Here is a 72,089-nt window from a genome sequence, read left to right as displayed (position 1 = left end):
CTGAAGCCGAGTCCATTCCTCAGGAGAAAGAACGGTTGTGTGAGGGAACTGGTGACCGAAACCACCCTCCTTGGCCAGGCACAATGTGAACCGCTTGCGTGAGTTGTCTCACAACACGAGGTCCCTTCCTGATAAGGAACACAGTGCTGCCGCGGAAAACCAACTGGGAGAACTGGGGAGAGGCGGAAAGGAGGGAGGAGATGCCAGCCCATAATATGTCTTCTGAAACTAACTGGGAGAATTTGGGAGGGGCCGACGGGAGGGAGGAGACGCCAGCCCATAATATGTCTTGTAAAAGTAACTGGGAGAATTTGGGAGGGGCCGACGGGAGGGAGGAGACGCCAGCCCATAATATGTCTTGTAAAAGTAACTGGGAGAATTTGGGAGGGGCCGACGGGAGGGAGGAGACGCCAGCCCATAATATGTCTTGTAAAAGTAACTGGGAGAATTTGGGAGGGGCCGACGGGAGGGAGGAGACGCCAGCCCATACATCCTGCCAACCTCCCAGGAACTCTCCCACTGAAAACCATCTTTTTATTTTTTTTAATTTATTTTTCGCTGCGTTGGGTCTTCGTTGCTGCGTGCAGGCTTTCTATAGTTTCAGCGGGGGGGGGGGGGGGGGGGAGGCTGCTCTTCGTTGTGGAGCACGGGCTCTAGGCACGTGGGCTTCAGTAGTTGCAGCACGCGGGCTCAGCAGTTGCGGCAGGCGGGCCCTAGAGCGTGCGGGCTCAGTACTTGTGGCTCATGGGCTCTAGAGCTCAGGTTCAGTAGTTCTGGCGCACGGGCTTAGTTGCTCCGCAGCATGTGGGATCTTCCCGGACCAGGGCTCGAACCTGTGTCCCCTGCATTGGCAGATAGATTCTCAACCACTGCACCACCAGGGAAGTCCCTTGAAAACCATCTTGACTGAGAGATGCACGTGCCACCAGGGAGGGCCTTGAATCAGACCAAATATGGGCACAGGCAAGATGATTGGCCAGAGACAATCCAGAAACTAACCCTATTACCATAAAACCTAAGACTGCGAGCCACATGGCAGAGCAGTTCTCCTGGGTTCCCTTACCCTGCTGCTCTCCGCCCAGGCGCCCCTTCCCAATAAAGTCTTTTGCTCTGTCAGTGTGTGTGTCTCTAGACAATTCATTTGAGTGTTAGGCAAGAGCTCACTCTCGGGCCCTGGGAGGGGTCCCCCTTCTGAAAATAGATGGAACATCATTAGAAGAATGTATTCAAAGATGGAGAAAAGCGGAACCCAGGGCTGCAGGTTGTAGAAGGATGGCAGGCCACTAATGAATTTAATTATTCAAAGCAACTCACAACTTGATGGAAGAGCAGCATTCTTAGAAAACTCATGTTCTGATTATATCTCAGTCTCCAGATCCTTGAAATATAGCGTCTCTTATTGCAGACCCATCAGTCAAGCCTCAATTAGATCTAGAGCTATCCACATTAGGTACTGGTTTAATTTGTCATTGTCTTTAAAAAAAAATGCTATTAGATATTCCATTTGTAAATCACATTTGGAATTTATTTGCAGAAGCCAAAGGCAGCAAGATGCAACTGAGACCACATAAAAAGCCTTTGCAATGTATCTATTACCACAAGCATTTCTTTCATTGTATGCACTTTCAGAAGTGCAAGCCAATATGTCTTTACAAAATGCAACATTACTATGTGGCCATTTTTTAGAGGAGATGGGTAGTAACCAGGAGTATTTGGACAATATAAATTCACATCTGCAAAATGTCTGCCTACAAGTTATTGATTTTTGTCTTCCCCAAATAGCCTATTAAAGGGAAACATTTTTCTAATGCTTTCCAGGGGGCCTGCAGGAAATCATTACTGGCGGTGACTGTTGTTTTATGGGTCTTTGGAATGGAAGCCTTAAATATGAACATGAAATGTGAAAAGGAAGGAAGTGATATGCAGATACCTGCCTGGGAGCTGCTTTTTATTCATTGCTCGTCCCCTAGTCTATTTCTCCAGGCAGTTAGCCCAGGGTGTCATTCTGGGAACCATTTGTTGAATGGCTCCTTTTTCTGCAGGAAATTTTTACAGAACCCAAGGCTGGATTTAATTCCTCCTCATCTGGCCTCCACCCCGACCCTGTCCTTACTATCTCTTCCCAGACACCCACTTTTTCCCATCACCAGTTTCTCACTGCGGTTCCCACTCTCACACGTGTAGACTAAAGCATGACACGCACTGGGCCTGGGCTGCAACACAAGACCGGGAAGAGTCAGGAAAACCTGTGTGCAAAGTCTATCTCTGCACCAGGGCCGGGGGCGGGGGTGGGGGTGGGGAAGTGGGCAAAGCAAAGTGGGCATAAAGGTGTGGCATCATCAGAAAACAGATCAGGTAAGAAATAGAGTTACAGATGTAGAAAATAAACTTATGGTTATGGGAGGTGGATAAGGGTGGGAGAGGGATAAATTGGAAGATTGGGACTGACATATATACACTACAATATATAAAATAGATAACTAACAAGGACCTACTGTATAGCACAGGGAACTCTACTCAATACTCTGCAATGGCCTGTATGGGAAAAGATTCTAAAAAAGAATGGATATACGTATATGTATAACTGATTCATTCTGCTGGACACCTGAAACTAACACAACATTGTAAATCAACTATACTCCAATAAAAATTAGAAAGGAAGGAAGGAAGGAAGAAACAGTGAAACAGTTCAGGTAGGTACACCATACCCTTACTTATCACAAGGGATCACCCTTGGACATTTCCAAACCTCCAAATGTGAAAGCACCATCCTAGTGATGAGGATATTGATGACGAAGATGAGGAGAATAAAAGCAGTTTCGTTATACTGAGTACTTAGTGTGAGCACTTGCTCCCTCATCTACTCCTGACAACAACTCTGGGAGGTAGGTGCTATTACCCTCAATTTACCAGTGAGGGGTACATTTGCCCTTGGTCACTTATGAATAGCAGAGTGGGATTCAAATCCAAGTGCAGTGGATTCCAAAGCCCTCACTCTTAGCCACTGACCACCTCTGAGTGGTCAGACTTGACCTAATCTGTTCTTGCTCACAGTCAAGTTCATCTAAACCTGGAGAACAGGTGTCAGTGAGCACTCTGAATAAACTTGAGGCACAGCCAGAGGGAACATATGTCATTCAATATTTAATTAAAAATCTTGTATTGTGTGTAAGGAATGTGCAATGGAAGTAAAGAGGAAGGATGCTAGGACAGTGGGGAGACGGTCCATAAACCAACTAACACAAAAATAAGGGTGTAACACAAATTGGTGTAAAGCTGTGGAGGACAAGTGTCGAATGCTGTGGACACGGTAATAGGAATCTAATTGACATGAAGGGGCCAGAGAGGCCTCTCTGAGGCCAGGGGGATGAGCAGGAGTTAGGAGTTAACCAGGAAGGGGAGGAGGAGGGGAAAAGGATGTGCAAAGGCCCTAAAGGGGGCAGGAGATTAAGGCATCTGGAGAACTGAAAGAAGATCCATGGGGCTGCTGTATGATGAGAAGCAGGGAGAATGGCAGTCAGTGCAACTAGGGAGAGAGGGGAGAAGCACTTGGAGTCTTATGGGATGCTTGTGTCCTCCTGGGTGAAATAAAGAAGCCATTAAAAAGTCCTGGTGTGGGAAAGACATTGTTACCCTGCACATTGTTAAAAGCTCACTGGGGGGTGCCTTCAAGATGGCAGAGGAGTAAGACGTGGAGATCACCTTCCTCCCCACAAATACATCAAAACTACATCTACATGTGGAACAACTCCTACAGAACACCCACTGAACGCTGGCAGAAGACCTCAGATTTCCCAAAAGATGCCCTCAGGCGACCTACACGCAGAGGTGGGGCCAAATCCAAAGCTGAACCCCAGGAGCTGTGCTAACAAAGAAGAGAAAGGGAAATCTCCCCATGCAGCCTCAGGAGCAGTGGATTAACTCTCCACAATCAACTTGATGTACCCTGTATTTGTGGACTACCTCAAGGGACAATGAATCATCCCAAAATTGAAGTGGGGGACTTTGCGAACAACTGTAAACTTAGGGTTTGCTTTCTGCATCTAATTTGTTTCTGGTTTTATGTTTATCTTAGTTTAGTATTTAGAGCTTATTATAATTGGTAGATTGTTTATTGATTTGGTTGCTCTCTTCCTTTTCTTATTTTTTTATATATATTTTTTCTTTTGTTTTTCTCTTTTTTGTGAGTGTGTATGTGTATGCTTCTTTGTGTGATTTTGTCTGTATAGCTTTACTTTTGCCATTTGACCTAGCATTCTGACTGTCGTTTTTTGTTGTTGTTGTTGTTGTTTTTAGTATACTTTTTAGGGCTTGCTATCATTGGTGGATTTGTTTTATGGTTTGGTTGCTCTCTTCTTTCTTTCTCTCTTTTTTTATTACTTTTTTATTTTTAATAATTGTTTTCTATTTTAATAACTTTATTTTTTTTTCTTTATTTATTTCTTTTTCTTCCTTTTCTTCTGAGCCGTGTGGCTGACAGGGTCGTGGTGCTCTGGCCGGATGTCAGGCCTGAGCCTCTGAGGTGGGAAAGCCAAGTTCAGGACATTGGTTCACCAGAGACCTCCCGGCTCCACGTAGTATCAAATGGCGAAATCTCTCCCAGAGATCTCCTTCTCAATGCTAAGACCCAGCTCCACTCAATGACCAGCAAGCTACAGTGCTGAACACCCTAAGCCAAAGAACTAGCAAGACAGGAACCAAACCCACCCATTAGCAGAGAAGCTGCCTAAAATCATAATAAGTTCACAGACACCCCAAAACACACCACCAGACATGGTCCTGCTCACCAGAAAGACAAAATCCAGCCTCATCCACTAGAACACAGGTACCAGTCCCCTCCACCAGGAAGCCTACACAAGCCACTGAACCAACCTCACCAACTGGGGGCAGACACTAAAACCAATGGGAACTACGAACCTGCAGCCTGTGAAAAGGAGACCCCAAACACAGTAAATTAAGCAAAATGAGAAGACAGAGAAATATGCAGCAGATATAGGAGCAAGGTAAAAACCCACCAGACCAAACGAGTGAAGAGGAAGTAGGCAGTCTATCTGAAAAAGAATTCAGACTAATGATAGTAATGATGATCCAAAATCTTGGAAATAGAATGGAGAAAATACAAGAAATGTTTAACAAGGACCTAGAAGAATTAAAGTACAAACAAACAATGATGAACAACACAATAAATGAAATTTAAAATTCTCTAGAAGGAACCAAGCAGAATAACTGAGGCATAAGAACGGATAAGTGACCAGGAAGATAAAATAGTGGAAATAAATACTGTAGAGCAGAATAAAGAAAAAAGAATGAAAAGAATTGAGGACAATCTCACAGACCTCTGGGACAACGTTAAATGCACCAGCATTCGAACTATAGGGGTCCCAGAAGAAGAAGAGAAAAAAAATGGTCTGAGAAAATATTTGAAGAGATTATAGTTGAAAACTTCCATAATATGGGTAAGGAAATAGTCAATCAAGTCCAGGAAGTGCAGAGAGCCCCATACAGGATAAATCCAGGGAGAAACACACCAAGACACATATTAATCAAACTGTCAAAAATTAAATACAAAGAAAAATATTAAAAGCAGCAAGGGAAAAGCAACAATTGACATACAAGGGAATCCCCATAAAGTTTACAGCTGATCTTTCAGCAGAAACTCTGCAAGCCAGAAGGGAGCGGCAGGACATATTTAAAGTGATGAAAGGAAAAAAACTACAACCAAGATTACTCTACCCAGCAAGGATCTCATTCAGATTCAACAGAGAAATTAAAAACTTTACAGACAAGCAAAAGTTAAGACAATTCAGCACCACCAAACCAGCTCTACAACAAATGTTAAAGGAACTTCTCTAGGCAGGAAACACAAGACAAGGAAAAGACTTACAATAACAAACCCAAAACAATTAAGGAAAAGGTAATAGGAACATACATATGGATAACTACCTTAAATGTAAATGGATTAAATGCTCCAACCAAAAGACATAGACTGGCTGAATGGATACAAAAACAAGACCCGTATATATGCTGTCTACAAGAGACCCACTTCAGACCTAGGGACACATACAGACTGAAAGAGAGGGGATGGAAAAAATATTCCATGCAAATGGAAATCAAAAGAAAGCTGGAGTATCAATTCTCATATCAGACAAAATAGACTTTAAAATAAAGACTATTACAAGAGACAAAGAATGACATTACATAATGATCAAGGGATCAATCCAAGAAAAGATATAACAATTGTGAATATGCACAAAACATAGGAGCACCTCAATACATAAGGCAAATGCTAACAGCCATAAAAAGGGAAATCAACAGTAACACAATCATAGTAGGGGACTTTAACACCCCGCTTTCGCCAATGGACAGATCATCCAAAATGAGAACAAATAAGGAAACACAAGCTTTAAAGGATATATTAAACAAGATGGACTTAATTGATATTTATAGGACATTCCATCCAAAAACAGCATATTACACTTTCTTCTCAAGTGCTCATGGAGCATTCTCCAGGATAGATCATATCTTGGGTCACAAATCAAGCCTTGGTAAATTAAAGAAAATTGAAATCGTATCAAGCATCTTTTCCAACCACAATGCTATGAGACTAGATATCAATTACAGGAAAAAACTGTAAAAAATGCAAACACCTGGATACTAAACAATACGCTACTAAATAACCAAGAGATCACTGAAGAAATCAAAGAGGAAATCAAAAAATACATAGAAACACATGACAATGAAAACACGATGACCGAAAACCTGTGGGATGTAGCAAAAGCAGTTCTAAGAGGGACGTTTATAGCAATACAATCCTACCTCAAGAAACGAGAAACATCTCAAATAAACAACCTAATCTTACACCTAAAGCAATTAGAGAAAGACGAACAAAAAAACCCCAAAGTTAGCAGAAGGAAAGAAATCATAAAGATCTGATCTGAAATAAATGAAAAAGAAATGAAGGAAACGATAACAAATATCAATAAAACTAAAAGCTGGTTCCTTGAGAAGATAAACAAAACTGATAAACCATTAGCCAGACTCATCAAGAAAAAAAGGGAGAAGACTCAAATCAACAGAATTAGAAATGAAAAAGGAGAAGTAACAACTGACATTGCAGAAATACAAAGGATCATGAGAGATTACTACAAGCAACTCTATGCCAATAAAATGGACAACCTGGAAGAAATGGACACATTCTTAGAAATGCACAACCTGCCAAGACTGAAACAGGAAGAAATTGAAAATATAAGCAGACCATCACAGCACTGAAATTGAAACTATGATTAAAAATCTTCCAACAAACAAAAGCCCAGGACCAGATGGCTTCACAGGAGAATTCTATCAAACATTTAGAGAAGAGCTAACACCTATCCTTCTCAAACTCTTCCAAAATATAGCAGAGGGAGGAACACTCCCAAACTCATTCCAAAAGGCCACCATCACCCTGATACCGAAACCAGACAAAGATGTCACAAAAAAAGAAAACTACAGGTCAATAACACTGATGAACATAGATGCAAAAGTCCTCAACAAAATACTAGCAAACAGAATCCAACAGCACTTTAAAAGGATCATACACCATGATCAAGTGGGGTTTATCCCAGGAATGCAAAGATTCTTCAATATACTTATATCAATCAATGTGATACACCATAGTAACAAACTGAAGGATAAAAACCAAATGATAATCTCAAGAGATGCAGAAAAAGCTTTTGACAAAATTCAACACCGATTTATGATAAAAACCCTCCAGAAAGCAAGCATAGAGGGAACTTACCTCAACATACTAAAGGCCATATATGACAAACCCACAGCCAACATCGTCCTCAATGGTGAAAAACTGAAACCATTTCCATTAAGATCAGGAACAAGACAAGGTTGCCCACTCTCACCAGCATTATTCAACATAGTTTTGGAAGTTTTAGCCACAGCAATCAGAGAAGAAAAAGAAATAAAAGGCATCCAAATAGCAAAAGAAGAAGTAAAGCTGTCATTGTTTGCAAATGGCATAATGCTATACATAGAGAGTCCTAAAGGTGCTACCAGAAAACTACTAGAGCTAATCAATGAATTTGGTAAAGTAACAGGATACAAAATTAATGCACAGAAATCTCTTGCATTCTTATACACTAATATGAAATATCTGAAAGAGAAATTAAGGAAACACTCCCATTCACCATTGCAACAAAAAGAATAAAATACCTAGGAATAAACCTACCTAAGGAGACAAAAGACCTGTATGCAGAAAACTATAAGACACTGATGAAAGAAATTAAAGATGATGCAAACAGATGGAGAGATATACCATGTTCTTGGATTGGAAGAATCAATATTGTGAAAATGACTATACTACGCAAAGCAATCTACAAATTCAGTGCAATCCTTGTCAAACAACCAAGGACATTTTTCATAGAACTAGAACAAAAAATTTCAGTTTGTGAAAACACAAAAGACCCTGAATAGCCAAAGCAATCTTGAGAAAGAAAAACAGAGCTGTAGGAATCAGGCTCCCGGACTTCAGACTATACTACACAGCTACAGTAATCAAGACAGTATGGTTCTGGCACAAAAACAGAAATATAGATCAATGGAACAGGATAGAACCCACGCACATATGGTCATCTTATTTTTGATAAAGGAAGCAAGAATATACAATGGAGAAAAGACAGCCTCTTCAATAAATGGTGCTGGGAAAACTGGACAGCTACATGTAAAAGAATGAAATTAAAACACTCCCTAACACCATACACAAAAATAAACTCAAAATGGATTAAAGACTTAAATGTAAGGCCAAACACTATAGAACTCTTAGAGGAGAACATAGGCAGAAGACTCTATGACATAAATCACAGCAAGATCCTTTTTGACCCACCTCCTAGAGAAATGGAAATGAAAACAAAAACAAACAAATGGGACCTAATGAACTTAAAAGTTTTTGCACAGCAAAGGAAAACATAAACAAGATGAAAAAACAACCCTCAGAATGGGAGAAAACATTTGCAGATGAAGCAACTGACAAAGGATTAATCTCCAAATTATACAAGCAGCTCATGCAGCTCAATATCAAAAAACCAAACAACCCAATCCAAAAATGGGCAGAAGACCTAAATAGACATGTCTCCAAAGAAGATATACAGATTGCCAACAAACATATGAAAGGATGCTCAACATCACTAATCATTAGAGAAATGCAAATCAAAACTACAATGAGGTATCACCTCACACCAGTCAGAATGGCTATCATCAAAAAATCTACAAACAATAAATGCTGGAGAGGGTGTGGAGAAAAGGGAACCCTCTTGCACTGTTGGTGGGAATGTAAATTGATACAGCCACTATGGAGAACAGTATGGAGGTTCCTTAAAAAACTAAAAATAGAACTCCCATATGACCCAGCAATCCCACTACTGGGCATATACCCTGAGAAAACCATAATTCAAAAAGAGTCATGTACCACAATGTTCACTGCAGCTTTATTTACAATAGTCAGGACATGGAAGCAACCTAAGTGTCCATCAACAGATGAATGGATTAAGAAGATGTGGCACATATATAAAATGGAATATTACTCAGACATAAAAAGAAATGAAATTGAGTTATTTGTAGTGAGGTGAATGGACCTAGAGTCTGTCATACAGAGTGAAGTAAGTCAGAAAGAGAAAAACAAATACTGTATGCTAACACATATATATGGAATCTAAAAAAAAAAGAAAAAAAAATGGCTCTGAAGAACCTAGGGGCAGGACAGGAATAAAGACGTAGACGTAGAGAATGGAGTTGAGGACACGGCAGGGGGAAGGGTAAGCTGGGACGAAGTGAGAGAATGGTAGGGACATATATATACTACCAAATGTAAAATAGATAGCTAGTGGGAAGCAGCTGCGTAGCACAGGGAGGTCAGCTCGGGGCTTTGTGACCACCTAGAAGGGTGGGATAGGGAAGGTGGGAGGGAGATGCAAGAGGGAGGAGATATGGGGATGTATGTATATGTATAGCTGATTCACTTTGTTATGCAGCTGAAACTAACACAGCATTGTAAAGCAATTATACTCCAGTAAAGATGTTTTAAAAATAAATAAATAAAATAAATAAAATAAAATGGCAAAAATGCAAAAAAAAAATAAAAAGAGAAAAAAAAAAGCTCACTAGGGCTGCTGTAAGGAGTGTGACTTGAGTCAAGGGTCATTATGAGGCGATTGCCGTGGTATAAAAGAGACAGACAAGATGGGGGTCGGGGATGGGGGGGAAACAAAAAATCTAAACCTACTTCATTTGGTTCCATGGAAGGAAGGGAAGTGTATTCATTTCCCAGGGCTGCCATGACAACAAATTGCCACAAACCTGGTGGCTTAAAACAAGAAATTCGTTCTTTCACCGTTCCGGAGGCTAGAAGTGCAAAATCAATGTGTCAACAGGGCTATGCGCCCTCCAAAGGCTCTAGGAAAGGCTTTTTCCTCTTCTTAGCTTCTGATGGCTCCCAGCAGTCCTTGGCATTTCTCAGTTTGTAAATGCATCACTTCATTCTCTGTCTCTATTTTCACATGGCTTTCTTCCCTCTGTATCTCTTCTGTGTCTCTGTGTCCAGAGCTCCAGCTCTTTTCCCTTATAAAGACACCAGTTATTGGATTGAGGGCCACACTCATCTATTATGACCTCATCTTAACTTGGTTACATCAGTAAAGAAGCTATTTCCAAAAAAAAGTCACTTCACAGGTACCAGGGGTTAGGACTTGAACATCTTTGAAGTGACAGAATTCAACACACTACAGGAAATAAAGACATCAAGTATACCTTCCAAGTTCCTATCAGGAGCAACTTAGTCAATGGAGCTATTCAATTTACTAAATTGGGAAGAATGAAGGAGAAGCAGTTTGGGGTCCAGTCTGGGGCATGTTACATATGGAATACCAATGAATGCAGTTGTCAAATTGATAGTTAATATGAAAGTATTAAGCAGAGAAGAAAAGTCTGGGCTGGAGATAAATATTAAAATGCAAGGGAGTCAATGAGATTGTCAAGCAGAGTATCATAATGCAATACTATAAGCAAAATATTTTTTCAACAAATTTTAATGCCATCAGAAAACCTGCTTATTGACTGAAAGAAGACATGTACAGAATTGTACATTTGTGGCCAATTGTGTACGTGGCCAATTATGTTCTATGTAAAGTATATGACTATAAATATGCAAATACTTTTTTATATAGAAGAAGAAAGGAAATTGACAAATATTGATAGTGGCTGTCCTGGGGTTTTTTTCTTTAATTAATTAATTTATTTATTTTTGGCTGCGTTGGGTCTTCGTTGCTGTGTGCAGGCTTTCTCTAGTTGCCATGAGCAGGGGCTACTCTTCGTTACAGTGCCCGCAGGCCTCTCGTTGCGGTGGTTTCTCTTGTTGAGGAGCAAGGGCTCTAGGCACCCGAGCTTCAGTAGTAGTGGCACGAGGGCTCAGTAGTTGTGGTGCACGGGCTTAGTTGCTCTACGGCATGTGGGATCTTCCCAGACCAGGGCTCGAACCCATGTCCCCTGCATTGGCAGGCGGATTCTTAATCACTGCACCACCAGGGATGTCCCCTGATGGCTACTTTTGTTTTCTTATGCTTTGAAGAGTTTTTCAAATTTTCTACAATTGAGTATGAGTTTTTTTAATAAGGTTTTTTCAAAGACAAGCTGTATTCAGAAATTTAATGTGGCTGGAATATGGGGTGTGAAAAAAAGAAAAGACTGAAGAAAGGTGAAGCTAAATGGTAGTTACTGAGCCTGGTCTAATTTGCTAAACAAAGCAATTTATTTTTCATCCTATATGCAACAGGGGATTCTAAAAGCCTTGAAAAATGGAAGCAGGATGATTATCTCATGGAATTTAGTTAGCTATTTTTCTGACTGTAGAAGTAATATAGTCTCATTATAGAGAATAAAAAATAGAGCTACAGGAAATTACACATCTCCTGTTAACATTTTTTCAGTATTTCCTCCCAATATTCTTTTCTATACCTATTTTGCACAGATTAGATCAAATTCTAAATAGCTTCCTTTTTTAAATTCACCATAATATGATAAACCTTTCACAGTGAATTTGAAAATCCCTGAAAGTATAATTTTATTGACTACGTGGCCATACCATGGAGATAACATTATTTACTCACCTATCCTTCTACATTTGAATGTATTTGTCATTTTCATTTTTAAATAAATTCTAAATAATGCTGCAATAAGCATCTTTATCCATAAATTTCTACCAGAACATTTATCGAGCACCAAGTATGCACGGACACTGCAGGAAGTATTCAGAAAGATAAGCTGAATGTCACCTCTCCCTTTCCACCTGGTCCTAGGGCTGCTCCTGGCTTCCGGTATGCAATAATGCCATCTGCCCATTAGAGGGAACTCTCTGCATATTTAAATCAGTCTCCTTGGCGCTGAGCTAAAAGAGCAAACTGGCCAAGCCAGCCATGAAAATGTTTTCTTAGCTGGGAGGTGCAGTTCAATCCCACTGTCTCACATTCCTGGCTGCTGGTGCCCCTATGACTGGCGTCGTTTTGCTAACCTAGTCACTAGCTCTTTTGACCCTAACCAGCCAAGCTCCACCTTGATGCTACATCTTTAGGTGCTGAGATGCTCTGGAAGCCGGCCACAAGCACTCAGGTGCCCTCTGAAACATTCCATCCATAAGACTTGAGCTTTCTGGAACCACAAGTTACCATCCATCTATTCTGCTCACCATTTCATCTTCAGTGTCCAGCTAGGTGCCAGGCATATATTGGACATGTCATAAATATTATTGTGGGAATGACTGAACCAACCCTTTGGTAACTGGAATGACTTGACAAGAACAATAGCCTCCCTTGATTTCCTGAAAGCTTGTCCTTGAAGTCAAGTCGGTCGAGTCTTCCTGCAAGATTCACTCTGTTGCTAGTTCTGCCCCTGACAAAGGACAGCTTCCCTCTCTGCAGCCTCATTTCCTCAGCTCTTATGATGGGCAGCTCTACCAGCTTTGAGCACGAGGGCGTGTGAACAAACTCAGTCGGCTTGTTGATTAGTCATTGGGTGCATCACATTCATGCCACCTGAGAAGTATTTTTATAATGCAGAAGCCACGCAGTTAACAAAACCATCTAGAGACATTTTTTAATACACATATGTATAACACACTCTCCTGCTTCCCCACCCCTTCCCCTATCACATTCTAACAAACAAAGATCTCTCTGATGCACACAGGGAAGAGAGACTTGTTTAGAGTGTTTAAAAGTCCTGCAGGTGATTCTAATGGGCATGAATACACACACACCAACACACGCACACACATGTACACTGGCATGCACCCCATGCCACCCCCATCCCCGGCATACTGAGAGCCATTACTATGGACTAGCTCTTCTATACCTTGGGTGCACATCAAAATCACCCAGAGAGATTTTTTTTTTTAATTATGTTGATGCCCAAGCCAAACCTCAGAAAAATTAAATCAGAATCTCTCAGAAAGAGGCTTGGGCCTCAGGGATTTTACTGTGCAGCCAAGACTGAGATCCAGTGCTGTAGACACTTGGAGAAACCAGTTAAGAGTCAGCCTAGCCCCTGTTCACAGAACCTTCCAACCTAACGTGGAAGGAGATTAGCACAAAATGACTACGCACAAAGCAGCCCAGAGTGCCGCCTAGTGAGGAAAGCACTGGCCCCAGGTTAGGAGAGAGTGGGCTTAGGTTTATCACTTAATAAGTCACTTCTGGTCTCTGAGACTCCGTCTCTTCATCTATGAAACATGAATACTTTTACCGCAGAGAGGGTAGAAGGACCAAATAAAATAATGAGGTGAGTTATCTGTAAATTATAAATAGTTACACATTTGGAAAGGATTATTATGGGGAAACACCACATAAATATTTTTAAATAATTTTTAAAGTAATATTTTAAATTAGTTCAGCCTTGAAATTGACTCAATATTTATCGTGGCGTCTGTAAGAAGATTCCTAATGTTTAGCGTTTCAAGCCTGTTGCCTGGTTTCCAAAGTCTTTTGTCACCTCTTTCTTTCCCAACCAATGCATTCCCAACTCTGTTAAAACATTCACTGACATTATATCACAAAAAAATCAGAGTATCTCTCACCGCCGTTTCATTCAGTTATTTTACATCATCACAAACTCCCATTATTTTCCTTTAATAATATTTTCTATTAATAAGATGCTAAAGCTAACTGAAGTCCTCTATTCCAGTAGCAGGCTTTTGAACACCCAAAGTAAAGAATCTTTCCTGGTGCAATTTCAGGCATCACCACCGAGCCAGTCAGAGAACTGTTTCTGAGTAAGGTTCTGCCCTTGACTTCACAAACCATGCCATTCAGGAATAGCAAACCACATGCAGAGTTGTTAAGAAACTCTGAATAGCATAGACTTACCACTGAACCCCACAAGCTGGCTTTGTCTTAAATAAGTCAACTAGACTTCATTTTAAGATGTGCGGTTAACCTAGAAACTAATGAAACCAGCACAGCAAATGCTTACATATGTTATACAGTTTTTTTTCCTAAACTGTGACTGTTTGTAAGTAAGATTTTTGGCCCTGGTTTTGCTTAGTGGCAGATCAATAAAATTATGTAAACTATGGAGGTGTACTGAAAAGACAGAAGGCAGCTGGTTATGAGTCTGAAATTGGGTGGTAAAGAGAAAGCTCAGGGGCTTTCCTGGTGGTGCAGTGGTTGAGAATCTGCCTGCTAATGCAGGGGACACAGGTTCGAGCCCTGGTCTGGGAAGATCCCACATGCTGCGGAGCAACTGGACCTGTGAGCCACAATTACTGAGCCTGCACGTCTGGAGCCTATGCTCCACAACAAGAGAGGCCACGATAGTGAGAGGCCCTCACACCGCGATGAAGAGTGGCCCCTGCTTGCCGCAGCTAGAGGAAGCCCTCGCACAGAAACGAAGACCCAACACAGCCCAAAAAATAAATAAATAAATAAATAAATAATTTTTTTTAAAAAAGAGAGAGAGAAAGCTCAGTGTGAATGGAACGAGCCAAGATGTTGATGACAAGGAAGGGGAGCTCACTCCTTTCTGCGTGTGACACAGTCCTACAATGAGGCAAGTAACCCCTCATCTCAACCCCAAAACCCCAACTCATGCCCTATCTGCAAGGAAGAAAGAGCCAATGGATAGTTAAGGAATTATCTAAATTGGAGTGGGACAAGCAGATACGGTTTTTGTTGTTGATTATGTTTAGGGTTTGATCTCCTCATAGTTTGGAGATGGTGGTTTTCGTGTGTTTGTTTGTTTGTAAGAATATATTCAGCCAGAGCCATCCAACGTTCCAATGTTATGATTAAATCAGAGAAAGTAAATCCATGTGGAAAACAGAAAAACTCTCTCTTTGAAATCTGAGTCTGCTGTTAAAACTGAGACAGAATATAGGCATATAGGTAAGCTCTAACTCAAATTTAAGAAATAATCAGCAATAAAATAAAAAGTTTCAACCCTACTGAATAAACTGGAAGATTAAAATACAAGTGGTCCTATTTTACATTAAGACATTTTATTTAGATTTATGGTGTAGGCAGTCTAGGTCAAGGGGATCTCCCTCCTCCCATCAGAATGGAGCCAGCAGAGGTCAAGAGATGTCTTCTCCATCTTTATATCCTTTATGACTCCTAGTACAATTGTTCTTCATATAAGCTGAGCATTAGAATTTCCTGGTGATTTTTTTTTAATAAAATAAAAACTGTGTCCATGCCCACACCCAACTCTGCCTCCAGGGCCCAGGCATAGGTTTTTGTTGCTGTTGTTGTTTTTGTTTGTTTGTTTGTTTGTTTTTTACTTTCCCATGTGATTCTCAGTTTCTGAGAACAACTATTCAGCCATTTTCTCAGCTGAATTTAAGCAGAATGTGGTGGAAGACTAGTGACAAGGAGCCAAGAAATCTGGATTCTAGTTTGGGCTCAAATACTAAGAAGCAAAGGAACTTTTGGAAGGCCAGAACTTTGCTATGCCCCATTTCCTTATCTCTGAATTTACAGGGTTGGTCTAAATAATATATAAGAAGACTGCTTCCAGCTCTCAATTTTCATTGCTCTGTCAATAAATCAGCCTCTTCACAAATTCAGTTTTGTCTTTTCTTAGTAAGTCTGACTCAGGAGAAGGTGCAGTCATCTTTGAACTAGGACTGGCACTCGATTTTACTCAAGCCTGCCTCTCCAGTTCTTACCATGGTACCTGGCACAGAGCTGATCCAATAAATATTTGATGGTATTTATTGCCATCAGTAGTGTAGCTGGGGCTTCCCTGGTGGCGCAGTGGTTGAGAATCTGCCTGCCGATGCAGGGGACAGGGGTTCAAGCCCTGGTCTGGGAAGATCCCACATGACACGGAGCAACTGGGCCCGTGAGCCACAACTACTGCGCCTGCGCGTCTGGAGCCTGTGCTCCGCAACAGGAGAGGCCGCGATAGTGAGAGGCCCGCGCACCGCGATGAAGAGTGGCCCCCGCTTGCCACAACTGGAGAAAGCCCTCGCACAGAAACGAAGACCCAACACAGCCATAAATAAATTAAAAAATAAAATAAATTTTAAAAATATAGTGTAGCTGGTATTTATCGCAAAAAGAGAACTGAGAATACCTGGCTCCTTCCCTTTTTTACAAATGAGCAGACTGGTATTAGAGGCTATATTTACATGGGCTATAGATGAATGAACATATAGATGAATGTTAATTCCAAACACTTAGCACCTGCTTTCTGCCCTTTACCCACCGCATACATGCAGGCACTCTTCAGTCACATACTACACTTTGTGCGCCTCACATAGCAACTTAAAAGACAAAAAAGTGGTGTGTAAAATAAAGTTCCACCTCTGGAACTAGAAAACAGTTATTCGGATGTTTAAAGTAACTGTTTTCTAGGTGAGTAACCTTGAACACATCATTCAAACTTTCCATTTTCTCGTGTATAAACTGAGATCAGATTACCTTGAATCTATTTTTTTCTAGTGCCAAGAACCTATGATTGGGGGAATAAGCAAGATGAAGCTAACCACAGCTTTCTTTTCCAACATTTTTTATGTCCAGCGGCTAGGATTTTATGGCAATCAAATACGTAGATGGAAGAAGCCATGCTAAGATCAAGAAGAGTTTGTGGGGGTTTTTTCTAATTAACAACAAACTCTGCAAATATAAAAGAATGTCAATAAGTTGATTACTCATGCTGTCTTTTGCATGAGGAGACTAGAATTTGGCACATGGTTTCTCTGTCCTCTGTAGATACTGTAGGGTGGACTGCCTTGTACACAGTGTGCTGGTCCCAAATCTGCCTTGATGCTGAGGAAGTGTATATTAACTGACAGACATGTCTTTAGTGAGGTCCAGGAAGAAATCTTGCCTCTAGGACTTAGACCACAGATTTTGTATTAGAAAAAATAGGAAGTGAAGCATCAAATGTGACACTCAGATTTTAAGCAAGGGTGATTGAGGAAATGATGGTGACATGAGCAAATAAAGGAGCACTTTTGGTTTCAGTTATTTTAGAGTCACTGGCCAGAAGATCATCCTAGAGGGATCTTAAGCAGCTGAAGGTCAAGATCAAGTACTGAGGGTCCATCCATGTATTTATAAAGATGTAAAAACTCTGTTACAACTTACTATCTTTAGTTCACAATCTCAAGCCAATAAAAGTAGGTTTTGAACTAGTAAAGTGGGCTCCAGAATGTAAGCCAAGCTGTGTCCTCTATAAACCCAGGTATATCCAAGTATAGGTATATATTTGTCCTTACTCTGATTCACTCATTCTCCTCCCTCAACTCCTAATCCGTAGATTGAGAAAGGGAGAAGTCAAGCTGCACAAGGCTTGTAGTTTTCCGGGTTTGCTCAAATCAAGTGACTGTTCAGCTTATTATTATTTTCAGATGATCTCCCAGCCTGGTGACTTTTAGGCAAACAGCATAATCCTGGAACAAGAGAAGCAGCAGATAAAAGACTGCACCACCAGATTTTCAGAGCAAAACTAAGGGTACAAAGCAACGTGAGGGTCTGGCCAGATTACATCACCCTTGCAGGCATAGGGTATTTCTTTTTTTTTTTAATTAACTTTTAGTGGAGTATAGTTGATTTACAATGTTGTGTTAGTTTCTGCAGTACAGCAAAGTGAATCGGTTATACATATACATATATCCACTCTCTTTTTTAGGCATAGGGTATTTCTACCCACCTACCTCAGCACAGAGACTGTAGAAGTGAAAAGGCAAAATGACCTCATCGAAAAACAAATACTGGATGCTAGCGCACATATATGGAATCTAAAAAAGCAGTATTGATAAACCTAGCGTCAGGGCAGGAATAAAGACGCAGACATAGAGAACAGACTTGAGGACACAGTGGGGGAAGGGAAAGCTGGTTTGAAGTGAGAGAATAGCATTGACATATATACACTACCAAATGTAAAATAGATAGCTAGTGGGAAGCAGCCGCATAGCACAAGGAGATCAGCTCAGTGCTTTGTGATCACCTAGAGGGGTGGGATAGGGAGGGTGGGAGGGAGGCTCAAGAAGGAGAGGATATGGGGATATATGTGTACATATAGCTGATTCACTTTGTTGTACAGCAGAAACTAACACAACATTGTAAAGCAATTATACTCCAATAAAGATATAAAAATTTAATTAATTTTTTAAAAACCTACACTCCGAATGATGAAAATTTGCCACCTCTCCACAATGTACCTCGTCTCATCTAACAAAATTGGTTTGCCTTAGTAAAATTTGACATTTTGATGAAAAAAATAATGACCTCATCAGAAGAGGAAAGGACATTCTCCAATATATGAACAAGTGAAGGTAGCAGTTCACAAACCAGGTAAAATCCCCACACACTTCTTCCCAACCCACCCTCACATCCACTCCCCCAAACACGTATTCCCACATTTGATAACATCACTTGATTCAGATAGAAGGACTTAGAAAGAGGCTGCGGCTCCAGCCACATAAGAACGCACCTGGAAAATACCACCTTTATTTTATTTCTGCCATACTAACTCTATGGCACTACCCAGATTGGTGTGACCTGAGGAATCAGTATGAAAAACCATGTTTTCTGGAAAGAACATGTTTTTCAATTCCAGCTCTTTGGTTTACTAGCTGGAACACACTTTTTGGAAACTCATTTTTTTTAATCTATAAAATGAGAACGGGGTAGGGAGGTGGGATGAATTGGGAGATTGGGATTGACATATATACACTATTGATACAATGTATAAAATAGATAACTAATGAGAACCTACTGTATAGCACAGGGAACTCTACTCAGTGCTCTGTGGTGACCTAAATGGGAAGGAAATCCAAAAAAGAGGGGATATATATATATACATATAGCTGACTCACTTTGCTGTACAGTAGAAACTAACACAACATTGTAAAGCAAATATGCGCCAACAAAAATTTTAAAATAAAAAATTTAAAAAGTAAAATGAGAACAACGCTGAGCTTACAGTGTCATTTGGGGAATTAAAACTAATGCACATAAATGTACATAATAGAATTGACCTTCCTGTCTGATTGCTCCCAGCTGCAGAATCTTCCACCTGCCATTATTTTAATGTCTGTCTCCACTGCGGTTTCTCCAGACACAAGCCTGGTCTTGCTTGATTCTGATTTTCCCAGGAAGACCACAGAGTCTGGCACATTGTAAGTGGAAATGGGATAACAGTTGCTTTGAACTGTAGGAGGCTCTGTACCTAGTCACTTTTACACTCTGAGGCCTGTGGAGAAAGCTCACAGCTCTTAGCCCGGCATTTTAATCATCGTAGAACCCTAAGAATAATAAGGAACTAGTTGAATGAATGAATGGATGGATGGATGGGTGAAGACATCTCTGTGAGGCAGTTTATGAAGATAAAATTGATAAAATCATCTAAGAAATTGTTTAAGCAGTAATGTGGCTCAACTTACCAATAATCAAGGATTGGTGATATGATTCTTCTTTATTTTAGGACCTAATCAGTACCAGGCAAAGAAAGAGTCCAGGGTACTGGAAGAATTGAGGAAATTTTTAATTGTGAGAACTACAGGTTATCCCAGATTATGGTAAACAATTACCAAAGTGGAACCGGAAGAACAGTACACTAAAGAAAATATTTATCTTATAGGAGAATTATTATTATAAGCTGTGTGGGAAATAGTGGGATAAATAACAAACAACTCATAATATTTCTGGACCTTTCATTAGATTCTGGAAAGAAAGGTATCAGTATTTCTGGGCATGACTTTTGTACATTGTGATTTTTAATGAGGTATGTAGCATCACCCCAAGAGATACTCTAGTATTTTTAGTAGCCTTTTATTCATCCACTTAAGGAAATACTTCATTTTAACTCAATGTGGATTCTCCCCTTGGTAGGGCTTTTTAGAGCAAGCTAATTTCCATCTACTTAAAATCATTTTGTCGCAATTATGCCTAGATTCAATTAATCTCTCAAAGAACTTTTCAGGTTCAGACGCTACCATTTAGTTCCATCAATGGGATGGACCACTACAAATCAGGGGCTAACAAAAAGTAGGGTCTTAAAAAAAAATTTTTTTTTAATTAAAAAAAAAAAGAAGCGTCTAGGAATGGATTCCAATTCCTTATTCACTAACACTTTAAAATACTGTTTAATCATTCCCTGTCTCACTTTCCCAAAGTAGAGTTAAAATACTTTCACGAATACGGCTCATAAAAGCATTGTTGCTGACAAGGAATTTGAGTGCTTCCAAATCACTTTGGAAATATAAAATGTGATATAAATGCTTACTTAAAAAATGACATGTGACACAGTTGCTATTTTTACTACCTGTCTAACAAGAACCCACGCACACTTTTCTAAAATAACTGAGTTAGAAGCCAAGAAGGAATTCAAGCCAAGATATTGAATGCTGCACTTTGATTTCAGAGGCAATGCATATTCGGACCCATTGCAATTGTTCTTGCCATCCAAGAATGGAGCAGATTCCTTGGGGGGAAAAAAAAAAAAGCTCGCTAATCTGGAAGACCTCTCCCCTTAGACCTCCTTTGAAAATAGAGGTTCCAACTCCAGACAGCTATCTCCAACAAGCATCATCACCAAAGGGCCTTTCTTCCCTTTTCTCCCCTGCTATGCAAATTCACTTAAAGTAGATATAATGCATGACTAACTGAAGCTCAGCAGCAAGCAAAAATCAAAAGGGCAATTGATGACATTAGAGCACCTGTAGTGCCCTGCATGTGGTATGGACATCACCTCAAGGTAAGGATTTTCCTTTGGGATCCCAAAGGTCAAAATCAACATTTTCTACATATTGGTTAGAAGAGATCAATGGGAAACAATCCTCTCATTTTTTCTCCCCTCACTTTTCCCCGAGTTTACCATCTGATCACCAAACATTAATTGGCCATTGACTCTGGATATAAAATGCTGAAACACATAATCATCCCTGTCACTGTTCCCAATTAAAATTTACCTTATAAAACTGATGCAGCTGTATACTGTCTTCATAAATATGGGAGATAAGCGGAAGTGTGGAGAGAAGCCAGGAGTTCCATTGCTGCTGGTTGTCATTAGTGCAATCCAGACACCTGAGATGACCATGATTCCTGGCTGCTACCACCTTGGTTTTGACTTTGCTTGACCTACACTCTGGACCTGAGGAAGACATTCCCAAGTGAATGTCATAGAAGGATTCTCCCCAGGAGATCAGGGGGCTAAAACCTAAACTAAAGAAACCTAACCAAGTTGCCAATCAAAAGGCAAGGAAAAGACAAGGGTCAAAACCCTGTTTCCTCTGAGTTTAGGAAATCATAACTCTGATGCTTTCTTTGATGTCGTTTAAATCAATGTGTCTACTTATAAAGCACATACTGTTACTTGCTATTGTTCTACACGCTGAGGGGCTGGGAGCAGGGGAAGATAAAGTAGCATTAAGAAGTAGTCTCTGGGGGCTTCCCTGGTGGTGCAGCAGTTAAGAATCCACCTACCCATGCAGGGGACATGGGTTCAAGCCCGGCCCGGGAAGACCGCCACATGCTGCAGAGCAACTAAACCCGTGAGCCACAACTACTGAGCCTGCACTCTAGAGCCTGCATGCCACAACTACTGAGCCCACGCTCCACAACTACTGAAGCCCATGCGCCTAGAGACTGTGCTCTGTGACAAGAGAAGCCACCGCAGTGAGAAGCCCACGCACCACAACTAGGAGTAGCCCCCGCTCACCACAACTAGAGAAAGCCCACTTGTGACAACAAAGACCCAATGCAGCCAAAAATAAATAAATAAAAATAAATTAAAAAAAAAAAAAAGAAGTAGTCTTTGACTTTAGAAGCTGAAAGTTTCCCTGCAGGAACAAGATTTATCCACATTTTTGATATAAAACGATAGGAGCCAGGATAATCACTAAATCCCACCATACCAACTGTAGTGCTGGAGGAACTTAGAGAAGAGAAGAGGGGAGGAAGCAAAGTCTTCACAAGGAGGTAGAGACTGCACTGTGGTCCAGCAGATAGAATTTGGATAGGAGCTGAGTCATGGATGAAACATTCAGGAAGAACAGAATGCCATCATAGGAGAATTCTAAGCATGGTGCCCTCTGGTTCCACCCTCACCCCCAGCACCAGTTCCTTAAAATCTCACTTTTGGAACCATGACGTGGTAGAGTGCACCTTGCTTTGGCATCAGATAGGTGTATTTCCAACCCCAGCTCTGCCACTATGAGCCCTTTGAACTCCGCTAAATAGTGAAACATCTATGAAGCTCTATTTTCTTATGTGCGATAATGGTATCTACCTTGCAGAGCTATTGAGATAATAAAACAAAGTGCGTACCAAGCTAGCTCTTAGACGTTCAGATAGCACTAGTTTACTTTCACCTTCGGAGCACACGAACAGTCATATCTGTGGTAGAGAGTGTTATTTATCCACCAAAGTCTCTCCTTCTTCCATAGTAACAGAGTGCTGGCTGAGCCCGTGCATACCCAGCCAGAGACTGCACTTGCCAGCAACCTGGGCAGCTGCTTGATCTGTGTGACTTTGTTCCTGCCAGTGACACAGAAGCAGAAGGGATGTGCATCTCTTCCAGGCCTGGGCTTGAAAAGAGCCTGTCACTTTGTCCTCTTCCTGTGAGTTAGAAGATGGATTTGCCTGAAACCCAGCTCTGACCATGCAGATGAGTACCTTATCATGCAGCAAAGAAACAAGTTGCAAGGAAGCTAGAACCATTCCCCCACTTCCCACAAACTGACTATGCAGAGAAAAGTCCACCTACCCTCCAGGATCAGTACAGAAAAGAGGAATAAACTTCTTTGCTCTTTTAGTCACTCTCCTCTTGGGTGTCTTGATATCTCCACTTAGACTTTTCACCTAACTAGTACAAGATCTCATTTATCCTTTGAAAAGTAGTCTCTTTTTCAGTAGGTCAGATATTATCCCCCATTTGACAGATGAACAAGCTAAAGCCAAGGGAAGTCTAAGTCCATCTGACAGGTCAATGCTATCCTGTCACTGATTCCCAGAGCCTCAGTCTTCGCACGTGACAACTTTGTCCCTTCTTATGCCTGAGGCTGCGAACAGAAGAAGCATTTAGATTTAGGTGTTGACGAAAGTTTGACAGGGTTGAATATTACATTTCAAATATAGAATCAGGAAACTAGATTTTAAATTAAGCAGCACATTGCAAGTGGTTTCGTAATTATCGCTATTATACATGTGTTGCTATTGCAACATTTCAAGAAGCACTGGAAGATGTAATTGCAACACAGAGTTCTGGAATCTAGGGCAGAAATGTTTGGCATTGGGGGTAATTTACACCCATAATGTAATTAAATAGGAGGCAATTTGCATTCAGATTTGCATGTTACGGTATTTTTTTCTGATTATAAATTTTTTTTAAAAAAAGGCTTTGGCAAGCTAGGAGGTTTCTGAGTGTTCTGACAATTAGTATTTTAGACAAATGACATTGGGAAAAAGGACTTTCTAATCCTTTTCTGGAGTCTTAGCAGTTTGCCAAGGAAATAATAAGCTGTCTGTCAGATATTTTAATATGAAATATGCTGTGATAAATAACTGTTTTGACTCCCACATTATTTTTGCTCAAATGTATTTATAAGATTTCTCTGATTCCCACCTATTGATAGTATCTGCCTATAAGTAAAAGATTTGAAAGGCATAAGCCTAAACACTCAGAGCAGATAAGAATCCAAGTGTTATACTGGAAAAGAAATTAGGATTTAGGGTGATTTTTAAAATATATATTGATTATATCAAAAACCTGTATTGTATTTGAAAAGGGCTCTAGACATGGGATGATGTCCTTTTCACTGCAAAAAAGAAATACCTCAAATACCTCAGTCAGGTATTTCAGTTCAGTGTGTCTCAGTCTCCTGTTGTAAAAAAAAAAAAAAAAGGAAAGATGGAAGGAAGAAAGAAAGAAAGTAGAAAGAAAAGTATAGTATCATCTCACTTGGTTGATGTGAATATGAAGGAAGATATTTACAGAAGTGTGCCAAGCATACAATAGGAGCTCAATAAATACTTGCTAAGTCATTAAAGCCTAAATATAGGGAAAGGGCTAGTTTAACAGTAACTAACATTTATTGAGCACTGCTTGAATTCAACTCCATGAGAGAGTACTAATATTGTCACCACGGTATTACAGATGAAGGCACTGATGAATGGAAGGAATTGCTGGCTCTGTCAGAATTCACACTGCTGGGAAGTACTGAAGGTCAGATTGAACTCGGGGATCCAGACTTTCTAGGTTTTGTAGGTAACCATCAGGCTATATTACATCATCCCGTAAAGAGGCTTCCTCTCCTGAACTGAAGTGGATGGAACTTCTGATTTGTGCTTTGCCAGATGTATCATTGGTGGCCATGAGACGAAAGATTTGATCTCTAGTAAAGTTGAATGTTTATACACAAAGTTACATGTTCTGTTCATCTGATTTGTCAACATGTAGCTCCTCAAACTGGTAACAAGAGAAGGAATGGAGATCAAAAAGAAAACAAAATGGACGTAATCTAGAGCTACCATACGATCCTGCAATCCCACTCCTGGGCATATATCCAGAGAAAAACATGGTCCGAAAGGATACATGCACCCCAATACTCATTGCAGCACTATTTACAACAGCCAAGACATGGAAGCAACCTAAATGTCCATCGACAGAGGAATGGATAAAGAAATTGTGGTACATAAATACAATGAAATATTAGCCATTAAAAAGAATGAAATAATGCCATTTGCAGCAACATGTAAGGACCTAGAGATTGTCATACTGAGTGAAGTAAGTCAGACAGAGAAAGAGAAATATCATATGATATCACTTATATGCAGAATCTTTAAAAAATGATAAAAATGAACTTATTTACAAAACAGAAACAGACTCACAGACTCAGAGAACAAACTTACGGTTACAGGGGAGAAGGGTGCGGGGGAGGGATAGTTAGGGAGTTTGGGATTGACAAAAAAAAAAAGTATATCACTATATTGTACACATGTAACTTATATAATATTGTACATCAACTATACATCAATAAAAAAATAGATTGAGTATAAAAAAAATTTTAATAAAATTAATTAATAAATAAAGTTTTTTTAATGGAAGTAATCTGCCCTGTATTATCCATTATATGTGTTACCCTCAACCAGGAAACTTTCTCTGTCTACTATATCTGTATGCAAGAAATTTAGGGGGGAAAGGGAAGGGGTGTCCTGTTAAATACATCCACATACTCGGTCATTTGAGAAAATAAATGTTTCTGTTATCTTGACATTGAACTATATGCCTGAGATCAAACACCCAACAGCATTCTGATTGAATCGGTTTACAATCATCTTAGTCCTTTTTACTGCCAAAGCTGGTGAGCTAAAGCACATCAATTTACTTCTCTTCTGCCCAGGGAAAATTCTTGTCTCTCTGACAAGTCTTTAAACTCCTACTGGAAGGGTTATGTGACACACTTGTCTGTAACCTTTCCTAGTACATGGGGAACACCTACCCCATGCCCAGTGCTCTGCCAAGCACTACGGAGGTGAGGTTAGTCACCATCATCATAGTAGTAGGAATAACCATCACTGACTGAGCGCTGCCAAAGGCACTAAGCATTTCACATATGCTATTTCATTTAATCCTCGAAACCACGTTATGAAATCGGTACCATTATTATTGCTGTTTTACAAATAAAGGAAGTGAGACGTGGCTTGGACTACTTGTCCTATAGAGAGTGGGGCTTTCCTTCCTAGACAAGGAAGTTCAAACACCTGGAAGGTTCTTCACGTGGTTGCCGCACAGACACTCCACCTTCAGCATGTACAGCAGGAGGGTCAGAGTGTGAGGAGAAGGAATTGTGAGGTGGAACAGAGATCAGAGGGGAGAAAGACGTGCCAATGCCGGCTCTGAAAATAGAGGAAGGGGCCATGAACCCAGGAACGTAGCATCCTCTAGAAGCTGGAAAAGGCAAGGAAACAGATTCTCCCTAGAGCTTCCAGAAGGAACACTGTCCCATCAACCCCTTGATTTTAATCCACTGAGACTGATTTTAGACTTTTGACCTCCAGAACTGTAAGATAATAAATCTGTGTTCTTTTCGGTCACCAAGTTTGTGGCAGTTTGTGACATCAGCCATCGGAGATGAATACAGGGGATGACGTCACCATTCACCTGTTCCTCCAAATCCTGTCCTCTTTATCATAATCCCTGCCTCTCCTCACCCACCTTTCTGAATTGACACCTTCCTCCAATCTCATCTGGATGATTGCAATAGCTTGCGAACATATTTCCCTGCTTCCAGTCTCCTTTCACCATCCAAAATATTCTGCCCCCTTTTGCCAATGTGATTTTTCTAAAATTTGTCTTACATATATACACTATTATATATAAAATAGATAACTAATAAGGACCTACTGTATAGCACAGGGAACTCTACTCAATACTCCGTAATGACCTATATGGGAAAAGAATCTGAAAAAGAGTGGATAGGGACTTCCCTGGTGGTCCAGCAGTTAAGGCTTGCACTTCCACTGCAGGGGGTGTGGGTTCAATCCCTGGTGGGGGAACTAGGATCCCACATGCAGCCCAGTGCGGCCAAAAAAAAAATTAATAAAATAAAATAAAGTAAAATGAGTGGATCTGTGTGTATCTATAACGGATTCACTTTGCTATACAGCAAAAACTAACAAACACAACATTGTAGATCACCTATACTCCAATAAAAAATTTTAATAATAAATAAATAAAATAAAATTGGTCTTAAATGCTTCACTAATTCTAATTAGCTTTAAGATAAATGCAGAAGTCTTGTCACCACATAGGAAGCCTTCCATGGTCTCTTCCCTGCTTCCGCCTCCAGCTTGGGCTGCATGTCCCTTATCCCGCCCGCCTCACCTAATATCCTCTTTCTATCCTGCGCTATGTTTTCCCCCTCTCTCCAGCCTGGGCTGTGTTTGCCTTTCTCCAGGCTGTGCTACGTGACCCCATCTCTCTACCCCCGGCTACGTACTCTCCGCTCCAGCCAAAGCTGCACGCTCCCCCTTATTCTGTTCACTTACAGTCCTTTGGGTGCACTGTGTCTACCCTCACCTCAGTGCCTGTGGTTGCCCGTCTCTCCTTCTACATCTAGGCACTTCCTACTTATAACTCAAAAGTCACATCAGGTGTCACCTCCTCCAGAAAACTCTCCCTGAGGCTCTTCCACCTTTATCACCCATTGGTTTAGTTGCTCATCCTCCGTGCTCCCGGGAAGCACTTTGTTTATCTCTAGCATAGCTGAAGATAGTGGCTCCACAGTTCCCCCGTGGTAACTAGGTTTTTACGTGCCTGAATCCTCCATTAGAATGTGTTCAAACTGGAATTCCCTGGCGGGGAGTCGTTAGGACTCTGCCCTTCCACTGCAGGGGGCACAAGTTCCATCCCTAGTCAGGGAAATAAGATCCTGCATGTGGAGCGGCCAAAACAAAAACAAAAAACCAAAAAAGAACGTGTTCATCCAAGCTACGATTGTGTCTTTCATATCACTCCCCAATGTCCAGCACAGTGCCTGATATTGAACAGACTGGTGTTTGCTGAAAGAAAGAAAAAAGGTAGAACTTCATTTACTCATTAATACAACAAACATTGATTGGGCACCTACTATCGGTAAAATATTGTAGGAGGCGCAAATACGTACAAGACTTGGTATCTGCTACTTGGAATTTTAAGTTTAGTGAGAGAGTTGAGATATTTAAATGTCCAGCAGGTGGTAGTACCTAACTAGACCACAAACACTGAGCTTTAGGGACGGAGAGGAAGAATTCCTCCCTGGAAAAAATGGAAAAGATTTGGAGAAGTAGAAGTTTCTGAGAAGCAAGTCATAGGAGTACAAGCGAAACCAGAAACCCAGAAGCAGAAGACTATCATTGATGTGGGATCTTCAATAAACACCTAAAGGCTTGATCACGACATGCACATGTCCCTTGTTCAAGAAGGCGCACGTGTCACTCTTAGGAGTTTCCAAGAAGGCGATAGATTGCCAAGGTATATTGACCTGACAGGAGGGAAGGACCACATAGACTAACAGGAAGCATAGCAAATTGTATTAAATGAGTCACAGTGGCTAAGGAAGAATTTCATCACTAGGCATTCAGTTCCTAATAATTTTATGTAATCCAAATCCAGAAGCTCATTGCTATCATAACTAATACAAGATACATGTTGTTTCTTTTCAAGGTCAACTTTTGTTCAGGAAAAATGGGAAAGAGTTCTCTTCCTTGACCGTATCTGATAAAGCAGAAGCCAAAGCAGATTTATACAAATGAAAATAAGGGTGAGTCAGAGCACTTTATCCCATAAATAACAAAAATGGATTAAGGCTGACTTGTCTCTAGGCAACCTATATAAACACAGTCACATAACCCTGATTTTAATATATAAGATAGATGATCAAGAGATTCACTTAGAATTATTCATGGCTGTCTCTTCACTGTTTTAATAGATTTATAAAGCTGCTTCCTTGCCAGCCATTCATTGTAAGCCTTCCCTGATGAAGACTGGGGGGCCAAGCTATTTCTTCTGCCGAGATTCAGATGCGTATTATTAGATCTCTCAAAGTAGATTTAGTTTCAAGAGTTTCACATCTACAAAAAATTGTGAACACCTGTGATTAAAAGATTTTCTTTTTAATTTAAGTGAGTTTAAATATATAGATATATTAGCAAATGAATGATATGATAAATCAATATGTAGTACAAATTAAAACCTCCTAAAAACTAAACCAAAAGTGCATGTAAACGTGAATGATAGATACCAGTTAAATTAATAGATAAATGATTAAGGATACTATCTATATTAAGGAACTAGAATGAATGAGTTAGATGTCCTTCAAATTACATAGAAAATTAATTTAGGATAAAGAAAAAAAAAACAAAGACAAGTAATTCAAAGTTTTCATTTTTAATATTTTTAATAGTCACAAACCAAGAAATAAGGTTAGCTGAAAAAATATTAAAATGTTTCATATTTATATAAATGCAGAAAAATGGAAGCAAAAGAATTCACAGCATATGTCCTGGATTTTTAAAAATATGATCTAACAGTTAAACGATTAGCTTTTAAATGAAATTTTTAAGACGGACTGCATGGCCTTCAAAGCAGTGTTACACCACAGTGAGGGTCATCTTCCCTCCAGAGTTGGACATTCAGAGATTCACATCTCATCCCTACCATGTCCTAGCTGTGTGTGGTACTTAGCCTCTCTGTGCCTGCATGCTCAATTGCATTTTCCTACAAAATGAGGATAATAATGGTGCCACCTCAAAGGGTTTTTGTGATGGTTAAATAATTCAGCAAAATCTTGGCACAGTGCTGGGCACCTAGTAAGCACTTAATTAATACCAGTTATTGTTACTAATATTACTATATCTGCCTACCTTTATTTTTTTTTTCATGCTGGTGGAGACAAGATTTGATGCCTTACTAAAGGAATTTTTTGTGTGTGTTAGCAGTACTATCAAAAGATCTGAGTTCTGGTATTGGCTCCACCACTTACCAGATACGTGGCCTTGGACAAATCTCTTCATCAATTTTACCAACTCTAAAATGGAAATAATAATTTGTGTTCTACCCTGTCTACCCCTGGTACTCAGGCCAGATGAGATAACAGAGTTATGTTTTGCTTCTTTGAAGTAACGTGTTATTCACATGTAAAACCTCATGATGGTGATGATGATGGCTTTGGGATTCAGGGTACCATTAAGTGTAAAGGAATACAGTATTCAGGCCTGACGAGGCCAGATTACAGTTCACCACTTCTTACTGTCACATCACCGCCTTCAACTTCACAATGACACACCTCTCCACAAACAAGAGAGAGAGAGGCAGTCAGAGAGAGAAAGAAATTAATACTCAGACCCAATTAGACTTTCCTGATCTATTATTATTACTACTTTTATATTATTAATTATTATTATGTTATCATTCTTGATCTAAAGGGCCCTTAAAAATCCTTTTTTAAAGAGGAAAATGAAAGTCAGTCTTTGGCTGGAACCCAGGTCTCATGGTGTACAGAACCACATTCCTTCCTCTAAAATAGCAAATTACATATTCAGATACATTTATTTTATAAAACGGGGTATGGAATTACATAAACAGAAAGATTCCCCTCTATTTTTAAAGTACAGAGGAAAAGCTAGAAGAAAATACTTCGATTATTGTTTCTCTGAATTTTGTAAATTTCTACAAGTATATGTGAATTGTAACCAAAAAGAAGTGAGTAAAAATATTCTAAAATATACAATGTTCTTGGCAATCTGAGTGAAAAGAGGTGGCTATGACAGAGAGCCCAATTTCTGAGGATAATGAAAGAATACTACTTTTCAGAATCACTGAGATTGTGGAGAAAGAATCCAGTCCCGGGACAATAAGACTTGTTAGGTAGGGCTTCTTTTTTGACTTTGTTTTATGTCCTGGGCTTAGCTCGTCTCAGAAATTTGTTCCAAAGATAATAGATCATTGATCTGCTCTAGTTTCACAAGGCTTATTTTAATTAAGAGTTTCTAATAAAAGAATTATGCCTCTTGCTAAGTCAAGCCTTGGTAAGCTAGGGATTAAAATATGCCATAAATATTACACGGCTGTACTGGTGCAAAGTGATGTGCAACGCAGGGTTTTAAAAATTCAAGTGCATATTATCAAGATCTGCCGCTTTATAGGTAAAGCCAACATGTCCAATTAAAAACATGCTAAAAATCAATACGACAGTGCTGTTTTATTAGGCATCTACTTAACTTTATTTTTAGACTCACTTTTAGCAAGGCTATCTCAAATACTTTTTAAGAATTCTAGGTCCTTCTCCTCTGGCTTTCACAGAACTGATTCCCGGCAGTGAGGTGAAGGCATTACACGGCAAAAAAAAAAAAAAAAAAAAAAATCAGCAAGCTATGTTAAAGCTGAAAAATAAGTCTTTCCCCCCATAAAACATGACATTTTCTGGTATAGAATTTCAAAAATGATTAAGCTTATGTTTGGAACAATATAAAGCCATAAAATGTTCTTAATTTCATAAATACTTCAATTAACTTTTCATAAAAAACAGTCACAGAACTATAAGGCAATGTTCAACAACAGCAAAAAATATTTGGCAAGGGAAACAAAGACCATTTCAGTGCTTAATATTAGAAAAAGGATCCTGTGTTTCAGACGGACTTGTTTTAATTAAAGACAATAGGGATATATACATCCCGATTTCCTGGCAAGAAACAGCCTCTTCCTGTGAGGCTATTTTTATTTTGCTTTCAACATCTCAAATCAAAAAAGACCAAAAGCCACGGCTGCTGTTAAACTTTGACATCCCGAAGCTCAAGTAGAAATAAGTATTACAGTTTCCATTTTCTTATGTTCCCATTCCAGGAGACTCAGTCCCGAGCTTCCTACATCGACCATCCCTTAAAAAATCAGCAAAGGACAATTTATTAAAAAATTACTTATCATGAGTTCTAGAATATCTGATCCCAGGCAAAAGGATCAGGTTCGAGACATCACAGCAGATTGGGACAATGTACAGATCATCAAAGCTGGGAGAGATTCAGCCCACCAATTTGACACTGGTGTCTTCCTTATGGAGCAGTTTGCTTGCTGCCCAGTTCTCACATCCTCCTTGCATTTTTGTGTATCAAAAAAGTATTCTTTAAAATGGAAGGAAATACGGAAAGGAGGAAGGAAATGCCCAGCTCCTTATTTTTCTAAACTTACTTTGACGCAAAGAATAAACCCCTTATGCAAAGAATACTTTCCCATTATCATTAGATAAGACCTCACAGTAGCTATCTCTTCACTACAAAGTTAATGTCTGCACTTCACCTACTGAAGGAACACACAGCATGCTGTGTGTCTCCCTATGGAAATAAATCGATTCAAACCACACTGTAGCTTATGGTACAACACCCAGAGACAATTTCATTTAAAATGTCTTTCATTTAAATCATGTGTAACTTCCTTAATTAGAATAAATTATAAAAGTATCATAGTCAGACTCAACAGTGTTGCAAATTCAGATAAATCCTCATGCTTATTTTCTCTCTTGGTAATATTTTCGGAAGATTCCGTAGCCTTAGTGTCATTAAGGTAAAAAATGCAAAAGCTTACATTTCTTTCTAGGTAAAATATTAGGGTAGTAAATGTTCTTCAAAAATAGGAGACAAAGAGGGAAAAAAAGAATGTTACAACTTTTTTAAAAAGTTTGTATACTAAATTCACTGACCAGCGTAACCTTCAAGTCACCTTCAGAAAGAGTGATTAAAGTGAAAAGTCTAATGTAAAATAAAATATTTTACTAAATGTGGAACTGGATCAGTCTTTTTTTTAATTTTTAATTAATTTATTTTTTATTGAAGTATGGTTGATTTACAATGTTGTGTTAGTTTCAGGTGTACAGCAAAGTGATTCAGTTATACATACATATAGATCTATTTTTTTTTCAGATTCTTTTCCCTTACAGGTTATTACAAAATATTGAGTATAGTTTCCTGTGCTACACAGTAGGTCCTTGGAGCAATCATTTTTTAAGCCATGAGAACTGTTTTCCTTGATAAGGTGACAGTTATGATTCTCTGCATTATCTTGTTGTGGCCAGAATGAACAATACTTCATGCGACATTGAAGTTATAATTTTAAGCTGTAGGCAACTAACTGGATTTAGCCTGAGAAGTTAGCCATTATTTGATTTGTCCGCAATGCTTTCTTCCTTCTGTAACCAGTTAAAAGCTGAACAATTTCTAAACCAGCTTAGATACAAGGCAAAACTGATTGCGAAGTTGGACATGTGATTCCTTGTAAATGTCTCTCTGCAGAGTCATCTCACTTTCAAAGCCCTGAAAAAAACTAAAAACAGCAGCCTTCTCCTTAACCATTTGCTCTCACTGGCAGAAAGTGCTTTCAGCGCACGTGCAACAGGAAACTGACAAGGGTTTGTATATTTTTTAATAAAAGCAGAAAGTACTAAGTAACTAAGGCATAATTACTGCATAATTAGCACTGGGCCTTATCTGATGATATCATTCACAGTCCAACCTGGAGACCGGCAGTACTTAACAGAAGAACAGGGGATTTTCTTTTTTTCTTTTTTTAAAATTTATCCCTCTGAAACCAGAAAATCCCATTTTTGCAATATTCACAAGTTAATCCCCTCACTCTGTCTGTCAACTGTCTCTCCCAACAGCTTGAGACATGGACTCTCCTTGCCTGAAAGATAACCTGTCTCTTAGCAAACTAGAACTTCCTTTCCCCACAGAGCCTGCAATGCTGCAGTTTCACATTAATAAGCCAAAAGGAACTCCCTAAATTAACCCATTTTGTTTTAAAATACAAAAGGGCCAAGAGATTTTATAAAAAATAAAAATAAATACCTCTAGAAACCAAGCCTTTTCTGATTACTTACTGATTGATAGGACCTCGTCATTTAATAAAACAAGGAGAACGCTGTGAAGAAAAAACTCTGGGGGCTCTACTTTTCAAAAGCAATCGTTTGTTCTCAGCCATAACAAGCATTTTGCATGCAATCACTTGTGCCTGTGGTCCTAGCAAACATGGTCATTAGTTAGGCATTCTACTCTTCACTTTGTCTTGCAGTATTCTGAACTTTTCTACCCTGAATTACCCCCAAAGCACAATGCAAAATAAAGGGACATTTTAACAGTTAGCAGTGCACCAGACAGCAGGAAGTCTGTGTAGGTTCCTTATTTAAATAAACATGTTTAAAGATATAGAAAATCTATTCCAAATCAGTCATTAAAATCTGAGTGGAAGAAAAAAAATATCTGGTTTTATTCAAAGTTATGGTGAATAACTTGGCAACTTTTAAATTAACTTGAAATTCATTCAGGTGCTTTTCAGTCATCGCAGTCACAAACAGGGAGTACTGAACAGAAAGATGACAAGGCAATTGTTTTTGTTCAGACTTATCATAAACTATATTTCCCTGGACTTTTCATCTCTGCAGATTTCGAATTCCCCTTTCCAAGGAATATTTGACCTTCAGATTTCAGGCCCTGTATCTCTTGATTTCCTGCATCCATCATATGTTAGAAAACTGAAACTGGGCTACAAGTATATTATCTCTGTTACCTGACTTTAATTAATTTTATTTGTTTTCAAAATCTGCATCGTGCCAACCCTGCATTGCAGAGGAATCTTAGTATGAGATCCCAGCTTGGCTCCTTCAGAGTCACTACAAACTGGCTTTAATTGTATTTACTCGGGTAGAAGGGGGGAAGGAACCCCCCCGCCAACCTAACCAGACAAGCAATGCTGGGCGACAAGCCCCCAGGGCGGCTGAATCTTACAGCAAACCAGCCTGGGCGCTGTCCTTGGTGCTGCCGGCGCCATAGCGAGCACAAGCGCCTTACCTTCTGCCCCTGCGGAAACTGCGGACGTCCCCCAAACGTTAAGCAGAAAGCAGCGACATATGCCACTTTTAATACAAATAAATACCCCGGCCCAGCCTCTCTGTCCCCTTCTCGAAGACTTCAGGCTGACCGTTCTTCAAAGTCTTTTTGTTTTTTTCTTCTAGGCCCAACTCGGGGCCTGCGCTCATCTCGGGCTGCTTTAAGACCGGGAGTGGGGGGAGGGGAGGAAGGCAAGGGGAGATGAGGATGGGGGAGGGGCGGGAGGAAGAGGGAGGGGAGGAAGGAGAAAGAGAAAAGACAAGACAGGGAAGAAGAAAAAGGTCCAGGAGGAAGGGGCTCAGAGAGAAGGGAGGAGTGAGTGGGACTGAAGAAGTTTTAAAGTGGGAAGGCGAAGAGATGCCAAATAGAGGGGGAAGTGATTAACCACAGAAGACGAGTAAAGAAAAAAGTAATGGAGAAAGGGCAAAAGAAGAGAAAAACGTGAAGATAAGAGTGCAGAGGGTTTACAAACACACACACACACACACACACACACAAAATCAGACAACAAAACAAAAGAACAAGAACAAAGTGGCTAGGGGGTCGCTAGAAAAGCGGCCCGAACGGTGGGAGAGTGACTGAACAAAGAAAGGGCGTTGGGTGAATACTCCCCCTGGGGGTGTAAAATGCAATCCGAAGGTGAAGAGAAATGGAGAGAGGGGGGCTTGGGAGGGGACAGGTGGTCTGGCACCGAAAGAAGAGCTGGGGGGAGGGGTCGGGGCCAAGGTAGCAAAGTCCGGGGTCCGATGCGGCGCGGGCCCACATGGAGCGGGCGCTGAATCACTGCTGGGCTGTCTTCACCCCCCCCCCACCCATCCCCACGGCCCGGTACCCGCAGTCCCCGCCTCCTCGGCCGCCACCTCCACTGGGCGGGGCCCTGGCCCAGGACCAGCCGCCGCGGCTATAAAGGGGCTGCGGCGAGGGCAGCAGAACGCTGTGCCAGCCACACGCCCCGAAGCCTCCAAGATGAGCTACACGCTGGACTCGCTGGGCAACCCGTCCGCCTACCGGCGGGTAACCGACACCCGCTCGAGCTTCAGCCGCGTCAGCGGCTCCCCGTCCAGCGGCTTCCGCTCGCAGTCATGGTCCCGCGGCTCGCCCAGCACCGTGTCCTCCTCCTACAAGCGCAGCGCGCTCGCCCCGCGCCTCGCCTACAGCTCGGCCATGCTCAGCTCCGCCGAGAGCAGCCTCGACTTCAGCCAGTCCTCGTCCCTGCTTAACGGCGGCTCTGGGCCGGGCGGCGACTACAAGCTGTCCCGCTCCAATGAGAAGGAGCAGCTGCAGGGGCTGAACGACCGCTTCGCGGGCTACATCGAGAAAGTGCACTACCTAGAGCAGCAGAACAAGGAGATCGAGGTGGAGATCCAGGCGCTACGGCAGAAGCAGGCCTCGCACGCCCAGCTGGGCGACGCGTACGACCAGGAGATCCGCGAGCTGCGCGCCGCGCTGGAGCTGGTGAACCACGAGAAGGCTCAGGTGCAGCTGGACTCGGACCACCTGGAAGAGGACATCCACAGGCTCAAGGAGCGCTTCGAGGAGGAGGCACGGCTGCGCGACGACACCGAGGCGGCCATCCGCGCGCTGCGCAAAGACATCGAAGAGTCGTCGCTGGTCAAGGTGGAGCTGGACAAGAAAGTGCAGTCGCTGCAGGATGAGGTGGCCTTCCTGCGGAGCAATCACGAGGAGGAGGTGGCCGACCTGCTGGCCCAGATCCAGGCGTCCCACGTCACCGTGGAGCGCAAAGACTACCTGAAGACAGACATCTCGTCGGCGCTGAAGGAGATCCGCTCCCAGCTCGAATGCCACTCGGACCAGAACATGCACCAGGCCGAAGAATGGTTTAAGTGCCGCTACGCCAAGCTCACCGAGGCAGCCGAGCAGAACAAGGAGGCCATCCGTTCCGCCAAGGAAGAGATCGCCGAGTACCGGCGCCAACTGCAGTCCAAGAGCATCGAGCTCGAGTCGGTGCGCGGCACCAAGGAGTCCCTGGAGCGGCAGCTCAGCGACATCGAGGAGCGGCACAACCACGACCTGAGCAGCTACCAGGTAGGAACAGCGGCTGCGCGGCCAGCCTGCGCCAGCGCCAGCGCCGCGCGCCCCCGACACTCAGGCCCGCGCCCCGCCGCGCTCTCAGCCGCGCTCCCTAGCGGCCGCTGGCCAGTGCGCGCGCGCGCGCGACGCAGACCCAAGTTGGAGGCTCACAGCGTCCTCGTCCCTCCCCATCCCCTCCACACGCCTCCCCCACGCACCATCCCCCGCTCGAAGACCTCTGATCGTTTTCAAAACGTGCTTCTTTTCCTTAGGAGTTCTAGTTTTGCACGCTTGCGCGTTTAAAGTAGAAGGTATACATTCGGGTAGTTGGTAAAGCAGCAACTTTAGGATAGCTGTGCAGAAACTCATGTATTCTCAACTTTTCCAGCCGTGATCGGAAGAACTCCCAAAACTGGCTTCAGCCCAAAGGGCTCAGATGGGAAGGGCCAGGTCAACCGTGGGGTTTCCCCATGCATGTGTGTTTCCTGCTGAGACCTGTTCTAGATCCGCTGGTCCCAGTGCGTGGTGTGCCCAGGAAATGTCTACTTGTCTTATTGATTCTGTTTGTTCGTTTGTTTGTGAATTCCTTAGATTTTTACTTTAAGGGGGGAGGGGGTCTGGGAGCGGTACCCGAGGTTTGCAAAGCTGGAGGGAGTCGAGGGAGAGGAGGAAGAAGGAGGAGGTGTGGTTCGCGAAAGAAGTGGCTGTTTGGAAGGATAAGTCTGTGGCTGTGTCTCTTTCAGGACACCATCCAGCAGTTGGAAAATGAGCTTCGGGGCACAAAGTGGGAAATGGCTCGTCATTTGAGAGAATACCAGGATCTCCTCAACGTCAAGATGGCTCTAGATATCGAGATCGCTGCATACAGGTACCGTGCTCGCGGCGGACGTGGCCGAAATAGTAGCCTCACCGTAGAGGCCGTTTAGGCAGGAACCTTCACCACTTAAGTTAAAGCAAGCAGGTTGCAGGAGTCTTAAATCAGTGCCTGGTTTTCTTTCTTAATTAAAAAGTAATTAAAGAATTGCAACTTTTTATGCAGCTTTAAAAGAGTAAACAGTAGTTAAAATGTTTGAATAAAGTGTTCAGAGGAAGAGCGCCGATTAATTTCAGTGCTTATGCTTAAACTTTTTTATTTTAGTGAAACAATTGTTTTCAAATATTTGAAACAAAAACAGAATTTTAGTTTTTAATATTTCATCTAGTGCTTTCAGCTTTTCAACTGTGTAATGTCAAGGACAAACACCAGGATGTTCCATTTCTCGCTCAGTTACAGCTTACTATTGCCATCATCTGGCTGAGAATAAATATGATTGATTGATAGAATATATATTTTTTTATTTAGATTTATGTTTATAGATCTAGATATACATCCAGAGAAAGAGAAGAGATTATAAATATATTAACTGATGTCACCTTGCTGTTGACTAAGTTCATAGGTGAAAATCCTTGACTAATAGTTTTTTTTGGGGGGGGGGAGAGGTTGTTTTTCTTTTTGTTTTTTTACCAGTAAGATCGTTCATATTACAAGAATAAATTGCAGTCAGCTCAGAGCCATCTGTCTTTTCAGGAAAGCTGAATAGTTATATAAAATAGCACTTTATGATTAAAATCGCAGACCAGTTTATAACTTGATACGCACATATTAGCACCTAGCTATGATATATATAGCTTGAATTCTAATATATTCTAAATGGTTTTGTAAAATTTTTGAATGTTTGCTAAAAGACATTTAGTATACATCTTGAAAGTCCAAATGCTCAAGAACGTCACTTAAGGCCTTTTTGGCCTCTAGGGAGCTTTTCAGCGTATTCATGTTGCACCAAATGGATTGCGGCAGAGCTGAGATTTGGTAGCTGGGTGTAGTGAGTGGACTATTGGGCGTGGTTAGTTACTGCATCGGGTGACTGGCTGATTGTCCCTGAGAATCTGTTTCTGTCATTGAATATGACACAATATACTAGTGAAATGATAGCAAGTGTTACTTCAAGTGATTCTATTTATTCAAAGGTATCTACCACATTACACATACTGTAATGAAGTTCAGAAGGCCCAATGAGATTTTAATTACGTCTTGCCTTCTTTGATTCTCTCCTTAGGAAACTCCTGGAGGGTGAAGAGACCAGATTTAGCACATTTGCAGGAAGCATCACTGGGCCGCTGTATACACACCGACAGCCCTCCATCACAATATCCAGTAAGTTTCAGAAAACCAAGGTAGAGGCTCCCAAGCTAAAGGTCCAACACAAATTTGTCGAGGAGATCATAGAGGAAACCAAGGTGGAAGATGAGAAATCAGAAATGGAAGAAGCCCTGACGGCCATTGCAGAGGAATTGACAGTTTCCATGAAAGAAGAGGGCAAGGAAGAAGAGGCTGAAGAAAAGAAAGAGAAAAAAGAAGCCGAAGAAGAAGTTATAGCTGCCAAAAAGTCTCCGGTGAAAGCTGTTGCACCTGAACTTAAAGGAGAGGAGGAAGAGGGCAGAGAGGAAGAGGAGGAAGAGGAGGGCGCTAAATCAGACCAAGCTGAGGAAGGAGGTTCTGAGAAGGAAGTTTCTAGTGAAAAAGAGGAAGGTGAGCAGGAAGAGGAAGGAGAAACAGAGCCTGAAGGTGAAGGAGAGGAAGCCGCCGAAGCTAAGGAGGAAAAGAAAATGGAGGAAAAGGGTGAAGAAGTGGCTCCCAAGGAGGAGCTGGTGGCAGAAGCCAAGGTGGAGAAGCCGGAGCCAGCCAAGTCCCCGGTGCCAAAGTCACCCGTGGAAGAGGTGAAGCCCAAAGCAGAAGCTGGAGCCGAGAAAGGAGAACAGAAAGAGGAGGAAGGGAAAGTGGAGGAAGAAAAGAAGGAAGAAGCAAAGGAAGCTCCCAAGGAAGAGAAGGGAGAGAAAAAGGAGGAGAAGCCAAAGGATGTGCCAGAGAAGAAAAAGGCTGAATCCCCAGTGAAGGAAGAAGTCGTGGAGGAGGCGGTCGCCAAATCAGTAAAGGTGAGCTTGGAGAAGGAGGCCAAAGAGGAGGAAAAGCCACAGCAGCAGGAGAAGGAGAAAGAGAAGGAGAAGGAGAAAGAGAAGGAGAAGGAGAAAGCAGAAGAGGTGGGGAAGAAGGAGGAGGGAGGTTTGAAGGATTCCAGGAAGGAAGACATAGCCATCAATGGGGAGGTGGAAGGGAAAAAGGAGCACGTGCAGGAAGCTAAGGAGAAGGGCAGTGGGGGAGAAGAGAAGAAAGGGGTTGTCACCAACGGGCTAGACTTGAGCCCAGCAGATGAAAAGAAGGGTGGTGATAGAGGTGAGGAGAAAGTGGTGGTCACCAAAATGGTAGACAAAACCACCAGTGAGGGGGGAGATGGTGCTACCAAGTATATCACCAAGTCTGTAACCGTCACTCAAAAGGTCGAAGAGCATGAAGAGACCTTTGAGGAGAAATTAGTGTCTACCAAAAAGGTAGAGAAGGTCACTTCACACGCCGTAGTAAAGGAAGTCACCCAGAGTGACTAATAGATGAGTTCATCGCAAAAGGTTAAGCCATATGACAATTTCAAAATGCATGTGATTGACAGCTTCAAAACAGAACGGGTTCTCCCATGGGGGCTCCAGGCATTGTATTTTACTTTGTGCAATATGAGGGACCTGCATGCAAGCCCAGGGTGCTCCCTCCCCAGTGTTTGGGCGATTCGAATGCATGATACTGTATGTACCTGGGGAAGTGGCCAATTTCCTAAGCTGTTGGAAGGGGGGCGCTTGGGGGGATGTCTTGAGGTATATTATGCAAAGAACCAACTGAGCCAAAAATAATAAATGAAACACAGAACTCTCTTAGCCTTAAGAAAGCTATATTATGAATAATTATGTTTACCTCACTGGTGCATTTAAAAAGGACTTTTGTTCATGGGAGAACCTCGTTGACATGCAGTTTGCAACTTTTCGTTGATTGATGTTAAACGTCACAGCAGTAGTTGCTCAATAAAGGTCATATTGGAAACATAGTCAGTTGCTTGGTGTCATGTCATTTCGAAGTGAATTCTCCACCACTTGACCCTTTCTTTCCCCAGAGCAAATTATTTGGGGGATTATAAGCAACTTGCATTTCTTATCACTATTTCCCTGAGAGCGGTTACTGGGAAAACATAATTGACAAAAACATTTTCAGGTGTCAAAATCTTTACTTAGCCCAACCTTCATCCCCAAATTTTTAAATTATATTTTTGAAATAAAAATAAAAGCATCTGATAAAAAGGTAACATTGGGGGGGGGGATGGAAGTCTTCAACCTCCAGGTGTTCAGATCCCAAACCGGAACTCAGAGAACCTCAAGGTGAAAGGGTCCTTAACTTGCTCCGCTGGGGTTGGGACACAAAGGACCTCGTGGCATTTATATCAATGTGTCCAAAAGAAGCAGGACTGGAATCTCTAACATTCTTAACAAGAAGCCTCCAGCCTCAGATGCATGGTTCTGGTATACACACACACATACACACACACACACACACACACACACACACACACACGCACGCACACAGGCTTATCTGCAGCACTGAGTCTTGATTTGGTCGATGGAGGTTTATACTTTCAGTGTTTTACTAATTGGGGGAAATAATGTTAAAAATAAACAAAATATTCCACTTAGAAAAAGAAAAACAGGATTCTGTGATATAAGCAGTGTTTTTAGATTTTTTTTTTAAAGGCCTGGAAAAAATTTTTTTAATTTTTTTAAATTTTTAAATTTTTTTTAAATTTAAAATTTAAAAAAAATTTTAAAGGACTGATCTTGACCAAGGAAATAATACAATGCCCTTTTCAAAATGTATCTGTTCTAAATCTTCAAAACCACTAATAGTATATTTGTTCCAAGTCTGTATTTCTTTTATCAATAAGGATCATCCCAATAATACAATCCTGGATTCTCTTTTTAATGGTTTTTCAAGATATTCCAATTTTAATCCCTAAATATGTCTAGGAAGCTTGGTGCTAATGTCAATAATTGTAATGATGTTTCCCTAACATTAGCCCTTTGCCAATCCTCACAATTTTTGCTAGATCTGCATATCATTTGTACAAACTCTTGGTTACATTTTTTTCTTTAAAACAACCATGTTTTATGTTAATACAATGATTTTTCTAAAGCAGTAATATCCATAACATCCAAAGTGAAACAAAATTTTTAAATATAATCAGCAAAAATTTACTCTAGTTATGTAGGATTTAAAAATCTGAAAAGAGCATGTTGGAAAGATACAGCATAAATTCTAGGATGGCGGGATCAGCCAAAGAGGCACTGGTGGGAAAGACAGTCCCAGGAACAAAGAAAACAGAAATCCTCATGCAGTCACAGGGCTGATTGAATTTGAAACTTTGTATCACTTCATTGAAAGTTCAGAAAAAGAGCATACGTTTGCCTCACCCCTTAGCCCTCAGAGGAAGGAGCACTTTGATTGACAGTCCCACCACCAAGGCTGATAACCACTGATACAGCAACATTTCCCCAAAGAAAAGTCTGGGAGCTATTGCCTGAAGTAGGAATAGAGGCTGCATCTATAGGATAGGCTACTTGAATTTTAAAATACCTACTAAATATATAGCCATTACTACAAAAATACTCACCTGTCTATACCTAAAACTCATAATCAGTGCTGGCTCCTGAGTGTAGAAACCCCTTTTTGTAGCATATAGTGTCTAAACATGACAGGATCAATCAGCAACCACCCCGACCCCCAAAGGCCAGCACTAGAGACTTATCCCTTCAGCTCCTAACTTTATTTTCAATCATCTCATTTTCTTTCCTGAGAAGGAAAGAATTTAATAATATTTCTAAATATTCCAAAAGACAGACCATTGTTTTGCCCTCTGTAAAAATAATAGAACAACATGCCTTTGATAAGCCAAGCAGACATTTCTAAATATCAAATTGCTTGATTGGTTCATAAACTTAAGAAATATTTACTGTGAACTATGGCTTGGGTATACAAGGATCTTCCCTTCCAGAATTCACTAATTCTATTGTCAATGCAAATTATTGCACTACTATTTAAAGAGAGAGCAATTTGAAGTTCATGTTTCCAAATATGTTGACAGGGAGAGACTAGGCACAAACCTCCAAGTGTTTAGGAAATTAGAATACCTTTTCTCTGCCTACAGTCAGCCCCAGGCTGCAGTGACGTTAAGCCATTGAAAAATAGTATTTCTACTTTTCCAGTAAATTGTCTTAAAGATGCTATTTTGTTTCAAATCTTGTAAGAAGTACTAAAGCTAATTAGTTCTCACTCTTCAAACATAAGGAAACTGAGGCACAGCCTTTTTTTTAACTTTCTCTAGGTCACACAGCTAGTAGATAAAACCCACATAGTCCAGCTCCAGAGCACATATTCTTAACCTCCTGCACTACATTTCCCCTCAAATCCATCCATCATTGGCCACCTCAATTTATAAGGAGGTTCTGCTGCATTCACTTTTTTTCTTTCCAGATTGAAAGAAAGAAAATAGATCTATGCCATGCATCTTTCATTTAATATGCTTACAAATCTCCTCACATTAAAAAAAAAAATGATGCAATTGCAGTTTGCATCATGAGAAGAATAAAACATCCAGATACAACATAAGTGGTGGTTCCTTCTACCACGACAGCTTGCAGTGTACAAAAATGTGGCAACCACTTTCCCGTGGTAACTTTAATATTCAATGGAAAAGGAAAGTGTTATTTCTAGCACCGCCTTCTATTGCCAGTCAGTGCAGAGACAGTATTCAAACATTGGGATATTCATTTCCACAACAAATAGGTTGGTCGTTCCAGTTTGGAGCAAGTTATTTTTTCTTGGTGGTTTATGTAATTTGCCCAAAGGAAAAGAGGAGCTATTTTAAAGTGAATTATTTTACCGAGTCTACACAACATTCATCTACTTCCAGGGCTCCTCTGCCCTTAGAAGTGTAAAGCGTTGGCAAAAGCACTGAATCTGAGTTCAAATCCCAGGTCTATAGACAGTAAAATTGTGTTGTGGGTTCATTATATGTAGCTTCTGCTACAGACTGAAGTTTGTATCCCTTAACTTTGTATGGTGAATCTTAATGCCCAATGTGATGTTATTTGGATGTGGGGCCTTTATGAGATGATTAGATCATGAGAGTGGGGCCCTCATGAATGGGATTAGTGCCCTTGTAAAAGAGACCCCAGAGAGCTCCCTTGCCCCTTCCACCGCATGGGAACATCGAGAAGACAGCCATCTATGAACCAGGATGTGGGCTTTCACCAGACACAGAATCATGGTACATTGATCTTGGACTTCCCAGCCTCCAGAGCCGTGAGAAATAAATTTCTGTTGTTTGTAAGCCACCCAGTCTATGATATTTTGTTACAGCAGCCCAAACTGACTAAGACAGCCTCCATTTCCTTATCTGTAAAATACAGGTGCTAACATATTCTTCAAAAGGCTGCTAAGGTCATTAAATGAGATAACATCTGTGGAAAGTGTCTAGCACTGTAACATGTATGTAGTAGCTGATCAAAATCATTTGTTGAATGAATTGAAAAAGGTACAGAATTTACTTAACTTGAAGATATTAATTAGAACATCAGTTTCCTTATACATTATTTCAATACAGAATGCATTGCAATGAGTTTACAAAAATAAGTATACAATATAAATAGATATGTATACATATCTATAATATGTGTATACATTGTACAATACTCTGTAATATATTCATTGTTCATATAGAGAATTTGGGTGGAAAATAATTGCATTTTGCACTGCAATAAGCTATTGAAATTACTTAGACACCCACTAATACACCTTCATAATCATGGGGCTTAAATTTTTCTTAATGCAAATTATTTAAAACAATATTGAGAATAGGAGAGAGAAGAAGTTTTGCACTAGGCCTAGGAAGACAACTTTCTTTTTTTTTTGGCTGCACATCATGTGGGATCTTAGTTCCCCAACCAGGGATCGAACCCACACCCCCTGCACTGGAATTGTGGAGACCTAACCACTGGACCACCAGGGAAGTCCCTAGGAAGACAACTTTAAATCCCCAAATCCATATTGATTGTGCTCAACACCATCATGCAAGGCTCTCAGAGTTGTCTTCAATTTCTTATCTAAGGTAGTTTGTACACCATCACATCATACCTTCAATAAGTTATTGAGGACTTCCCTGGTGGCACAGCGGTTAAGAATCCACCTGCCAATGCAGGGGACACAGGTTTGAGCCCAGATCCGGAAGATCCCACATGATGAGGAGCAACCAAGCCTGTGCGCCACAACTACTGAGCCTGCGCTCTAGAGCCCGCGAGCCACAACTACTGAGCTCTCGTGCCACAACTACTGAAGCCCGCGCACCTAGAGCCCGTGCTCTGCAACAAGAGAAGCCACCGCAGTGAGAAGCCCACGCACCACAATGAAGAGTAGCCCCCGCTCGCCACAACTGGAGAAAGCCCGTGTGCAGCAATGAAGACCCAACACAGCCAAAAATAAATAAATAAATATTTTTTTTAAAAAAAGTTACTGAGTCATTTCTGTAAGTCTAGTTAGCTTTCTTGTCTTAGAAGAAAGCATAGTTTTCAAAAATTAACAGGTGACTTGATCAAAAGCCTTTTTGGGGGGCTTAAGGGTAGGGTAATTGTTCTAAAGACCTAAATAGGAAGTTAGACAACTTACATAGGTCTCCATGCCTATAGCCTGGTTTGGGGGTGTGTTGTGGGGGGATCGGGAGGGAGGGGCGGGGGGGTGGAGTGGACGAGAGCACAGAATCAGGGTCCAAGAACTTGAGAGACAATATTATTTCCAGAAGGTAGACACAGGAGATTCCTGATTCTAAATTAAGATCATAGGATCACAAGTCAAAGGCCAAATGCAAATATCCTAGGTGCTATCTTTTGGCATTCTCACATTCATAAGAGAGCAGGCCGTGACAGCTAAAAGAAATGAAATTAGCCTCTTAGTCTAGTTGTTTCTCATTTCGTAAAGGAATTTTGGTGAGAAGAGTGAAATACCAGTTCACATTAGGGCTTCTGAATATTCTTTTTTTTTTGGCCACGCAACTTGTGGGATCTTAGTTCCCCTGACCAGGACTGAACCCAGGCCACAGCAGTGAAAGCTCCAGAGTCCTCACCACTGGACCACCAGGGAACTCCCTGAATATTCTTAATTTTAATTATTTATAATCACAGCCAGAAAACCACAGATGGGTTGGAAACAGAGTAGTATAGCAGGAAGAAGTTTCTTTGCCCTTAGACTTGGGAAGCTTGGACCTCAGTGTAAGTCACAATACCCCATACACCTCCCATTTTAACATGGAAAACTCGAGAATGGTTTGAATCCTAAGACAATGCTTTTAAATATTTCTCAATTTAGACATCCAAAATTTACCTGTAACCAGAAAGAATATTTCAGCTAAACAAAATTTTGCACTTGAAATATCATGTGCTAATAATTAGAAGAATAAAAACTTACAAGTTAGTAAGTCACATCCACGTAAATATGTGAATATTCAAAAGAAAAAGAGGCAGCTGTCCTCCCTTTTCTCCAGATTTCATTCTGATCAAGGCTGCCTAGTTGTTTCTGGACTGGCTTTCTGAATGGCCTAAATAAAATTACAAATGTAAGATGGTATAACAATGTCTGGCAAATATTAGGTGCCTAGTGAATGATTAGTTCTCCTTGCCATTATTATTATTATTAAATAATAATTATAAATAAATATCTTAAAATGTATTAAGTGCAGTGTATATCAAATTATTGTGTCTATAAGAGATACAAAATTCAATCTATAGCAAAACTTCAAGAGGTAGAAGAGTTAGATACACTTAAACTTTACTTAATATTTGTTACTTAGAATCATAGAATCTTGAAGGTTACATTAGCTTCTGATATTGAACTCCCCTTTTTCATGCCTGAAAAGTAGTTGCCTATCCTAGAACTGAACATCTACAGTGACAGGAAAGTTACTTTGTTTTGACGCATCTATCAGGAAACTTCGACTGTTGGCAAAGCCTCCTTTTCACTGTTCCAATATCTGACCCCCTACAATTTTACCCACTGGTGCAAATTCTGAGAAGTTTTAGGGATCACTATTCCCTTTTCCCCAGAACAGACATTTAGAGAGGTGAAGGCCCGTGTCCGAATCCAAAGAGTTCATCACAGTAATAACAATTGTTGAGTTTATTACATATCAGGCCCTTTGCCTATAATAAATCATTGAATCCTTATAACAAACATATATGCAGGAATTATTTTTATTGTCATTTCTTGCAGAAGTTTGGGCATAAAGATTAGAACTCAGGCCTTTCTCTTATCAGACCCACATTGTTTCCACTTCATACTTTTATAGAAAAGATAGCAAATACTATATATTCTGTATTTACTTATCCCTGGAATGAGCCGTCTACCTATGAGGACTCGCCTGCCCTAAGCAGTCCCTGTTATCAATTGTTTAGCTTATGGGGCAATTAACTAACCTCTGGGAGTGTTACCTGAAAACTCACTGGTAATTGGTAGGGACATCACATTCCTCATCACTTCCCTTGGGTTATAATCTGAGTTCCATTAGTCTGTGCCTGATTATGTAACTTTATTTTGTGGAATCATCTTCACTAAATAAAATATGTTAATATTTTATTGATGCGTGAGGCACTTCATCTCTCTAGTTTTCCATTTCTCAGACTTTTAAGGAGGCAATGAACAAACAAAATGAATGTTTCTTCTATGAGTTAGTCACCTACAGCATAGAACTGGTTCTGCAGGGTACAGCAACGTGTATCTGCCTATCATCTTTGACCAACAATGTGTTCCTCAGTGATAGCAACAAGGAAAATATTTCGATTGGATTAAAGTGATTAAATACCAAGTGAAATTATTTCTATGCATCAGCAGTTAGTTTTGTACATTTTTAATAAAGCATGCCTTGAACATAACATGTTAGGAATTTGGACAAATTTGGACATAGCACTTCCACATCCCACCCACTATAATCTGTTACTATCATAGCTTGAGATGAAATTTCCTTTGCTGGGCATTATTGCCCAGCTTGATAATCACCATGCCCCTGTGAAAGCAGTTAATCATGTCCACCCACTGAGTTCGTTCCCTTGGCCTGTTAGAATGAGCGTTATAACTAGAAGCAAATCATGTGTCCATGACATTTGGAGAGCTGATGCCCATCTTTATTCTTTATCAGCCACCCATGAAATAGCCACCAGTGTTTCTAAAGTTATCACTTTCTCATTAGCAATTAGCAAGCTGCTTTGGTTCATATTCTTAGTGAGAGATTTGCTTACAGTTCTCAGGGAGAAACGTGTCTCTTAATATTCTCATTAAGAGATGCAACATACAAGGCCCATGGAGGAAAAGTGAAAGAGCTTCCAAAGTGTCTATCTTCTCCTCCAATTTAGTTTTAAAAAAAAGTAAACTCTTAATAGGAAAAGGAGGAAGACTTGTCAAAAAGGAGAATAGTTGATAACATTAAAAACTTGTACCTTGCCCACATTAACGTTCAAAATACCATGTGTTATCAGAAAAGGAAAAAGACACATAATTCACTGCCAAGGTAACACGCCATTCCGTTCTGGACTTGGCATGCCGTTGCGCGGTACGTTTCACGAGTTAGAGAGGAATACATCCCACTAGCACAGTATCCCTGCCCCTTTTGCTGCCACTTTAAAGCAGGACCACTAACTGGAGGGCTCCTCCTCCAAACACGCCCCCCCCCCAACCTCCACTTGTAATTATAAAGGCAGTGTCTGAAAAGTCACATTTAGACTCCAAAAACTTGAAGCTTTTTCCCATTTCCATTGATTTTGGAGACACTGGCTCACAGAACCTTGGCTTCATGTTATTTATTTGGCTTTTCCCCCAGATCTCTGCAGACAACCAAAACAATATATGAAGTACAACACAACTTTTGAGAACACAGTTTTTGGTGTCTGTTCAGACCTTAGCTGGAATCTCAGTTCTGAACTTCTAACTGAGTGAGTCAGGGGCCAGTCAGGAGAACAAAAGCACAAAAATATATGAAGGGTTTCAAACAGAATGGAATTTAATGCAGGAAATGGCACCACAAAGTTAAAGAAAAGTTGAGGAGCCAAAATGTGATATATTAGTCAGCTTGTTTATTAGATGTAACAAAATAGCATAGACTGGTGGCTTCTAAAACAGAAATTTATTTTCTCATGCTCCACTTTTTCACTAGTACCTCCTATTGGCCAATGCTACCTGGAGTCTAGTCATCAAGGGAGCCTGGGACAGGTACTTTCCTGCCATACAGAATAGAGGGGACATATATGGAGCTGAGAACAAACTGACACAGGAATGGCACACTCACTGTGTGACCTTGGGCAACTCACTCTTCTGAATATCAGTTTTCTCATCTGTAAAATGGGGCCAATAATAAGACAGTTATTTTGAGGACTGAGGAATATAATTCGTGCTTAGTATTTAGGACAATATAAATACTCTATGATAAGAGCTCAATAAATGCTGCTTATCATTAGTCAGGGGACGTTTATTTTAGCTCTTGTGTTAACAATGACTCTGACCAATCAGGAAGCTATGGTCAATAGAACAGGATCAATAAACCAGAAAGATCCAAAAGTTGGTTTGAACCAAGCCATTTGTAAAGCAAAACTTCTAGGAAGGTGAAAACATCTGCAAATTGTCTGTCCCAGCTTCCCTTCTTCCCTTCTTTTCTCCTTCTTATACACATCCATTTGATGCCCCTGTCTTCCTCTTCCCTTCTTGTCCAAAGGCTGCACAATTGTGAACATGTGTGCCTGTGTGTGACTGTCAAGATCATTCATTGCTGGATCAATGGATCATTCATCTATTCAGATTTTTCCCCACTTCCAGTCTCAGATGAAGAGAATGCATAGGCTCTCTATGTAGATAATCTTCTTTATGAAATGGCTCACCTAACTCAGGAATGAGGGATTAGCAGATGTCCTTTGGTGATGAAGGACAAATAATGGACATTAGAGCTACTCAGCATATGCCCTGTCAGCAGGCACTGCTTGTCAAGGGGAAGGTCATGTCATTCTGCCAAGGTCACATCCCTCCCTACAAGGAAGAGACAGTGCAGCAAAGATGGCAAATGTAACGGACCTCAAGTAGTTTGTGTCTCGCTCTCTGGACAATTCTCAGACCAAAAGAGGCCCAAGGCAGAATGCCACCAGCCAAGCAGAGGCTCCCAGGGTAGGCACAGGCTATTCCCCACGTGAATCAAGGTGAGGGCATCTGATCAGCTTTGGAACTAGAACAATGGTAGGAACTGGATGCAAATGCAGTAAGTAATCAGGACACAGCAGGATCGTCAGGCACAGAAGGTCCCTTGTTAACAGATTAAAAATTCAGTTTTTACCTACTTGAAAGTGGTGCTCAAGCACGAATCCTTTCAGGACTTCCATTCCAGGAAAACCAGAATCTTGTTGAAACCAGTAGTGTTTTCTGACTCCAGGCCTTCCTTTTTCACATGAGCACATACAGTGTGGTCACCCAAGAGGCAAATGAGGCCTGAGTATTTCTGCCCCCAAAAAACACAGAAGGTCAGAAGGTATTCTGGGGAAGAGCCACACCAAAGATAGCTGTTCTCGTGCATCCCTACAGCAAGGCCAATAATTAAATCACCTAAAATGCATACATTTCTCTACAGTTTAGAAAGCAGTTTCAGATACATCACCCTGCTTAAGCCTCACAGTATGTAGAACAGATGTTGTGGTTTCTCTGCAATTTGCAGAAAACAGAAGCTCAGAGAAGTGATTTATCTCCATGAGAGAAAAAGCCATGCAGCATATTTTTTAATGAAAAGATATTTTAATTTTTAAATTCTAAGTGTAACGAATAGTCCTTGTAGAATAGTCACCTGTATTCCTGCCATCTTAGATAACTGTTTTATTTCAATGTATTTCCAACTCTTTCTATGCACAAATTTGATATGGCTGTGATCATTCTGAAAATACCATTCAGCAACCCACATTTTCAGTAACAATATGTTATAAATGTTTTCCCATTTTAAGTTCATCATCATGACAAGGTATTGCATGGACCCCTGGCATTCATCATATCCCCCCACCCTTCTGCAAACACCTCCCCCCGTCTATGGCCACTGTAACCCATTTATTCCAGTTAATTCAATAGTCTCAAAACCATAACACTACAGCCCCAAAATATTCAGATTACAAAAATAAACATGTTCGGTTGACAATAATAATTGACAATAATAATAATAATAATCTTTATAATAATAATAAATAATAATTGGCAATAATAATAATAATAATCTTTATTATGATACTTATTGTTACACTTGACCCTTTCTTGAAGACCAAGCCACCAGTGTATAATCAACAGATGTTTACTGAGCATCCAGTTTATGCAGGAGACATATCAGCTCTAGGAGTGAATGAGTTGATATTCGATTCATCCCACTTAACTATGAGTCAGTGTAAAGCAATCTGGGGTGAGGTTGTTTTCCGTTTACAAATTGGCATTAGGCAAAATAAATACAAGCAGCAAAGGTCGCAATGTAGGCAAGATGGGTTTGAGGAAAAAAATTCGAAATAGAGAGGAATCCGAGAGACCAAAGGAGCATCAGGAGAGGCAGGAATCATCCCACAACTACAGAAGGAGTCCTGAAGGGAAGAAACTGACACTGTAGTTTGGTGGGAAAAGCATGACCCAACTAGAGTCAAGGAATACATTCATCGCTTGGGTGGCCTTGGGCAGGTCCCTTCACAGCTTCTCAGAATCCCAAGGCTGGAAGAGACGTTATCATCAGCATAGATTACATTTGCTATGCATTTATTAAGTGTCCGGAACCAGGCCAAATGCTCTACATAGATTATTTTGTTTAGTTTCATCATCATAACCACCTTATGAGAAAGAAAGTATAAAATCCCTCCTAAGAGATAAGGGATTGAGGTTAGGGGAAGTTAAATAAATCATCCAATGTCACAGACCCAGTAAATATCAGGGAAAAGACTCAAACCAGTCCTCTCTGACACACGTTCTCTACTCTACACTCTATGATTTCCATGAAGGACATCTAATTTGGTCAAACTCCCGTGATCGTCAGCCCAGTTTATATCAAACTGCCAATGTGGGAAATCCTCCAGGGATGCGGTCTACTGGCTACCAAGGCAGCCCATTCCATCTTTGAATTCCTCTGAACTCATTAACTCATTCATTCATTCAACAAGTATTTGTAAGCATAAATATTTTACGGGACAGGCATAGCTCCAGGCCCAGGCAATATAGGAGCGAATAAACTAAGTCCCTGCCTTCATGGAGTTTGTATCCCTGTAGGAGAAAGAAGGGAAAAAACAAAAAGAAAATATAAAGGGTTTAGAGGGTGATAATTGCTTTGGAAAAAAATTAAGAAGAGTAAGGAGGTTAGGGAGTGCTGAGTGGGGAGAGAGAGGCTGTTATTTCATACAGCGAAGTTAAGGAAGGCCTCTCTAATAAATGCATGAGGTATTTATGAGGTAATATGCACCTATCCATGAGAGATATGCCAATATGTATGAGAGAATCCATTCCCGGCAGAAGAAAAACAGCAAGTGCAAAGGCTCTAAGGCCAAACCTTATTTGGCATACAGTAAATTCCCTACACACGAACCTCCAAGTTGCGAACTTTCAAAGATGTGAACCTGCATTCCATCAACATCAGGCATGAGTGACATTGCAGCTTGCCCTCCGTCTCCTATTGCTGACGATCCTTCAGCTCTACCATCTCCCACCTCCTCTCCCTCCTCCAGTCAGTAACTCTTCTTGCTTGTTCACTCCATGCCAGCCCCTGTATGCCAGCTGTTGTACTGTACTACTGTACTTTCCAAGGTACTGTGCTGTATGATTAAAAATATTTTCTTTACTTTTGTGTTTGTTTGTTTTTTATGTATTATTTGTGTGAAAAGTATTATAAACCTATTACAGTACAGTATTGTATAGCTGACTATGTTAGTTGGGTACCTAGGCTAACTTGGTTGGACTTAGGAAGAAACTGGACTTACAAATGCACTCTCAGAACAGAACTCGTTCGTATGTAGGGGACTTACTGTATTTGCAGAATAATAAGGAGTCAGGGTGGTGGAAACAGAATGGGTAAGAGGGAAGCAGGGGTCAGGGAGAGGTGGGACCTGATCAATGAGGCCTTTGTAGCCACAGTCAGTGCAAAGCTTTGGAAGGTTTTTGGCAAAGAAATGACACGGGTACATGTAGAAAGAATCACTCTGGCTACTATGTTGAGTATAGATTGGGGAACGGGCGGAGTAGAGGACAAAGGGCCAGTTAGGAAGCTATTACAATAATCTAGGCAAGAGATTTTGGTACCTAGAATCCACAAGTAGCATGGTGATGGTGAGAAGTGCCAGGCCACTGGCCATATTTTGAAGGTAAACTCCATGGGATTTGCTGATGGAGAATTAGAGAGAGTAGGAGAAAAGAGAAATCAAAGATGATGCCAGGGTGTTTGGCCTGGGAAATGGGAAGGATGGAGTTTCCATCTATTGATGTGGGAATGACTGGGGAAGACTTTAGAAAAGCGCAGGGGAGTTAAGGAAGAGGAGGGGAAATGGGACATTGGCTGTGCCATGGGAAGTTGACTCCTGTGAGACATTAAAGTGCAGATGGCAGCTCTGGGAAACCAATTGCTATAAACCCTGTGCTCTTATTTTACCTGTAAAATGTGTGGAATACACGTCCTCCCAGCTCTCAGTGTTAGGAGAAAAGGTGTGAGTGCTTTCAAAAGTAAAACACATGATCAAACCAAAACTTGATACTGATGATAATTTTTTATAATCACTGAAATTAAAATCTCAACAATGAAGAATGAAAGGAATGCACAGAAGGGGAATTTGTCCCCATATGGGTAGTAGGATGAGAACAGAGGAGAAAACAAGCCTGATCGCGGGTAGATGTAAAATGAATGTGTTGGCTTTAACGGTGTGATGTGGCCTTGGACATGATGACATGCTTGGGCTGCGTGCAATCTCCAAGTGATTAGTTAAGTCTTTCAAAGCCATTTTGTTATTCTGATGCTTCATGATCAAGTAATTCCTGGCAAAAAAGATCTGCTTTTATTCCTCAGGAATTGTGATCATCTATTTGATTGCTCTAAAAGGAAATGGCTCGCTTTATTTCATGGTCCTTTCATGGACCTTATTTCATGGTCCACGGAGTCTCATGCTCCAACTCCATGTCCCACATGTCTTGGGAGAAAGGGACTCTCACAGCAGACAGAGCTCCAGACTCCATGTTGCTAGAGTGACAGCTACGTCCTTTCAAGATGACAGCATTGCATGGGTATCACCACCTCGCTCTCCACGCTGGAATGCCGGCTTCCCCTCTCTAGGGGAAAGAGCACAAAGTGAATTCTCAGTGTGTAAGTTCTGATTTACTCAACTAGTTAAGTGAATTGAAAACTAGGCAGTTAAATTCAGCTTGTTTATTTCAAAGGCAAGTATCGGTTAAAAAGAAAAATTCAAGTGGTTTCTCAAACTGTGCATTTTTTTTTTTACATGAACTATTCATTGTTGATCTGAAGCAAAAGAAGACAGATGAGGCTCACAACACTTGGAGCTGGCCTGATTTTTTTTTTTGGCTGCACCGTGCGGCTTGTGGGATCTTAGTTCCCCGACCAAGGATTGAACCTGGGCCCTCGGCAGTGAGAGCGTGGAGTCCTAACCACCGGACCGCCAGAGGATTCCCAGAGCTGGCCTGATTTATACACTTACTTCCATTTAAATCAAGGTGACCTCTGATAGAAACATCTTATGCATTAGCTATTAAATAATCAGTAATAAAGCCAAAAATCCCAAAAAGAGAGGAAGAAGAAAGAAAAGAATCCCAGAAAGAGAAGGAGGAAGAAAATTCCATGTTAAAATGGTACTGATCTGTCCATTGTTATACCGGTGTTGCTATAACCAAACAAGACTATTTTTCACTAAGCTACACAGTCTACTAAAATCTGGGCCATCAAGAAGAGCAGGAATAATAATAGTAACATTATTTCTGAGGATGCAGCACTGTACAGGGCAGGGAAAATACACTGGGATCTTAGAATCTAGTTCCAGCTCTGCTAAAATCAATATCATGTTTGGCAAGTGAATTTACCCCTCTGATTCTCAGTTTCCTTGTATTTAAAATAAGAAATGATTTCTTAAGTAGCTTCTCACTTTGGAGTTCTATCATCCTATGATATTTTGCACTCATGGAGATCTTTGTTATACAGGCTTAGAGTATTGAAGGGGAAACTGCAAAACATTGGCAAGATTTGTATCTCAAGCACTGAACTTCAGACACACATATCTGACCCTAAGCCTAACCCGAACCCTCAAACACAGCATGGCAAAACTGACCCTTGGTGTTGCCCCTCATCCAAAACCTGTTGCATCTTCAATCTCCCCCCACCTCCATTTCATTAAGTGAAAACACCATTCTCCCAGTTTCTCAGATTAAAAACTTTAGAGCCATCCTTGACTCCACTCTCATCTTCCCACACTCAGTCTTCCAGCAAATTCTTTTGGCTCTACCTTCCAAATATATGCAGAATTCTACCCTGACTCACCATCCCCAGCACAATCACCCAAGAACAAACCACCATCATGACTCACCTACCTTATGTCAATAACCTCCACACTTGCCCCTGACAATTACCTTCAGCAAAACAGCCAGAGTGATTCTTTTATTTATTTCTTTTTAATGTTTATTTATTTATTTCTTTTTTTTTTGGCCGTGCCGTGCGACATGCAGGATCTTAGTTCCCCAACTAGGGATCGAACCCGTGCCCCCTGCAGTGGAAGCGTGGAGTCCTAACCCAGAGTGATTCTTTTAAAACACAAGTCACACCACGTCACTGCTCTGCCGGAAACCCTCCAGAAGCTCCTCATGGCTTTCCATCTCCCACACGGTAAAACTGCAAAGTCCTCCCCAGGTCTGCAAGGCCCCACCTCGCCTACCCACCACCTTTCTGCCCTCATCTCCCAACAATTCCCAACTTGTCCACTTTCTTCTGGCTACACTGGCCTCTTTATTCTTATTCCAACCCACTGAACATGCTTCCACCTCAGGGCCCCTGGATCGTTTTACCGTTTACCTGTAAGGCTTTTTCCCTTGCTGGTTTCAGGTCTCTGCCCAAATGCCACGTTCCTTGATCCACCAAGATAAAATCACACCCTCCTGTCAAACTCTGTCTCACTTACCCTACTTCTTTTATCATGATAAACTCATCACCTGACACAGCATATACTTTAAAAAAAATCATCTGCCTTTGTGAAAACAGGACACTTTTATTGTAAATGCTGCACCTTTAAAGGACCTAAGCAAAGTGTCTGGCCCATAATAGGTACTTAGAAAGTATTTGTTGAGTGAATGAGTGAATGAATGGTCTAAACTTCCTGGAACCCTCACTAGCAGATCTGGCCCTACAATGAGCCCCTACAACTGGCATCCAGCTTCAGCACGAAGACTGGCCCTGCATGTGGGCTCTGAGGCCTGAAGCCCTCTAGGGCCCCTTGCCTTTGTCCTCACATTGGGCCTCCCATACACCAGGGCTGCCAAGTCTGGCTGGCTCCCAGCCGGGCTAAAGCTCTCCCCGGGGCAGACATGGGGGCCAGGGTGTTAAAAAAAAAAAAAAAAATTCAACTGAGTAAACTTTCAATTTCTTATTGGCTTTATGGAACGCTTCATGAATCAGGCAGCATTCCATCCAGCCGACAGAGAGGAGCTCTGAGAAGCTGTACAAAAATGAAAGGTTTTTATAGGCAGAAGGGATCAGGAACAAGGAAGGTACACTAGCAAAAAGCAGATCAGCTGTGGCAAGGTCACTTTCCTTTAGGGTATGGTAGGGGTCCATCAGGCAGATGATCTCACTTGCAGACCAGACGATTCCTGATTGACTGATTTAAGATCCCATTTCTGGGAGAGGACAAAACTATAATTGTCTCAGTTTGGTGACATGGGACTTAGCATAAGTTACTCAATTTGGGGGCCTGTTGTCTTGTTTTTAACAAGAGAAATTTCCTGTGCATTTTCTAACCACCACTGTCTGCCATCTCCCAATTCTGGAGAGAGGGCAAGAGAATACTGGTAACTTTTATTTGGGTTCCCCTCTGAGTTCACATCTCTCCTCCACAGGGGCCTGGGCAGCCTCTACCAGTCAGGGTAGGAAGCCTCCAGAACATCACAAAGGGAGGTACCAAATGGCCTTGACTCAGCAGGCTTTCAGATGGTAGTGCATGCTGGCCCTCAATATTCCGCACTGGCTCTTCTGCCTAAAGTCTGTCTGGGGTAGTGAGCGGATGTTTAGAAGACCAGGACAGGACGTGAGATGAATCTCTTGCCCTCGCCCAGTACTTCACTTGTTATAAGCAGAGGAAGAACCCTGAGCCTCTCCTTGCTTTTGTTATGCAGCAGTGACCTAACTACATTCTCCGCCTCCCCTCTCCACACCCACGTGCATGTGGCGGCGGGGTGGAGGTGGCGGTGAGCTGCAGACCTAAACTCTTTTCCTTACTAGAGCTTCTCACCACCCGCTCCTGAATCACTTGAGTATCTGGTTGAAATGTAGATTCTAGTTCAGGAGGCCTGGCTCGGGGCTAAGACTCTGCCTTTCTCACAAGCATCCAAGCGCTGCAATCGCAGCTGGTCCACGCTCTGCTAAGGAATCGGGACCACGCGGCTCCAGGCGCGCCTGTGCTGCGGTACCTTCTGTGTGGTACCCTCTCTCCAGCTTCCACACCTACTGCAGCATGGCCACCGCCTCAGAGTCCGGCTGCTTTACTTTAAAATCGGATTTCAGAACGCCTTGAGCTCCAGGCCAGGCCTCAGTGGGGAGGGGCCACTGCTTAGAAGGACCGCGAGTGCCCCCTTCCTTGTTCGCGCCTGGGCTTCCGGAGCCCCCCGCCTCCCACGATCTCTCCGCTCGCAGAGAAGAACCGGCGATAGAAGCTTCCCGAAAGAACCGCCCCCCACTCCACCCAGCCCCGCACCCCTCCTTGCCGGGGCCGGAGCCCGGAGGCGCGCGCTGAGTTTCTGGCGATGCTCCGGGTCGCGCCCGCCCGGGGACGCAGTGGGCGCGGTGCCGCAGCGGACCTTTCTGCCGCGTCCTCCGGGCGGGGCGACCTGGAGAAAGATCTAGCAAAAAAGAGGATTCCGGGCGCCTCCCCCCTTCTTTTCCCCGCTCCATCCCCAAATGACCAGGCTTCCTGATGAAAAAAAAAAAAAAAGTGTCACCCAGTCTGCTGTAAAGTATTTTTAGTCTCCGAACCTTACTATTTACAGGGGTGGCGTGGAGGTGAGGGTCTTAATTGCGAAAGACTTGGCCGCCCCGGCTTTTTGCACTTTTGCAGAGATCGCGTTCAGCAGGGTGATGCAGGCTGCCCGCAGGGCAAAGCTTCACGCAGAAAGAGCATCCTTGGGCTCCGCTTATTTACAAGGCGGTAGAAGCAGCTTTTCAGGCCTTTCCCCTGCAGCTCCCCCGCCTCTAGCCCGGCCGGGAAGAAACTGGACCAGCGGCGTCCGGAGGCTGCGGTGGCTCGAAGGCAGAACTGAACGTGCAGAAACCCGAGAAAATCGCTGCCGTTAAAAAACGAGAAAAAAAGAAAGAAAAAAGTGATAGCAGAACGTTTTGATTTTTCAAAGCCCTTCAGCTCAGCTCATTAGATTCTCACAGGCTAGGGAGGTTTGTTGTTAAGTTATAAAAATGTTTTAATGTTACATATTTCCAGTGTAATCCTAAAACCCCATCAGATGTTCTTAGTCCTGTCTGGAAACACCCCCAGCTCTCCACAGAGGGGACCCCAGCTTGGGCTGGCAGGAGTCCCTGGGAAGGAAGAAATGGGGGCCGATCCTGGAGGCCTTTCTTCTTCCCACCACACCTCGGGCGGGGGTGGGAGTGTCAGTGCCTCTTGCTGCCAAGGGGGTTCCGTCCTGGGACGATGAGAAAGATACCTTAATCTACAAACAGACCTCCATCTCCTCAGGAAATTGTTTTGCCAGTGGGTTAAAGGAAACACTCGTCTACTCATTTTGTTTAAATTATCCCTGAGTTTGAGCAGTGTTGTTTTACAGGTGGGCAGGGGAGGGGTGCAAGGCTGCAAGGCTTCTGAGTGCAACAGCAAGATGTCTGTCTTGCCCCTCTCAGAATACCAAGCTGAGGATACCGAGTCCAAATAATATCCACCACCCCCCCTCTATAAAAATGGCCTAGTGATGGCTTTGCCTGAGGAGGGGCCATTTGTTGAAAGGCTGTGCCCCCCCAGCCGTGCCCCCAACCCCCAGAAGTGCCCCATGGTTGCTGTGGAAGCTGAAATCAGCTGACTCCCCATCCTCTGGAGACTTCGGAGAGTTCTCGGTGGTTAAAACACTTTCAGAAGTCACACTTCCCGGTTTCTGCTATTCAGGTGGGGTTGGGAGGAATTGAGGGCAGGACAGAAGGGAAACAACAAGCTGAAGCTCTGGCTCCTTTATCCTTCCTTACCAGGTGCTCTAAGTCACCGACATGGCCCTGGTTCACTTCTCAGGTCCCTCCCGTGGGCATAGGACATCAAGTGCAGTGTTACCAGGGCTCTTGGTCTTCAGAACCCGGCCAACCCTGGAGGCCAGCTGACAAACATCGAGCGTCTGTGTCCTGAGAAGGTGGTGCATTTTACTCTCATCTCAGAATTGCCCTCTGATTTCACACTTCTGACACCAATTTTTCTGTCTTAAACTGAGAATGATTTGTGACTTACAGTTGAGATTCTCTCTCACACATATTCTCTTGTGTGTGTGTCTAGGTGGGGAGGAGAAAAAAAGGAGGGGGGGTGGCAATCTCTATCCTGTGTTTTTTAACCTCTGCAGTAAAAAGGTGAGATTCTCCAGTGAATAAATGACTTGAAACAAACCAACGAGTCAGAATGAACAGATTATTCCTTCTTCTCAAGCCATGATTAGGTAAGATGCAGTTAGAGTTTTTAATGTAGGGTTTCTGTCTTTACTAGTGCACTAGATATAGAGCAAAAATGGAATATTCATTGTGCTGCATCAAAGCAGCCTGCTAGTTGTTTTTTTTTAATAGTCATATCAGGAAATGGTCTCTACGCCACATGAAATTAATACGGATGTGGGGTGGTTATAGACTGAAAGAATAACACTTAGCTAAAAGCAAAGGGATTAATGGTCATCAATACACAAATAAAAATGTCTTTAATAGCTACCAGAAACCTGAGCCTCATGTACAGCTTTTCAGTTTTTTTGTAAAGGCATTTCGTATTTAAGATTACTTGTAATCCATGTAACCTTTGTTTATTAGACGTGTCCAGTTTAAACTCATGTGTGTCTTAGAAACTAAGGTATTCAAAAAAATCTAAGGTGCCAACTTGGATGGGTTTGACTATCTGACAAAACAGAAAACACTTTTATTTTTCTATCATAACTTACCTTAAGTCATATATTATCTGCCACAATATTTATCCCAATTAACTAGAATAATATAATACATACTTCAAATGAATTAATGCGGGAAAGCTAAGGCCTTGAAGTATACTGTGAAGCTTTACAGAAAAAAAATGTGGGGATACATATCAGGAACTATTAAAATGTACATAATACCCTTTGAACATATAATTCCACTCGGGGAATTACTAAAGAAATCCTTCATTAGAAGGACAAACCGAAGGTATCCATTAACGAAGATATTCATTGCCAGGCTGTCTATAACTTTCACAAACATATTTTTAAACTTAAATTGGGACACATGATCAAATAAGAATGAGTACACAGATGAGAACAATGGGGAAGAACATTTGAAGCTGAAATGGTTTCAGAATCTTTTGAGTGGATTATTGCTGTTCATAAAAGAAATAATCACATGCCCATGATCTTATGGTAGCCTCCAGTGATCTTCATACTTGATGCTCATGTCCCTGTGTAGTTCCCTCCCACGAAGAATCAGACAGACTGGTCTCTATGACAAGTAGAATACAGTGGTACTGATGGTGTGGGTCTTTCTAGACTAGGTCATCAGAGACATTGCAACTTCTGCCTTGCTTTCTTGGATGCCTCGCTCCAGGGGAGGCCAGCTGCCATGTTGTAAGGATCCTCAAGCAGCTCCATGGAAAGGTCCACATGGAGAAGAAATTACCAGTCCAATGGGTGAGCCACCTTGAAGTAGTTTCTGCAGGCCTAACCAAGCCTTCGGATAACAGTAACCTCACACAGCATCTTACTGCAACCCCATTAGAGACCCAGAGCCAGAACATCCCAACCAAGCCACCCCCAAATTCCTGATCTGCGAAAACTAAGAAATAAGTGATTGGGATTGTTTTAAGCCACTAAGCTTTGGAGTTATTTGTTATGCAGCACTAGGTAACTAACACATACTGCATGTTAATTTCATGAAGTTATGTAGTTATCAAAAAAAAATACTGTTTACACCTTCCCCCCTCCATGCATTCATTCTGTCAGTAAAAAAAATACCTCAGGGCTTCCCTGGTGGCGCAGTGGTTGAGAATCTGCCTGCCAATGCAGGGGACATCGGTTCAAGCCCTGGTCTGGGAAGATCCCACGTGCCGCGGAGCAACTGGGCCCGTGAGCCACAACTACTGAGCCTGCACGTCTGGAGCGTGTGCTCCGCAACAAGAGAGGCCACGATAGTGAGAGGCCCGCGCACCGCGATGAAGAGTGGCCCCCACTTGCCGCAACCAGAGAAAGCCCTCGCACAGAAACAAAGACCCAACAGAGCCAAAAATAAATAAATAAATAAATAAAATTTAAAATGTTTAAAAAAAAAAAAAAAAAAAAAAAACCTCAAAAATTTTCTAAATCATCCCACATCATGCCGTCTCTACTGCTACTGCTCTAAGTCATCACACTATCTTCTCTTATTGGGGCTAAAACAGCCTTTAAGTTAGTCTCTCTACTCTGATTCTTGCTTCTCTAAAGTCCATTCTCTGCACAGGAGCCAGAGTGGTCTTTATAAAACAGAAATCAGATCATACCATCATCTGCTGCTTAACCCTTTCAAATTGCACAAGGAACAGAACCTAAACTCCTTGATCTATAAACCCCTGCATAATATGTCCTTTGCCTGACTTTCTCAGTTCTATCTCCTACTCTCTCATTCTTAATGCTCACCAATGAGCTTAAGGCATTTTTCTGGGTTCAAACAAGTCAAGCTTCCACACTTGCTGTTCCGTCTACCTGGAGCACTCTTTCCCCAGATCATTGCATGTCTGGTTCAGAGCTAATGTCACTTATGTATTTGTTTATTTGTTCATTGCCTGTTCACACACACACACACACACACACACTTTAGTCCCTGAAAGCTGGGATATTGTCTGCCTTATTATTTGTGCCTAGACCAGTGCCTGGCACATAGTACATGATTAACACGTGTGGAATGAATGGACAAGCTATGTCAAATATACATAAATAGAAATATAGTCTAAAGAAGAACATATAAATGAAAATAATGATGACTGAATGGAGAAAATATGATTTTTTTCCTTTTAATGTTGACATTTTATTATTTTTTTAAAACCCTCCATATACAAATAATTATCTATGTTGAAGTAGAAGTAAAAGGCTACCAATAGTCACTTTCTGGGGCTGCTGAAAATGTTTTACTTCTCATGATGCTTTACCTTTTATCTTTTTAACTCTCATATAAGATTCTTCACTGGGAATTTTCTAGGGGATCTTAAACTGAAAATGCCAGTTCTGATGAACATTTTCCCAAGAGGAAAACATCCTGAATTCTGCACTGGAAGACCGCTGAAATATGAATCATGGCTGGAGCAATTCTGATCATTTACACCCAAGGGAGAAACAATAGATTGTTCATCCTGGCTATGTGCATGGAAAGTTCTCACAAAAATTAAACCTTTACCATTCTTGAAATATTTATTAAGATTCCCACTAAATGCAAGGCACTTTGCTAGGTACGGTGGGAGGAAACAAAGACACTTATTTGTTTAGTCACTCTTTACTACCTTCCCAAAATGACTTGAAATATCTTACAACAAGAAGATATGCAAGAAGGAGTAGGAGGAGAAGGAAGGAGGAGGAAGAAAAGGAAAAGGAGAAGAAGAAACCATTGAGGACCAGTTAAATGTGAACACAACTAGAAAATTGTAACCAGGTAGAAGAATAACACCATGAGAACTGTTACCAAACCAAACTTGGGTCTGCTCGCCCAAGTTTTGCAGCGAAGCCAATCTACTCACACCAGGTTGTGGTGAAGGAAAGTATAGCATTTATTGCAGGGCCAAGCAAGGAGAATGGGCGGCTAATGTTCAAAAGACCTGAACTCCCCAGTGGCTTTCAGGAAATGGTTTTTAAAGACAGTGTGAGGGAGACGGTTATAGGATGCATGATCTGCTCATAGACCTTCTTTTGATTGGGTGCTGGTGAGGTAACAGGGTGATGTTTTGGGAACCTCAGTCATCAACCTCCTGGTTCCAGCTGATCTCGGGTCTACGTGCTGGTGGTCAGCAGTTAACGTCTTCCACGTGGTGGGGGTTTTAGTGTCTGCAAAACAACCTAAGGATATGGCTCAAGATATTATCTGTTTTCCTTGAGGAGGTACCTAAGGTCTTTGACTTTGTTTTATGGCTAAACTATTATTATTTTGTCTTGTTTGACTGCTTTCCTTTATTTCTGCATTTTCTCACTTCTCTGATTAAATTTGTTCTTTGGAGCTCAGGGGAGACCGAGGAGGCTAAAGCTTTTCTGCAAACAAGAGGTGGGGGGCAAGGGGCTGTGTCCCCCAGGAAGGCCCCGCAGGGTCCTGCACAGTTTGAGAAGCACATCCTGAAAGTTGGTGATCCTTGAAGATAAATTTCAAATACATCTCTGTTTAAAATTTTTGCAGAGGAATTTATAGGGACATAAATAATCAAAGGAACTAAAGAAAAACTTAAGCATTCTAAGTAACTTCAATGGAACACTGTGAATGTAGAGGTGCCCTTGAATTGTACAAAGACTGTAAGAATTCCAATAATTGTGTGAAAACCCCCAGGCTGCTGTCACAACACAAGCCTGTGAAAATATGCTCTGATTCCATGAGGATGCCTCCCAAGCTGGACTGCAAAGGAGAGTCAATGCAATATTTGGTTAAGAGCATGGACTTTAGAGCCATCCATCCTGGGAGGTTTGAATCTCAGCCTGCCACAAACTAGCTATGTGACCTTGGTCAAGTCACCTAAAAATTCCTCATCCGTAAAATGGGGATGATAATCATACTGGACTGATAACATTGTCATAAGTAAGAAATTGGTGAGATAATACGTATAATGCACTTAGATTAGTGCCTGGGACACAGCAACTATTCTGACAGCACTAGAATCTCCATGTAGGGAAAAAAGCCATCAAATTAATTTCTTATCAATTTAATGCTAGGAATGAAACTTTACACGAAGTTTAGCAATTCCCTTTAAGTGATGGACTTTAGTGTGGACATAATAGTGATATGCATGTTTCCTATTCAGCCATTTAGCCTGATCTTCTAAAAGTTTTTCAGGAAATTTTGAATCATGAATCTAGAGTGGATTTGAGAAATCAAGTGCTAAAGCCTTATGTAGCTAAGAAGATTGAAGCCAGAATGGGGATGGGGGTGGGGATGGCCAGCCCTCCATAACAAACAACACTGGAATCCAGAATAGACACTTGATTTCTGGTTCTCTGCCCTTTCCACAAAGTGTTGACTAGACCAGGACTGATTATTGAACACTCTTGGCTTTCTAGTCATCCCGAAGGCATTTTAGTCTCTCAAGAAGTTATTCATTCAATCGACATTTATTGTGCTCTACCATGGTAGGAACAATGCTAGATGTTGGGGAGCAGGAGGTCTGATTGCCATGCTTCTGAGGATCACTCTACAGCAGGGGATGCAGACACTAATGATCATGGAAATAGATGCCGATTCTGACTGTGTAAAGGTCTACATGTTCTTATAAACACATTTAATAAAGGAATTTGGCTCAGTCAGGGAAGGCTTCCCCAAGGGAATGACAACTGAGCTGAAATCTGAGCAAGTTTGAGGGAAAGATAGAAAAAATGAGTGCTCCAGACAGAGAAATCAGCCAAAACCTTGTGGCAGGTGGGAGAACAGAGGGCCAGGGTGGCTGAAACACCAGAAGTGAGGGAGGGGCAAGGGGATATGCATAGGATGAGGTTCAAGAAGTAGTTTGGGGTCAGGTCGCTCCAGGTCTGGAAGATCACCTTAAAGATTTTGGTTTTTTTTTTAAATAAACATTTTAAGTATTATTATTTTTTAATTAATTTATTTATTTTATTTATGGTTGTGTTGGGTCTTCGTTTCTGTGCGAGGGCTTTCTCTAGTTGTGGCAAGCGGGGCCACTCTTCATCGCAGTGCGCGGGCCTCTCACTATCGCGGCCTCTCTTGTTGCGGAGCACAGGCTCCAGATGCGCAGGCTCAGTAATTGTGGCTCACGGGCTCAGTTGCTCCGCGGCATGTGGGATCTTCCCAGACCGGGGCCCGAACCCGTGTCCCCTGCATTGGCAGGCAGACTCTCAACCACTGCGCCACCAGGGAAGCCCAAGATTTTGGTTTTTATATTAAAAGAAATGGGACACTATTGGAGGGGCATGATCAAAATGCACTTTTCTAAAGATTAGCTTACTCTAGTGTGCTGACTGAAGGAGGACAAGACATTGGGAGGTTCCTTAGGGTGGTGGCAGTGTAAACAGGAAAATGTGGATGGATTCAAGATACATAGGCAGTAAAATCAATAGGACTTGGTGATAGATTAAACCAGAGGGATTGGGGAACGAAATGGGAGATACGATGTCATGCCCAGTCTCTGGTCTGCAGAATTGGATGGCTGAGGAGTGGCGTCATTAGCTAGGGGAGAGAATACAGAACGAGAACTAGAGTTTGGGGAGAGCAGGAGGGAGAGGGAGACTGACCAAGGTACCACATTTGAGGAAATTGTTTTTAAAGACTTCAAATCCATTTAGTTTAGATTTTTCAGTATTTTATTATGGCACACAGGATAGAGTATGGTACAGTGTTCTTACTTCAAGAAATTCTCAAACCAACCAGCTCTTTCCATTTGGCTACTTTTTTTACATGTAATTTGCATCTATCTGAGCTTTACCATGTGCAGCATCCCATGTTTAATGAACATAAATGTGAAAAGCTTGGTTTCTGAGGCAACTCCTAGTCTTTACAGAAGTAAATGTACTGAGAATCTTCGTAATTCAAATGCATAGCATCATGGTAGATAAAGAAATATTTTACCTATTTGCTTTGGTGAGATATATTTAACTAGAAATACATAGTGTGATGTCATCAGGTAACTTTAAATGGAAACCACTTTGCTTTCAGATTAAATTCATGACCTTTAAGAGTTGTCTAAACAACAAATATAGAAGAAAATTAGCTGACAAAGCAATTGTGTAAGAACAGAAGCAGAACAGCGGATAATCAGTAATTTTGTCAACATTCCACATCAAATGCAAGTGCAAGAGCTTTCATAACTTTACAGTGAACAGGGAGGACGGATGGGGTGTGTATTTGATGCAATGTCCAACCAGTTAGAGCTATCGTTGAAATCCGAATATTTCCCAATAAAGACATGCAGAGCGATGGCAATGCAACATACAAGCATATAATCCCCCCTTTAGTGACTGATCACAATTTCATTATCTGTATCTGTAGTGCTTAAAAAGTTTAAAATAGGTGGCATAAAGGCTATTTACTTGAGGCAATACAATTAAGCTAACAACACACTCAATCGTAAGCTCAGGATTGCAGGCAACATGTTTGCAATGGCAAATAAACTTTGATATTCTTACTCCATCCAAAATTATACAGAGATAATAAATTATTCCTTCTGATTGTATCATTTGCTTGGGTTTCAACTGCTGCTCATGACAATATATTTTAAATGTGGATATAGTGCTAGGTGGGTTAGGGTTATGGGATTCATATTCTATCCATACTGCATTTATTATTATATACTAGTGTTAAAGTTACCTGTTTACCATAGAGGGTATATTTATCACATAATTTCAGAATGGCCTCCAAGAAAGCCATTCCCAACATTATATAGGACACTTATGGGGCAAAGTATATAGCTATTTATCAAAGAAAACCCCAGAGATTCTCATTTACTCGAGCTTATTATCAGTAAAATTTTTGAGGGGAGAGATTTCATGAATGGTCATGACCTAATTGCATCCTCAGAATTACCAATTAAGGGGGGGGAAACGCATTGTAATTGTTAAAATTTTGACTTAAAAAAATTTGGAGGTCAATCGCCCACTTCTATGTGTCTTATATTGGTGCCTTCTTTAAGATATTCGAATTAAGTCAACAACCACAGCAAGGAACGTCATTCAGTGTAACTTTATTTACTATTTATAGCACAGAATTCAAGGTCTTTAATTTCTAACCACCAAAGGTTCGAAGGACTATTTTTTTCCATGAAGTTTAACATTAACATTAGTGAATTCATTTATTCAGGGTTTTTTTTTTTTTTATTGTAAACATCTGAATTATTCACATTGCCGTAGATCCTGAACTCATAAGCGTGGACCATGCACAGGCTGGCAGCAAGCCAGGAAGCCACTCTGCAAGCAAACAGATACTCTGCGGAAGGAGAAAAGTCATAGCACAACATTTAACGCCCAACCTGAGTCATCTCAGAATTATACATATATTGACTTCTTAATTCATATAGTATCTGCAACTCAACTGGTTGGTTGGTGATGGGGTTGACCTGATTTCAGGAGAATTATTCCTGGAATAATTAAGGAAAGGGGGTTCAATCTTTCTTCTTAGTGGCTTGTTCCTCCCCAGCACCTTCATCTTTTTTCTCCTCCTCCTCAGCTTCTTTGGTTTCTTCTGCTTCTTTGCCTTCACCTCCTTCTTCTTCCTCCTTTGCCTCCTCAGATTCTTCCTTGGCAGCTTTAACATAAAAAAGCAAATGTACAAACTCCAAATGCAGCGTGAGTCCAATCAAAACATTTCTGCTAAGGTTTTGTGGAGAAACGCAAATGTCAAAATACTTCCCCCAAACCTCTCAGCTCCTTTCTCCCAAAATGCACGCAACTGACAATGCTTGCTGGGAATAATTTGCCACTGAACACATATTTAAACAGAATGAGATTATGTCTAGGTACTGGATGCTCTGCTCTTCTCCAGGACCTTGGTTTTCTTTCATTGTGTGTTTGGTGTTCATAGTTGTTCTTTAGGACACCAAATGACTGAGTTAAATGAATGGATTTTAAAATGTTTAATTAGGAATAAAAAGACAGCAGGCGGAAGATTTTTTCTTTTTTTTTTCAGTTCTTTTCAAAAAAGTACCAAGCTAATTAGAGATGTGTGTCTCTGGGAGGACAGCCAATTTGAGAAATGAGATGCTTATTACTAAAGGTCTATTGAAGCAATAGATAAATGTATTATTTAAGATTCTAAACTCATGTATGAATAAAACTTCCTTGGCATAAGCAAGGCTTCATTTATCTTATCAATCTCCTAACAAATATTCATGCCCCGGCTGAACCTGGAGTTGTGGGGTGGGTTTGGTTTTGTTTTGTTTTCATCCTACCTTCTTCCTCTTGGGCTCCCTCCTCTTCCTCAGCCTCAGCCTCAGCCTCAGCCTCTTCCTTCTTCTCCTCCTCCTCAGCTTCTCCTTCAGAGGGGGGTTGGTCCTTGGCTTCCTCAGCTTTCGCAGGCTCGATGGTCTCCTCCACCTCGATCTGCTCCTCCTGGACGTGGCTGGTGTAGTAAGATGGGAAGGAGCGGGCGGACATCAAGTAGGAGCTGGTCTGTAAACCACCATAGGCAGATCGGCCAAAGACCTGGGAGCTCTGGGAGTAGCCGCTGGTTATGCTGCCCACACTGGTGAAACTGAGCCGGGTCTCCTCACCTTCCAAGAGTTTCCTGGGGGAGGCAGGGAGAGGGTAGGTTTAACAATCATGAACACAGGAAGTGTGCTGAGCCCACCACCCAACACCTTCCCCAGTGCCACCCTGAATGCCAAAGGCAGGGTTGGAAATGATCAGAACTTAATAACTGGGGATGTTGTGACTGAGACCAGGAAAAAAAACAAAAACCAAAAAAACACCTTAAAGTAACCCTGTCCGTTAGACTTTAAATGTAATGGGAAGCTAAGAACAGGTCTCATTATTACAGGATAAATTCTTCTTGGAAAAGGCCAAAAGGTGAACACAATTATTTCAAAGGACTATTTTTGAAGATTTCTGATTCAACAGAAAGGAAGTCTGATTTCCTTCCTAAGGTTGAAGGCCTGCTGCCTTTGCCCCTCCGTTTTTACCTGTAAGCTGCAATCTCAATGTCCAAAGCCATCTTCACATTGAGGAGGTCTTGGTATTCCTTGAGGTATCTTGCCATTTCACCCTTTGTGGTTCTCAATTCATTTTCCAATTTGTTGATTGTGTCCTGTTGGAAGACAAAAAAAAATACAAGCGTAAATCCTTACTGCTATTACTTTACTATAGCTGCAAGGGTATAGGTTTAATTAAAATCAAAGTGCACACCTTAGATAAAACCTCCCCTGAAACAACTGCCTTTTCTCTTTTTAAACCTTTCTTTGCTTGCCTAAAAAAATCCAGCTTCATAAAGCATGAGATGAAAGCAAAAAATTATTTAAAAAAAAAACTAATAGAATTTTTTTTTGTTTTTGTTAATTACTACAGTCTAATGATCATCATAAAATGCCTGCAAGGAACTAAACAGATTTTTTTTTTGAAAACTTTCTCATTCACTGACTAACTTTATCCAGGTTACATACAAGAAATCCACTTCTTTATAGGAGAAGGAAGTAAATTAATTTTTTTAAATTTTCTCTAAAATATTTTCTATGTATCTATATTATTTTCTCTTCTCTCCAGAAGATGGAGAAATAGAAACGTTTTACTATGACCATCATTACCTACTACAATTTTGACTGTATTCCTGGCTACCTGCTACGGGAAGGGAGCAGTTGGTAAAATTAGTCTGAAATTATGCTGGTCACAGTTATCCTTCAGCACTAATGGGAGTTCGTCGCTGTGTTTATTAATCAGACGGTCCAATCTGTGCAGCAAAGCAACTTGTGGTGAATTCAGGACTGCAGAGAGGCAGGCCAGAGGCAACGCCCTGCTCGCATCCCTTCTCCCACCCCACCCAACCCCCTGCAGGGCTGGGCAGCTTTAATGCGCAACAGAGATTCAACTGCACCCTGCACATCTTCGCAGACTGCAGTGGCGCCCGCACCGCGCCCTCCAACTGCCCCACCCGCTCCCACACAGCCTCCTAGGAGCCAAGTTCTACCCCCTAACAGCTGCATGCAGATGCCTCATTTCCGATCTCCACTTTCTAGGCGCGCCCTCCACTCTCCCCCCACCCCCCGCCCATCCTAACTCGACTCTGCAGCCCCCTCCCCGCCTCCACGGTGTATTGCCCGGTGCCACACCTGCATAGCACTAATGTCGGCGTTCTGCTTGTCCTCCAGCTCTTGCAGCTGCTTCTCCAGCGCTTCGTTCATGCCCCGGCATGCTTCGATCTCCAGGGTCTTGGCCTTTAGCAGGCGGCGGCTCTCGGACACCTCGTCCTTGGCGGCGCGCACCGCATCGGTGTTCTTGGCGGCGCTCTCGGTCAGCACGGTGAAGCGGCTCTTGAACCACTCTTCGGCATTCTGCATGTTCTTGGCGGCCAGCTTCTCATACTGGGCGCGGATGTCCTTGAGCGCGGCGGAGAGGTCGGGCTTGGAGGACACGTCCATCTCCACGGAGATCTGCGCGTACTGGATCTGCGCCTGCAGCTCGGCGATCTCCTCTTCGTGCACTTTCTTCAGAAAAGCGATTTCGTCCATCAGGCTGTCGATGCGCTTTTCGAGCTCGGCGCGGGCGAGAGCCGCCTCGTCGGCCCCTTTGCGCGCTTCCATCAGCCGGCCCTCTGCGTCCTCACGGCTCAGCACCTCCTCTTCGTAGCGCGCCTGCAGGTTGCGCAGAGTCTCCTCCAGCCCTTCGCGCTCGCCCTGCAGCGCCTGCTTCTCGTTGGTGGCGTCTTCCGCCGCCAGGCGCAGGTCGCGGATCTCCTGCTCGTACAGCACCCGGAAGCGGGACGGCTCGGAGTGCTTCTGGCGCAGCACCAGCAGCTCGGCTTCCAGGACCTTGTTCTGTTGCTCCAGCTCGTGCACGCGCTCGATGAAGCTAGCGAAGCGGTCGTTGAGGTCCTGCAGCTGCGCCTTCTCCTGGGTGCGGATCGACTTGAGGTCGTTGCTGATGGCGGCTACCTGGCTCAGGTCGAGGTTCTCGAGACTGGGCAACAAGGAGCCGGAGCTGGAGGAGTAGCTGCGGCGCACGGACAGCGAGGAGGAGACGGGCGCCGAGTAGCTGGAGTAAGCGGAGCGCGCGGTGCTGTAGCCGCTGCGCACGCTGGAGATGTGCACCCGGGGCGTCTCCACATAGCGCCGTTTGTAGGAAGTCGAGTAGTACGGCTCAAAGCTGAAGGAACTCATGGTGGCGGTCGGTGCCGCTCTGGTCGGCGGCGGAGATGGGGGCCTAGAGAGAAGAAGAACGGGGGAGAGAGGGAGAGGGGAGGATGGATGGCTGTGTGCAGCTCGGCGCTGTCCTGCCACCCCTATTTATACTCGGAGAGGATTCTGACGCAGCCTTAGATCGATCACGGCGCGCCGGGCCAGAGGGGGCAGCGCGCTGCTGCAGCCGAGGGGAGGATTCTGCGCAAAAGGAAGGCGGGGGCGAGCCACAGGCCGCGAGGATGCTGCGGCTTCGTCCTCTGCACTTTTCTCTGAAGGCTTCCGTTTTCTGCGAGACCCCGTACCCCCTCACTCATTTCCTTTCCCTACCCCCACCCCATCCCACTTATTCCTTGATCCCTGCATCACTCGGATTCGATCGTGACCCCAATAACAAGTTCTCATTCCCTACTGACACCTTAGTTTTCCATATGCCGTAACCTCGGAGACACCCTCCCCCTCCCCGTCGCTCCTTCCCCACCAGGGGTCATCATCCCCCTGGTGTTTACGGTGACATTGCAGTGCCTCCAGGGCATTGGAGATACAAAAGATTGTCCAAGGTCGCATGTATGCGGCATACATGGAGGAAAGTTTTATATTTCTTTGTAGCTGTTTCTGGCACTTTCTTTAGTTTGTGTTCCTTTCTCCTGGTTATTTTTCTTTTTCTTTAGTGCGCTCCTTCACACACACACACACACACACACATGCACACACACA

The 72,089-nt window shown here is 42.0% G+C and overlaps 2 protein-coding genes across 2 annotated transcripts; one reads left to right on the top strand and one right to left on the bottom strand.

The window, feature by feature from the left end:
• Positions 1–35,855: 35,855 nt before the first annotated feature.
• On the top strand, positions 35,856–40,400 carry NEFM (neurofilament medium chain). Its single transcript, XM_059926245.1, has 3 exons — positions 35,856–36,935; positions 37,664–37,788; positions 39,017–40,400. Exons 1-3 carry the CDS (start codon positions 35,856–35,858, stop codon positions 40,398–40,400), a joined length of 2,589 nt encoding a protein of 862 aa, XP_059782228.1.
• A 27,031-nt stretch (positions 40,401–67,431) lies between these two features.
• NEFL (neurofilament light chain) lies at positions 67,432–71,354 on the bottom strand. Its single transcript, XM_059926244.1, has 4 exons — positions 70,308–71,354; positions 69,168–69,292; positions 68,439–68,773; positions 67,432–67,795 (listed from the first exon to the last, which is right to left on the bottom strand). Exons 1-4 carry the CDS (start codon positions 71,352–71,354, stop codon positions 67,653–67,655), a joined length of 1,650 nt encoding a protein of 549 aa, XP_059782227.1. The 3' UTR covers positions 67,432–67,652.
• Between the last annotated feature and the right edge of the window lie 735 nt (positions 71,355–72,089).

This window comes from Balaenoptera ricei, chromosome 6 (genome assembly GCF_028023285.1).
Source record: "Balaenoptera ricei isolate mBalRic1 chromosome 6, mBalRic1.hap2, whole genome shotgun sequence".
Classification (NCBI taxonomy): domain Eukaryota; kingdom Metazoa; phylum Chordata; class Mammalia; order Artiodactyla; family Balaenopteridae; genus Balaenoptera; species Balaenoptera ricei.
Note: the sequence above shows the minus strand (reverse complement) of the source record. Positions and strands in the feature narration are given on the sequence as shown.

What these genes read in the sequence shown, in the direction of transcription:
- NEFM (XM_059926245.1), top strand. Translation starts at nt 35,856, where the DNA reads ATGAGCTACACGCTGGACTCGCTGGGCAACCCGTCCGCCTACCGGCGG. An exon ending in ACGACCTGAGCAGCTACCAG is followed by an intron (nt 36,936 to 37,663) that starts GTAGGAACAGCG and finishes TGTCTCTTTCAG; the next exon opens with GACACCATCCAGCAGTTGGA. An exon ending in ATCGAGATCGCTGCATACAG is followed by an intron (nt 37,789 to 39,016) that starts GTACCGTGCTCG and finishes TTCTCTCCTTAG; the next exon opens with GAAACTCCTGGAGGGTGAAG.
- NEFL (XM_059926244.1), bottom strand. Translation starts at nt 71,354, where the DNA reads ATGAGTTCCTTCAGCTTTGAGCCGTACTACTCGACTTCCTACAAACGG. An exon ending in CCGACATTAGTGCTATGCAG is followed by an intron (nt 69,293 to 70,307) that starts GTGTGGCACCGG and finishes GTCTTCCAACAG; the next exon opens with GACACAATCAACAAATTGGA. An exon ending in ATTGAGATTGCAGCTTACAG is followed by an intron (nt 68,774 to 69,167) that starts GTAAAAACGGAG and finishes TGCCTCCCCCAG; the next exon opens with GAAACTCTTGGAAGGTGAGG.